Source organism: Aulonocara stuartgranti (assembly GCF_965226115.1).
Source record: "Aulonocara stuartgranti genome assembly, chromosome: 19".
Lineage (NCBI taxonomy): Eukaryota > Metazoa > Chordata > Actinopteri > Cichliformes > Cichlidae > Aulonocara > Aulonocara stuartgranti.
Window position 1 is genome coordinate 19,167,926 of NC_138955.1, and position 70,289 is coordinate 19,238,214.

A 70,289-nucleotide genomic window follows, 5' to 3' on the forward strand; every position below is an offset into this window, starting at 1 on the left:
TGGAGTTCTTAAAGCTGTGGATGAACCAGTAGTGTTCCCTGAAGTACTCCTTTAAAATCATGTGAACACGTTCGTTTTAGTACTTTAGTACTTCATATTCCAGCTCAGTTTCAGAAAGAAATTCTTCACATTTCTTCTAAAAGTCAGATCAACCACTACTTATCTCTAAATCAGAGCTGTTAAACACATTTTACATCATAACTTACACACTGCCCAGTTTGATCTCAAGTGGCTCAGATGGGTAAAATAACCAATAACCTTGTGGTTATAAGCTAATAACCTATAACCACTTCCAACATGTTCCACTTTCTGTCAGGGTAAGGAAGTTTAACTATATGTGTCCATATTTAATGTCTGAGATTCTTAAAAAGAAGAAGTGCAAGTTCAATAATACGCCCATGTTTTTAAATAAAGAAATGCCACTAACATAAATCAAAGAAAATCAAATTTCCACACAAAATAGTGAAAAGCAGGAAGTGTTCGTCATGTTTTGGTTTATCTCTTTCTTACTTTGGTGTAGTGTGCCAGGCCACAAATTGTGTCTTTGTCAGTAAGAAAGGCAAAACAAAAGGACAAAATTTATGTCCTTCTTTGTGATCTTTTCACATTTTTCGAGAAATCTCTTGGGTCGAATTGGACCCTTTGTTGGGCCAGTTCTGGACCCCCCAGGCCACATGTTTAACCAATAGTTAATAGTTAAAGGTATGTTCTGGGAATTTTCAAGGACAGAAAGAGGCGGTTATAAAGAGTATCATAAAGTAGTCTCATAGTGTGTGTTTCACTAAATTAAACTGATAAATCTGAAAACTTTCCACAAAATATAAATCAAGTCAGTTCATTTGTATAGCACCAAATCACAACAACAGTTGCCTCAAGGTGCTTTATATTGTAGAGACCATACATTAATACAGAAAAACACAGAAACCCCAACAATCAGATGACGTGATCAAGTGCTTTGGTAACAGTGGGAAGGAAAACTCCCTTTTAACAGGAAGAAACCTCCACAGAACCAGGCTCAGACAAAATTCAAAAAAATATACTTTTTGGTATAAACCTGTAACTGGCAGTGATGCTCAAGAGTGCATTTAACAAACCTCTATGACCTCTGACCCTTTTATTGTTCTTCTTTGGTTTTCTCCAAAGTTAGCTCCATGGATAAGACTTCTGCGAAGATCCAGCAACAATTCTGGCATTTGAAATTTAAAATTCACCCTTTGTGACCCTTGGTTTTATTACACTGGTCAACATCTTTTCAGAAGCTGCCTGCTTTGTATATAAAATAGGCGATTTCATATGTACTTTTTCCTGCTACCAGGAAGGTCAAATCCAAGGCCAAACAGAAGAAGTCAAAAGTCAAACAGATAATTGCATTTAGAATTCATACAAGACCAATGTCAACACAACAGAGTGGCCATGTGAAGATTAGTACAGGTAATGGCAATTTCGGCCATTGCTGCAAAAACTCAGAGGTGTGTTTTAGTCATTTCTGGTGTCATTTAAGAAATGATCCAGGAGCATGCCATCAAAACTAAACCAAACCACAAACTTTAAGCATTATTTGTCTTTTTCATTGACTCAAAAAAGTACCTTCAGATGCATTATGACTGTAGACTGGTGTAATCTTTCCTTGTGATGAAAAAACCCAATTTGAACACTTTCTGTGAGAAAGTGAAACCAAAAAGTGGAATCTTTTTCTAACCTCAATCATTTTTGAGGCCCAGATAAAATACAGTGCAGAGCATCTCTAGCAAACATGCTGATTGACATTAGGAATGTTGTCTCATATTGGTTCCTGTAGTCGCAGAGCTACATTTCTCTGGTGAGTTTCACTGAGCTTACATCACCGCCCTGTGTGTGAATCACTCGAGGGTTTGGCTCGCAAAAAAATCCAGCAGTACCAGATTTCATGGGAGATGACAGTTTAACTGGCCACAGCGTCCTCAGGTGCAATCTAAAGCTCAGTTTTAAGTTACAACACAGCATAAAAAATAGTTTCTAGAGAGACTGATCACTGCTTTAAGTCCCTCTGTGCTCAGGCAGGTGAATTCCTTTTAAATCACTGTTTCTTTGTTAGCAGATACAACTGTGCCTCCATGCAATGGGACAAAGAGTGACTGTAAACTGAAGCATGCAGCACGAAGCCTGGCTTTTAAGGAAGCAGCAGTACTAGTTGGAGAAGAAAGATCAGAGAGTTTCTGCCAGAGGAGAGAGAAGACGCATGTTTTGGTTCTTCACTCTGAAGGTGAGTATAAGAGCCAAAACACACACAGTTTAATTATACATGAGGACAAACACAAGTAAGCAACCCTCAGAGCAAGCATGGGAGTGTTTCTGCTGCAAGCTCACCAAAGCTTCAGTGATCGTCTGCAAAAATAATCTTTTTCTAATCCTTTAGGGTGAAAGTGTTTTCAATCAAGAAAAAAAATGTCAAACCGAGTAACTCAAGAGAAGCTTTATCTGCATTTTATCTTATTTATGCCTCCTTCCCTTCAAACGGGAGGATTAACTGTAGATTTCAGATGCTTAATGGCACTGTGGGCAATTTCTAATGATCATAATTTGCCAGTTCCACGTTTGACCCTGTTAAACAGGAAGTGGAAGAGCATGGAGCAGATGGGTTTAAAAACAGATTTATTACCAATCTAAGCACAGTTAGTCTCAATGCACGGGTTGATCAAACATATCTCAGGAAGCTTGGCACGTGACACTTCCTGAGAGGGCGTCTGTTTGAAATTAGGGGTGCTTGACATTGACAGCGGGAATCTTAACCCCCACAAACCTCAGGAAGTGTCATTCCTGATCTGAATGAACTTCCAGGGCCAAAGGTCAGGAAAGCAAAGGCATCCCTCACGTGTCCATATTTAGGTAGAGAAACGACTCATCCAGTCCTGCAAGAAATGATCATTTTAATGACCAGCTTTTCCCTCTTTTTGTGGCCAAAGAATGTCCATCTCAAATTATTACCATAAATAAGCATAAATAATAATAACCAACTCTTTTATCAGAATAAAATGTGATTTATGGTCTTAAAAAGAGGGGAATATAATGATTATTTGCAGAGTGAATGAGCAGAACTCGTGTGGAGAGAAGTGATCACTGATCAGACTGACACTGCCTTCTAGTGGTAAAAGGGAGATGGTGCATTTGGGCAAACTCCAAAATAACAAAGGAGCCACAGCAAGTTTTTACACTGATCTCTCAGCCTTCCGTTTTCTGTTTATTAAATCAAACGCTGCCGTGTTGGTTTGAGATCATGTAACTGAAGAATTTGCCGTTCCTTTCCTTTGAGAAACTCGGGTTGCTTTGGCTCATCACCCGTTCACACTGGCAGACATACATGTGCATGAGCAGCTTTTCTCCTTTTTCATATAACTCTGGTACAAGTTCATCTTTGTTTCATCCCTCCAAATGTTCTTGTTCTGAACTGTTTAGGATTTTCTTTTCCTGGCAAAGTTTAATCTGTTCTTCGTGTTTGTCAGTGTAACCAGTGGTTTGCACTTTTGTTTTTTCCCCCCATTCATGAAGGTATCTTTTGACTGTCCACTTTGACAATGATGCAACTACAACATGTTTGTCTTTACCAAGGAAAGAATTCTGTGATCACGCACTTTAGTTTTCTTCTTCTTTCTTTCGTCTTCCCATATGGAAAAGAAAAAGTAAAAACTTACATGATTTACTCATGAAAGTGGCCACTTTCTCATTACTTTCATATATTCTTTTAGTAAGTATCCAAAACATACAAGTTTCATTATATAATTTTTCAAGGTATCTTATATCTGTTTTCACTCTTGTATGCTTTTCATACAAGTTTCGCACAAGACAGATACAAACTTTATAAGATTTATATATATATCTTTTCCATATGGGTTATCTGAGTTGGTCAGTGCATTCAGACTCTTAAATTGGTCCTTTCTGTAGTTCTTCCTCTCATGTTGGCCTCTCTCACTTGCGCTGATCTCTTTGGATGTCATAGTGAGAATTCAAGTGACCTGGAATCGACTCCCGATCATTTTATCTGCTTAATTTGTCATGAAATGACAAAACTGAACTCCCCTCTCTGTCAGACCCCCGTCAGTCTAATGCCTGATCCTCTGAAAAATGGGGGACTGTATATAATGTCTGTGATTCCTGAACAGTTTATGCAAAACTTTAATTAAACCCCTTAAAGCTGAAGTTTGCACTTAAATCACATCTTGATTGTTTGGTTTAAAATCCACTGTGGTGATGTAACAGAGGCAAAACTACAAAAAAAAAAAAAAAAGCTCCAAATATTTTTTGTGCAGATTGCTGTGAGTTCGACTAAGAGGGTGAAAGTGTACACCTTTAAAAAGCTGCATGGACCCTCAGAGAGATTTTATTTATTTTTTTTTTTTAAACAAATACGCAAACTGATGAAACTGAGGCAAAGTGCGCCTGAAGAGCACACAGCAGCTTCGAGGTTTAATATTTTAAACATCGAGAGATCGAGCCGAGGGAAACTGACATCAAAGCTGTCAGGTTGGTTTTACCTCTGCAAACACGTTAAATTAACAACACCAAGAAGAGAGAAGTCAGTTTGCAAGAAAAAAAAAGTTTATTTCTTGTAAACCTCACAGAGCGAGAGCGCAGCCAAGGTCAGACCTGGAGGAGGGGTAGAGAGGGAGGGTGGGGGGCAACCGAACTGTGACTTTGGGCAAAGAAAACAAAAACAAAATCTATTCTTTCCACATTCAGCTGAACAAACAACCAACTAAAATGTAAATTTGTCACAACATTTTCCAAGAAGCCAATGACAGCAATCTGAGCGAGTGAGAAAAGAAAGAAAAAACAAGCGTCTCCATACACAGTAAGGTGAAAACCACACGCACAACAATGACGGTGAAACCACATCAGACTCGAGAACTTCCTTCTCTCCCTGCGGGAAAACTGCGAGAAGAGTAGAAACAGGAGGAAAAGAAAAAGCAGCCACTCGCCAGATGCTGCAAATACGGTGACATTCACGAACTTCTAGTCCCTTACTGTCAACTATACACCTTCCTCTACTACACCACAGGTCACCACTGCCCATAGACTCCTTAACAGAAACCGCTGTTAAAGTGTTAGCCAATGCATTCACAGTACATTCTTCAACACAGGAATTCCAGTCTTGGCACACAAACCAAAGTGGAAGTTAATTAAATTAACTCAACTCCTTTTTTTACATTTTTTTTTTTTTTTTACATTGCACAGTCCATCTTTACAGTTTTCCCTTTCAAACAGCAACGTGTGCTTTCCACAGTGAGAAAAGAAAAGAGGGGGGCAGCAGCTAAACCAAAGCATTTGGGGGTTCGTCTGTCAGAGTGACTCGAATATGTTGCTGTCAAACATATCTGATTGATTTTATTACAAGGCTGCCGTCCAGAGAGCACAACGATCAACAAATCTGTGTTTTTAGTCCCACTAAACTGATCTCTTCCAGCTTAGCCAGATGCTTCAACGCATTCGGAAGGTTCGGGCAGCATCTCATTAAACTCATGTCCTCAAGGCACTGTGATCATGAATCGTGATGCAGGATTATGCAGAGCAGTGGAAAGCAGACTTGTTTCTGCAACTGGGTGTGGGAATGAAGAGGGAAAACCAAACTGCTGTCACTTTTTACCCCCTTTCAAACAAAAAACAAAGAACAAATCCAGTTTAGACAGCTTAAAAACTGTTTACCGCCAGCACATCCCCAACGCAGCTTAGAGCAGGGTCAATTTGGTGTCCAAATTGTTTTTTCTTTTTAAATAAAAGAGGTCGAGTTGGTGTCATGAGTGCATTACATTCCTCTGATGCTATCTCGGGAGAACAGCTGTTAAAATTAATTTGGATTACAAGTCAGGCTGTAGAATCAAGGAGGGCTCCGTTTTCCAGTTTGTGGAGGGAATGATAAACCCAAAAAGAAAAGAAAAATACAGCAACTGCTCCCCGGAGGTGAGGAGTGAGAGCGATCCTCGATTCTGTGAGGTTTCACTAGACACTTAAAAGAAAAACTGGGGCTTCCTAGCTGATGTGGGATTTTCAAGTTTGTTTGTTTTTTAAGTTTTCTTTTGTTTTAACTACAACAAATACAGTCACACAATACAACATCCTTCTGACCTGGCAAGGAGAGAACCAAACCAAAAAAAACCCAAACAAAAACAAACAAAAAAACCCTCAGGTTCTCAGCCACGAGGTTGCGGGCCTGCAGGAGCAGTAAAAAGGACAGGAAGATGGATGGCGAGGTGGAGGGGGGGGGGTTCACTTTTTGAGAGGCTGGTAAACGGAGGCGTTGGGGTCCAGGCTGGAGGGATTGGTGTCCATAAACTTTGAGGAGTAGTGGGGGGCCACGGGGGTCATGCTGCTGGTGTCGGCTGTGTAGGAGATGCTGGGCATGACGGCCATCACTTCTGCTATCTTCTGCTTCAGGTCTTTGATCTCCTGGTCCTTCTGCAGGATCTGACCTGAAAACAGATTTTAACAAGTCAGCCTGAGACATTTAAAACAAAAACAAAAAAGAACAACTCTGAGGACTGTGAACTTTTGTGAACCTTGTGCGATCTCCAGCTGCCTCTTGGCGTCCCCGAGTGCAGAGAAGAGGTCCAGTTTGATCCTGGTCTCTGCACTCAGGCTGTTCTCCAGGTGCTGGGTCTTGTCCTGCATGGCTGACAGCGCTGACATCAGCACCTCTGTGTCTTTTTCGTTTTCTTTATATTTATGAAGCTCCTAAAAGATGGACAGGGAAACAGTGGGGGTCAGGAGGGGAGTGTGTTTGCAGAAAGGGTCAGCAGTTTGGAGGTTTTTCACACCTGATATTCCAGCAGCTTTTTTTGTGGGACAACTGAAAAGATCCAACAAGTCACTTTGTTATGTTAATTCCAACACAGCTCAATGGATGTTTGCGAGGAGGCACACTTAGGCTACGTCCACACTAGCCCGGGTAGATTTGAAAACTGTTTTCGTCTGAAAATGCTCCACGTTTTCACACAGTTGCGCGTCCACATTGAAACGGGTGAAAATGCTTACGTTCCAGTACTGCGCATGCGTGAAACACAAGAAGATTCGACCTGCCTCATTTCTGTCTGCCGTTTATTTACTTTCCGGCTCTTTGAAACGTCGTGGCAAAATGTTGAGGAAAAGCACCGAGTTTTTTTAAATGGACTAATAATGAGGTGGAGTTGTTGCTGCGAGTAACACAAAAGTACAAAGTTGCAAAAGCGAGACAGAGTTGAAGAATTTGAAGAAAAGCTATCTGAAGCATGTACAGACTGATATTAGTCTTTAATAGGGCTGTCAAAATTGAGAGCAAACAAAACAACTGCTGTATAATGCCCTCCGCTATCTTAGTTTCATTGGTCACATGGCTGCATCATATGACTAACATGCGTCATCGTTTTAGAAAGTCTGCGTTTTCACTGTCCACACTGCAATGTGAAAGCACCGTTTTCAAATGCATGCGTTTTCAGGAGCGCTTTGAAAACGCTGCGTTTTCCATCAGCGAAAACACAGTCTCAGTGTGGATGGGAGGCCAAAACGATAACGCATATATGTGGACTTTATTATAACTTTATTATAGATTTAACAGACCAGGCTAGTATTTCTGCTGCAGTCTTTTATCACCCTGACACTCAGAAACATCTAAAACTTTATAATTTCATCCTGCACAAAATCTCTTGATGCATTCTCAATCATCCAGTAAAGTAAATCTCCAAAAGTTGATTCTGTTCATCTGGACGTAGCGTTTTGTGGGAGAAACGTTTAGTCACTCATCTAAGTGACGTCTTCAGTCTAGGCTGACTGCAGTTTTCCCCAACCTTATAAACAGTACATTTGCATAATGACTGAAACCAGCCCACTGAAGGAACAATGAGATGAGTGACGAAACGTTTCTCCCACAAAACGCTACGTCCAGATGAACAGAATCAACTTTTGGAGATTCTGCACAAAGTGCTTCATCATGACAGACGTTACATTTTGCTTCCTCACTTCCACTTTCCTGTCGCACTTTTCAATGATGGCTGCTACCAGACCCAAAGCAGAAGTGGCCGTGCACACAAGACTGTAAAAAGAAGCATGTGAAAAGACCCAAGCCTCTGATGGACTCATACGTCAAACCAAACAGTGAATTTCTCAAACCTGTACCTGCACTTTTAACTCAAGCTCTCGGATCTGGTCCTCCTTTAGCTTGATGTCCATTGTTAATTTCTTGCACTCCGTTTCTAATTCGGTGATCCGCCGCCGTAGCGTGTCTGTGCACTCCCCTCTGAGAGCAATGGGAAACACAAAGAATGGTGAATGACCCTCGAGGCCCACAGCAAACCACAAGTAACAGAGCTGGTGAGCCAGATGTGTACACACCTGGATGCTGCTGCTAGTGCTACTGCTCTGGCTGCTGTGGCCTCCTCTAACTTCTTTCTCTTCTTCTCCTCTGAGAGCTGCTTCTCGGCGGCAGCTCGGGCCTCCTGCTCCACTTTGAGCCTCTTCTCCAGTTGGCCCACTGTCTGTTTGTCCTTCTGCTTTGCCTGCACAGCATTATGGAGCCTACAGGAGCACAAAAGCCACAGAGCAGCTTGTTAGCACAACAGGAAGTGAGACCCTAAGGTAAATGGTAAATGGACTGGTTCTTATATAGTGCTTTTCTACACTTCTGAGCACTCAAAGCGCTTTACACAACTTGTGCATTCACCCATTAATAAAAGCGCATTTTCTTAGTGCTTTCTAACTAACATTCACACACACATTCATACTCCGATGGATGCATCGGAGAGCAATTTGGGGTTCGTATCTTGCCCAAAGATATTTGGCATGCAGACTGGGGGAAGCCAGGAACCACCAGCCTTCCGATCAGTAGATGAGCTGCTCTACTGCCTGAGCTACAGCCACCCAGGACGTCTGGAAGGCAAACCTCAGAGGCAACCCTACCAAACATTTACTGTAGATTTTTAGGGGACTTTTATTTTTATTATTATTTTATTAGACAAAACCTAAAGTTCTCGATGCAAACCCCCACCGCGCTCCTTCACCCAGTTGTTTTCTTTATGTTTGTTTGTTTTTAACTCTCCTCCACGATGGCAGCAGCACCACTCACTTGTTCTGCAGCAGTTCGTTCTCCTGCCGCAGTTGGCCCAGCTCGGTGCGTATCGAGCGCTCGGCGCTGCCCAGTGAGCCGATCTGGCTGCGCAGGTCCTGCTCCACCTGCCGGCTGGCCTGTAGGTCCGCCTTCAGCTTCTTGACATCCTGCTCCAGTCTGTCCCGGGCAGGAGCATGACAAGAGGTGAGAAACACACAGAGGTCACGAGAAGGAAACACAACAAAAATCAAAGTTTGAGAAGCACAGCAACATTTAAATTCAGGTGCAGTTAAAGCCACAGCAATAATAAAATCAAGATGATTGAGGAAAAAAAAACATTTGAGAAACCCTGCCCTCTATCTGTGACTTTTATTTTTCTCATTCCTTTACACAAGGGAACTTCTCTCTAAAACCTCTGACTCTCCTCCTAAGTGAATGAAGAAGGCGGGTTTCTTTTAGTCAGTGGGAAGAATAAAACGAGGGTCAGATGTCTGATGAGGAGAAAAGAACAGGACAGTTCAACAAACGTGCAACGTTTTGAAAAGTGGCCTTAACTCGTAATCATCGTGAATAAAATTTTTGCCATTTTCAAACTATTTTACATGAAACCATGGATCACAGGGAGATGTGTTAATATCAGCAAACCAGTAAAAAATCATTTTAAAAATTATACAAAACAAGCAAAAAATAAATAAATAAATAAAATATAGTCAGGTCCGTGAATAACTGGTAAAATAAAGTTTTCTTCTGTACACCATCTCAGTGAATGCTAAATGAAAAAAGCAGGAAGTTACTGCATATGTACACAAATGTTAATAATCTGTAAACAGTTAATTTGATGCTTTTGTTAAATCCCTTAAATTAAAGTTCGAGCTCGGCACTTCGATCCCAGTTCTGCCTCTGGAGATAAAAATCAGTTAGTTGCTAAACTTTTTACGAGACAACCTTCCCTGATTAATGTTCTGGAGGCTAAAACTGAACTCGGCTGAAATAAACCTCATAAGCCGCTTTCCCTCAGTGTCGGGCGAAATCCTTAAAAGAAGCTTCACTCCTGATATCGCTGATGAGGTCAGAACGGTGCATTTATGAATATAAACCATGTCTGTGTCTTCTTACCGAACCAGTGCTTCCGGCTTGCTGAGCTGGTTGTTGGGGATGCAGTTGTCGGTGGGGTCCCTGTGGGAGCCGCCCGACGTTCCTTTCATCAGTAGCTTGTGCTTCTTCTCGTTCTTCCCCGCAAACGACGACGTGGGCGTGGGGACGCTGCCGTTGGTGGTGCTGTGGCCGCGGGGCGAGGAGTTAAGCGCCGCAGTGTTGCTGCTGGCATTTTTGCAATTTTTGGAGGACGACGATGAGGAAGAAGAAGAGGAGGAGGAATTGTTGTCCTCTTTAAGGAGCAGGTTCTCTGTACTGCCCAGCTCTGTGTTCAGTCTCTTGTTATTCATATGGTTCTCCATATACTCCATCTCCTGGAGTTTAGAGTCCACTGATGATGGCAGGATGCTGTTATGCTGTTTTTTAGCTTCCCCTCGTCCCTCTTTCCCTTTTTCTCTATATTCTAGCTCCGGCAGTTGTGCCAATGTCTTTTTATTGACTGGGGCGCCATTCTGTGACACTGGAGGTGTGTCCACTTCAGATATACCTTTAGCTGCCGTCGCCGCTGTGGGAGCACAGAAACACAGCAATGTTTATGTGAATATTCATGTGTATTAGAGGTGTGATGGTACGTAAATCACAACACGTTAACCCTCAGGGGTCAAGGGTAGAAATACTTTTGATTTTATCTTCATATTTAACCTATAAACCCATTTACCTTGCTGTGTGAGAGACTTTGGACTATTTCGACAGACTGTATTAACACAATGGACCGAAAATGGCACAAAAAACGAAATTTTTTTTTTTTTTTTACTGTGAAAACCACAAACATGTTTAGTGAACTAAACCTGACTTTAAATGCAAATATACAATGTAAACTTCAAATATATGTACAAACCTGGCTAACGGTTAGCTAAAGTTAACTACAACAATTTACATTCAAATTCAGTCAGTTCTTTCAACTACTTACAAAACAATCAGGTAAGGCTGTTCGACATAACGATATATATCGGATGACGATATGAAAACGTCTGTCATTTCCTAGTTTGCCTCGTGGTGTAGCAAAATAAACTGTTTACAGCATCGTTTTGATGGTCACTGTAGAATTTCTTAAACTTCTATCTTTGTCTTATATTTAAAATAACCACACTACGGACGGACAAGCGACTGTTTTTATGCGTTGTCGTTAGCAACAACGACGGTAAAACCATCGCTTGGCTCCGCCATCCGCTTGTTTATTTTCCACATAAATTTTTCAAAATAAAGCTGAAGATTCTGTTGAGATTTTTCAAAATAAACTGAATCACGTGAAATAGTATGCAGAGTATTTACGGGCGAGAAGCTAAAAAGAGCCGTCAGGTGCTAGAAAATAAACCTTAGAGCGGGCTTTTCCCCGCAGCAGCACGCCGTGTAAAAAATGCTCACAAAGAAAGTTGCGGCAGTTTCAAATTATTTAACACTCAATTCCAGGTACACAACGCCCAGCTGAAAACACTTCACGTAAGTCGACTTGCCCGAGATTCACAGAATTTACAGAAAATATTTTATATAAAGTAAAATGTTTGTGATATATATCGTTGTCAGGACGATAAATGTCTTATATCGGGATATGAGATTTTGGTCATATCGCACAGCTCTAAAAATCAGGCGTCGCAATAAGATTCCACACATATTATTTGCACTACTCCCAAAATAATAGTTCCTGTCCACGACAAGATAGAGGGGGACATTGCAAGCCTGACACCTCCAGGGTGTATCTACTCCTGATGTCCACCTGGAGACAGCGTTTACATTTCAATCTGTCTCCAGTGGCTTTCTGGCCAGAGTCTGTGACATTCAGCAGCAGCCGCATTGTTTTGACACACAAAACAAATTTAAAAAAAAAAAAAAAGTCCACATTACACACCGACTACACACTGCAAACAATTAAATGTCACTAAACTCTCAAATCTCAAAACTCGTCTCCCTTTCACCACTATCATTCCCACAATTTTCCCCTCTTCCTCAGCAACCACATGGTGGTGTTGGCATGTAATTTTCTGATTGGTTGATGCATTTTTCACCAATAGTAAAGAGGCTATCCTTAGAAAACTGTTATACAGTTTCTTCCTGCACCAAATGAGACAGTTTTCAGGAAAAAGCTGAGTTTAAATTATTTATCGTAAGTCTGGTTTATTGGCCTATCAACAAAATGTAAAAACTGGTACATAGTTTGAAGTCTGCACTTTCAACACGTGTTTAAACAGAGTCTCAGTGAGGCTGGGTCTTGTTGATACATAATCTTAAATCTGTTACGTGATCTGGACACGCCGGCGCATCCGTCGACTCCAGAGGGTTAAAAGTCCATTTATGTCCAACAGATCGGTTTTGCTCGACCCTCGTATATTTTCACTGAGCTCTAGCTGAGTGACATGCAACGGCTACAAAAATTCAGGCAAAGTTAATAGCAGCAGTTCACCTGCATGCATGCAGATGAACATGTGTGCTCATTAAACTCTCTCAATGCTTTCATTGAAAGCCTTTATTGTTATCACAGAAGCGAGTGTTGCTGTGGTCGACCTCGTTCTTGGCACCGCCTCTTTGCTGCCTGCGTGTTTGAAACTGAACTTCTGGCCTTGACGGTTTGTACTGTAATTTGCATTAACTATGAACATACTGCACTTACTCTTTACCTGTTACATCATCATTATATAAAGTATATATGCAAGCCTCCATATGTTATATCTGAAACAGGACTTTCTGTTACACCTGTGAACACTGACAGCAGGCTCAGGTGTTTTATTTGTGAAAAAAGTGACTGTGGCTACGACCTCACATCGTTTTCACACCAGCTCCTCACACATCTGTCTAATCACACCCAATGTGGTGACTGAGTGGAAGGAGTGTTTATCTAAACTGTGAGGCAGGTGCACATGTGACCACACACTTTGGATAGAAAGGGAAGACGTACGATTTATTTGACTGAAATGATTCATGAGAAACAAATGAGAGCTTGACCAAAGCTGTGATTAGAAAGGATGTTCAAAATTATATGAAGAGGATCAAACCTCTAAAACTAAAATCAGCCTCCATGTTTCACAGCAAAAATAAAAAAAGAACTTTGTAGTCGTAGAGTGGAGCCACATTGAGCCATACAAGCTAAATCACCAGACAGACATTACATTCTTTGCTCAGAACTACCTGATAGTACCAGAGCGCCAAACACATGAACCATTAAAATGATAAAATGGAAAGTGCACTGCAAAATGGAAAAGTTGTTTTTATCTGAATGACTGAAGCACACTGTTTAAATCTAGACAAGACTTTACCTTTTCATCCATCTTTACTAATATTATAGCACTTACTATACATCTTCCAGGTGGCAGAATTCAAATAAGTAAAACTGGAACAACTACTCGGCTGCCCGTGTTCGCAATGAAGCGCAATCAAGGCGTCCACACGGGAAGTGATTAGCAGCCCAAAGACCCAACATGAAGGGACTTCAAACAACAGTGAGTGAAATAACCCCTGGGAATACAAATTTCAAGGTGAGAAACTACCAATGAAAAGGTCACCTCTGTCAGCTATCAAACAATAAACAACAAGGGAATCACGTCCTGTGTAGACCTGGAGACCTAACCACTTAAGCCATGAACAATCGAATCACTGCCTTAGGGCAGCGAGCTAACAACCACAGCATGGACGGAGTGAGAAGATAATCAAGGACATAACGAGATTTCTGCATGTGTGCAGGTTTGAATCTTACCTTCTTCGGCTTCGCGCTCTTGCCTCTGAAGCATCTGTTGCTCTGGAGGCAGAGCCTGCTGTAGAAGCTGCATGTAAAACTCATTCTCCTTCTGCACCTCCTTTTGCTTCCGGAGGCGCATTTTATAGCTTACATAGCTCTTGAAGCCGAAGCCCAACGTGACCACGGGGTAGCCGATGCTACGGAGACGAACACAAAACGCACATTCATGAGGTCACTGGGCACAGATGAAGGGTTACTACAATTTTTTACTCCAATTTTTTTTTCCAAATGAAAACAATTAAAACAGTCAAAATATGCTTATGCAGACACTAATGTACCTCCAAGTAAAATCTATGTGTGGGAAGCACTTTGTGACTTCAAAAATCTCTTTGCCAACTTCATAAAAAGGGGAAAAAAGTTCAAAAATAAATTCACACAGAAATACAAATGCAGGTATTTGGCAGAGGTGGGACCAAGTCATTGTTTTGCAAGTCTCAAGTAAGTCTCAAGTCTTTATCCTCAAGTCTCAAGTCAAGTCTCAAGTAATGTCAGGCAAGTCAGAGTCGAGTCTCAAGTCACTGGTGTAAAAGTCCGAGTCAAGTCACAAGTCTGAAACTTTGAATTTCAAGTCCTTTCGAGTCTTTAAAAAAAAAAAAAAAAAAAACGAAAAAATAATGTTGCAGTTATGCTAAATGTAAATATTAGACCATGTAATTTTAAAATCTGTGTTTTTCTCAACACATGACAAAATAGTGAACTTAGAAAATATACACAAATTGTGAAATTGCACCTCTTTAAAATGCAGCTCAATTAAACCTAGCTCCAAGAATAATTTTCACCGACAGTTCTGAGATAAGCTGCATGTTATTCTTGGATGCGGTTGTAGGACCAGCTTTAAAATCGCATGACAAAAATATCATACATATTAAAAAAAACTGTATCACCAACGTAGCCTGGACAACATTTGCTAGTTAGATGAAGTCAGCTATCTCATCTTAGCATATTTATATGCATATTTATAATTATACGGTTCTTGGAGTGAGTGCATACACTCATGAAGTTTAGTAACTTCAGGTCACTGCAACAAGCCCAGGTACAGTTTACCGACGGATGGGTGCAGGACCTTGAAATGCACCGTGTAGAACGAAAGACCATCGTACGTATCATAAGTTTACCAGTCTCACAAATTGTCGTCATAAATACACATTCCTTAACCATTTATTAATAGGACCTTTGAGCTCAACGGTAATTAATTAGTAGTGGAAATAATTTCTGGTAGCGTTACAGAAATGTAGCAGTGACAACAATATTGTATGCTGTAATCACCGCGCGGATAGAAGGCGGCTGGCTTGACCGCGGCTCACAAATGACGGCTCACTTTACCGCAGTCTGTAATCGCACTGGGCAATTAGTGATACAAAAAACCTGTTTTATCCTGTGAATAAAAGTATATGTTTTTGTCAATGTACCATAATAACAGAAGCGAAACGCAATATTGTGTCAGGACAATTCACTATTTATGCACAATAAATAAAGGAGCATAGCGCGACAATTTCTGTTCAGCGCCAGACTTGCTTGTAACCTATATCACTAATTATGTTATGAAAATGACGTATTAACTACTAAAAAACACTGACCTTCGTGTAAATGCTTGGAGCAGACTAACCTGTGAGCTGGAGTGTTCTGGGACGTTATATTTGGTCTTTGAATGGCTGCAATCCAGGCCATCCGTCGCGTCTTTGTTACTTCGGAAACATGGCTTGAACAATTTCTCTTCAACGACGTAATCCGATAACAACCGATCTCTTTACCCGTCGGCTTCCCGTGGCTGTCATGCGACCGGCTATTGCAGTTAATAATACAACGGCTTCTTGACATTTTTGTGTTTCTTTTTATCGCTGTTTAACTGATTTTAATTGAAAGCCTGCGTGCGCTAGTACCGCTTGCCACGAGTTCCCAGAATCCTTTGCGGTTCTACCCGTGAATGACGTCACATTTTCAATCTCTATATAATATGCATGTTAAATTTTATATTTGGGGTAAAATATCAAGTCTTTTCAAGTAAACCGGTTCAAGTCCAATTCAAGTCCCAAGTCATTGGTGTAAAAGTCCAAGTCAAGTCACAAGTCTTAGAACATTTTTTCAAGTCAAGTCTAAAGTCATAAAATTAATGACTCGAGTCTGACTCGAGTCCAAGTCATGTGACTCGAGTCCACACCTCTGGTATTTGGTATTCATCAGTGACAATAATAAATAAAAACAGGACCAGGATTAATTTATTTGGACCAGTCTCATATCAAAATTAGAGTCGTCAGGCTTTGTCATTTGCAGGCATTCTTTTCCTTTTTCATCTCACATACTCACACACGGAGACACCTTACGTGACCGTAAGTTGAATAAAAGCTTCCCGAGAGTTAAACCTGACTGTCATCCTTCTACTTTCTCACTTAACTCTGACTGAACAGAACAAATTAAAAATAAGAGTCACAGGGAGCCTGCTGTCAAAGATCAGTGCAGTCCTGGAAACACCAGGAAAATGTGCAGACATCTGCATACAAAGACTCTTTAAGTGTAAGCAGATGAATCATGCTTACACGTGTAGACTTGGTCACGTGTCATGTTTAAAAGTACACAATAAGGCACATTTAGATGTATTGTGTACTTTTAAACATGATCTTAGTGGTTTTATGTACTGAATGAAGCAGTGTGAACATTATAGTTCATACGCTTATTTTTTTTCATCTTTACCTAAAAAAATATCTGTTAGCTGCGTTCAAGACAGTGAACTTAAGCTGTAACAGAACAGTGGCTCACCAGTGTGCAGCAAAAGGGCGACATAGGTCCACGTGGAAGTTCTTCAGGTCTTTGAATCTGATGGCTGCCTCGATGTACACAAAGAGTATCCATAGAGACACGGTGGGTAGACAGACCCCCCTCTCTGAAAAAGCAAAGCAGCACAAAGATGTGAGAGCATGACTCATTTACAAAGCAGTAAATATTTTTTTAAAAAAGTGCCTAAGGCGTCAACTTTTTGTATTTATTTGAGTTTAGGAGGTTTAGGAAATGCTGAAGTAGAGGCTCATGGTTCAACACAACCAGTGTTGGACGAGAAGATCAACAACCAAAGACACCATGCTGAACACTAAAGCGTCTTCCCCTCACAGCTTATTAATTTAACACTGATATCAGAACAGGACTCTGTATCTGTGGATACCTGAAGGTATCAGTATCGGATCGACCAACATCTCAGATTCTTCCACCCAAACTCTGAGACAATATCATAATTTAAGGATTCATTTACAATTTTAAACATTTTCAGAAGTGCAAAAAGCACGAACTTTTTCATAGAGAGGTGCACACGGAAAATGCATAACATGTTGGTCGGGCTTGTTGAAGAAGGAATTTCAACAACTAATCAATGTCATCAGCATGAAAATAGATGGGAATGTGTTTGTAGCATCACATTTTTATGGAAATGATGTCAGCCATTAAACCCCCCCACCCCAAGCATACAGTTTATATGTTTATGGACATGTTTGTGAATTGTTAACTGCACATAAAACAGTATAGTACAGTAAGATTTCCAACATGGGGTGGTCAGAATACAGACGGTAACCATTGTTTCAGGGGCTCTAAACACAGATTTCCCACTAGGCTGTGGAGAGCTGGGGGATATTAATACTCCTGTGATGTCCTCTCGGTCTGAATGTCACTGGTGAGTACGGCTGGAGAGCTCAGAAAGCAACTGGGAGCCAGTTTCAGTTCCCCCGCCCCAAATTGGCACTAACATTTCAATCTGACACCCGGCCTTCGGTCAGCTCAGGGGGACCCCGCTAAATCAGACTGACAACTAATCCTCAGAGGCCAGCTTGCTTACACATGGCGTGCAAAATTCTCAGAAACAACTATTTGTAAATACAACGACAGAGAGTAACCGAGAGTCGCACAACGCCTTCACACCTGCTTTTCCCCTGAAGGGACGGTTGTTTTTAAGTGGTGATAAGCGTGACTACAAAGGATGAGTTATTTTAGCAGTTCATGAGTGAATGATTTACAGCACACATTTACATCCCGAGGACAAAAAAAAAAAAAATCCCAAACAAAAGGAAAGATTGTGATAAAAATATGGTCAACCAGCATTTATTTAAAAATGGATTTAATTTTTTAAATATTACATTTAATTTTTAAACATACAAAATATCCCTAAAGGTCAACACTGCATAGCCTTACCTGTGTGCCAAACATACTGCACCCACACGTAGGTACTGGCAGCAAAGAACAGCCATTGCACTGGGATGAAGAGGAGGCAAATGATGTCCGAGGTAAACGCCACACACACAAAGAATACTGAAAAGGCCTGTTGGGCAGAGGAAAGGCGATTATTACCAACATCACAGGCAGAAGAAGAAGTGTACATTATCAGATGTTTCATTAGAGAGGCTGGTTACCAAAGTTTTCATAGTTCATTTTACTTTTTCCCATTTAATTGCTCTTTTTGTGTAATTTTATTTTTACCTTTTTGAGCCCTTTTGTCTCGCACCTTATTTATTAGGAATTCCCCAACTTGTTGGATAAGTAAAGCCTGTTACCTTAATTAAAAATGTGTCATCAGTGGTAAATGAATGACATTTTTGGTTCTTTCTTCTCTGTGAGAAGCAAACACTTCCTATCCGGCAGCACTGATAATGGCCCCGAGGCTAAACTAAAATTATGATTTCACGTTAGAATAAGGAGATTTGGGACAGAGAAGGGCCCGCAGGCCTGATGAGATCTCTGCTGTTTGTATGTGAGAGGAGCGCTCTGATCCTAAGAGGCAGCAAACAAGATTACTGATAAGAACAACATGTTGTCTTTGAGATTGTAGCAGGACTCGACTGCCTCACATCCAGGGAACTGACACTTTTATGCTGATAACCTGAAAGGCTGTTTTATTCCTCACTGCTCTCACCTGTACATCAACCCAGCTAACCACATTTTCCCATCAAGTGTCTGACACTTCTCCTGGAGTGTGGTTATGTCAGTGCTCATTTTACCATCTTTTTTATTTATATATATATATTATATATATATTATATATATATATTATATATATATATATATATATATATTATATATATATATATATATATATATTATATATATATATATATATATATATATATATATATATATATATATATATATATGAGATCTAAGGTTGTGCAATTCACACCAAAATCTACATTCAATAACAAGAATTCTCAACGCAACATTATTGTGCATTCACTTTTTTGCTATAAATCCATATAAACACTTTTCTTTAACAATCAGACTCACTCCTAAAAAAACATTTTGGCAGGTCAGCTTTAACCAAGATTGTCGGAGGAGCAAGTTTTGGTTAACAAGCTAAAGGAATGATCAGTTGTGATCTCAATACTCATCAAAATGAATGTGATTCTGATTTTTGTTTTAGCATCCCAGGTTTAATTTGCTCCAAAACATAGAGCCTGGTCATAGTTTGTGGTCTGCTGAACTTTAAAACCTGTACGAGCTCTCAGAGTTTATCACGAGTTTCTTTGGGGGATCAGAATGAATAAATATTCCTCCATAACTCACACATGGGACAAATATGACGTGCTGACCATCACAATCCGACCACCAACATCCAAATAGGAAAACTAAACACATCCCAAAAACCTGTGACAGACTCGAACTCCACCTCCTTGAACTGCAGTTTGTTGCAGCAGAACTTCAGAGAAGCATGCGAGTGGACTCAAATGTTCACATGTGGCAGGCAACATTATAAGAAGTGTGCAAAAATTCTTAAATTCGCAAAAAAAACTAGGGGTAACTTATTTTGTTTATGCTGAAACTTTTCCCTCACTCCATTCATTAGAGGTCCCCAGACACCATCACCAGGAGTCTTCCTCCAGCCAGTGGCTATGTTCAAAGGCAGTCATGTTTTCAGTGTGAAAAGCTTCTTCTCCATCAAGCACTGATCAGGTTTCTCAGAAAAATGTTTGGCATCACTGTCAGTGTTACAACACAGTAAAAATAAATAGAGTGCCCTTATGTTTTCTAATATCCCTCTACTACACACTGTCCATTATGTTGTAATGAATTCAAACACTCTTCCACAATTAAAACTCATTTAATTCACTAACAGATAAATCATGTGATTAAGAGCTGGTCTCAAGGGGAAATGCAAAAGTAAAAGTGAAGCCATTTCTGATCTGGATAGCTATGCGCTGCCAAATGAATCGGGCAATATGACCAACTGGATAGCACAGTGAGTCTCCTGCTGAGTCCAGCTGGATGAGCGGTTTCTTGTTTTCGTTTATCCTCCCACAATGAACGACTACTGTCCAATACGGTGGAGTTGGAGTCTGTCACAGGGTGAGAGTCCCTGCCGACCACTGCTAGCTTTCCAAAAAAAGAGCGTCGGTTTTGTCAACTAGTGAATCGATACTATGCCATCTAAGATGGTTGAAAATACACAAACAAAAACAGACAATTCACTGAGAGACTGAGACTATATCAGTGAGACCATGTGCAGGAAGCACTCACCTGTGTTTATAAATATGAAATATTACACTGAGCTATCTTTACACAGTGATGCAGGTCCGAGTTAGCGACACAGGCTAAATACTCCAGTGACTTCAGTTCTATCATATCTATAGGTATGGCCCTGTATTCGCACACATCAGTGAACTGAACAAAGGATTCTGGTTCCCCAGAAGTTTGGATTAAAAAATATACGAAGTCAGGCCTTTGCAGTAGCTGTTCATTAACTACAGAGGAAATTGCCCCTACATATGAGGCCCCCTCCATCATAAGACCCTACTAAAACCTGACTGAACACCCATTTTTGAAAAATTCTGATTACTTTTTATCTATGTTACTTTTTTTTTTAATGTGTGGTACTGTTTTATTCTTTTGGCTGCAAATCAGACTATGTAAATTCTGTGCATCTTTTCAGTTGTTCAGTGTGTAGTCCATACTTTAAGTCATCTACTCACCAGCCCCTGGTATCTAAAGGAGTCGTACACGCTCCGGATGAAGAGCCAGAATGGCCAGAGGTACTCAAACCTGAACTCAAGTACAAAATCTGCCAGTAGCACCAGTGCCCAGACCACCAGGAACTTCAGGTACAGGAAGGTACTAGAAATACATTTACAAACAAAAACAAAAAACCCTGAATGACAGAAAACTGTTTTCCAACACAAACACACAAGAAAATTTAAGAGTCTAGACTGGTAATGACATTTGTTGCAGCGTAGATTTTCTCAAGCAAGTATTTCCATAAATGCACAAAAAGCAATTATGAGTTTATAGTTATTAGTTCACATCAGATGCACTCAATAATAGTGAGAATAAAAACTGTGAGGAGGTACAACTGCTCACTTTCTTGTTTGAACAAAAACCACCAGAAGCACAAAAAAAAAAGCCTGACTAAAGCTTCCTATCTCATGGCTTCAGATGGACAACAGTGCCAAGCAATTTAAAAGAGGCACTTGGAAACCAAATCTCTCTTCTGCCTGCTGTGACAGAGCAAAGAACCTGAACCCCAGGCAGCAAGAACATGTGTTTGATTGTGGGAAAATATAGCCAAAAAAAAAAAAAAAAAACCTTGATAGTGCCTACATGTGAAAATATAGTACTGAGCAAAAGTCTAGAGCCATCCCTTCCGGATTTATATTTTGCTAGGAAAATGGGAAAGAAGTGTAGCAATTTATTCTTCAACACAGCCTGGACGCTCTTCAAGAAATCCCTGCAATTTCTTAAAGCAGCCCTCAGAAATAGTTTTCCAGGCTTCCTGGAGGAAAATCAAAGCTCTTCTCTGGATGTTGGCTCCCTTGTGTTCTGTTGTCTCTCATAAGACAATCCCACCATGCTTCAATCATGTGGAGGTCCAGGTTCTGGCGAAGCCAATCCATGACTGCCCTGGTACACTTTTACTGGATGGGCAGTCTGTCAGGGATAACTGTCATCCTGAGAAATGAAGCTGTTGCCACTGATCTTAAGTACAGTTCTAGTGTAATTTGGCATATCTCAGCCTTTTTGCCCCATTTTTCTTCCTTAAGAATGGCTTCTTGGCAGCCACCCTTCCACTGACAGCATTTCTGACAAGGCTTCAGCCAACATTAAACGATCAACTGAAGGACCAGATGCAGCTCTCGGGACTGCATCTGGTCTGCATCTCATGCTTCTTTACAATTTAATTTTTCTTTTTGCCAGTTGTCTGTAGACACAACACTGGTTCAGTTAGGTAGCTATTTTTTTCTTGAAGGATTCATAGGTCAAGATTGGAAGGCATTCCTCTGAACACGGTCAAGTAGAAGGACTGGACTGAAAACGTGGGGAAAAAAAACAAAAAAATATAGCCAAAGTGCAAAATGTTTTTAAACTAAGTTCAGAAAGCCTGGAGAACTATTACAAGTACATCTGGCTCCTTGGACGCAAAAAAAACATGAGGAGTGGCTCAAGACTTTTGTTTTGCCTTGGGCACAAGAAGTTGGAAGACGATTTCTCTGCTGACAAAGACTGTAGGAGAATGAAGTAAGATGTGTACCTGGAGCTGAAGATTTGGATATGACATCGGTGCCACACTGCAGCAGGGATATAAACACTGCTCTAACCTCTTGCTGCTTTTATCCTGCATTTGCTAGAGACCCAGAAAGTGGCCCACTGGGGGTGCTCTGATGTCGGGGGGAGGCACCTGTTCAATAATTCAAACATTGCCCCACATTTCCAGGTCCTCATGCCACGTGTGTAAACTAAATGGCCTTTAACGTTAATATGTATGAAGCCACACACAGCTGGAGACTGGAAGCACAGCCAAGCCACTGAGAGCTGTTAAAAGCGAGTGACAGCAGCCTTATCGACACGTTTGTGGTTAATGTTACACCACTGTCGTTGAGGCTCATGTGATGATGTTGGCAATAATAAGCTGGTGGACCTGCTAACAGCGAAGCAGCTAACTTTGGCACCTTCAGCCAGTGACAGCTGACTCTGGCGCACAGTTAACACCCGGGATTCTTTAGTTATCATGAAAAAGTCAGCTGCAGTGTAATTCAATTAGTAACTGTGCTATGGAGCCGGAGTCAAAGCTCAAAACAGGCTGTTTTGGGGCCTAGCGCTATAGTTAGCTTACATGCTAGTGTAGCATATAACGAAAACATACTAGAGCTAGCTGCCTGGCTAGGTTAACAGGCTGTCAAGAAGTGGCAGCAGCTGTGAGGTTAGGGAGGCGTATTAACGCAAACAACCCATTCATTTCCCTTCGTTGAGCAGGCTCCGTGTAAGTTACCTGCCGTATATCCCCTCGGTGATTCGGTTCCGTTTTAACGGCCGTCGGAGTTTGCTGCAGTCCGCATTGCGCCGCTTCATCCTCCTCCACTTGGCTTTGGCCTTCGAGTACCCGCCGTAATCTTATCCAGTTTTCTTGCGTGTGCGGACAGAGATAATAAATAAAGGTGCTTGTGATATATATCGCTGTTGTTATTATTTTTTTCCCCCACTTGAAACAAAGAAATAAATAAATGACTATTCGGGGAACCTCCTCTTTTCTGTTAGCGCAGGCTCAATAAGCCCAGAGCGCGTTGTGTTTTACCTAGTGTGGCTGTCAGACGGCCGGTGCGACCAATCACCGTTTCCGTCAAGGACTCCTTTTTTGACAGACACACAGAAGAGCCAATCACTGCCCTCAGTGGCTGCTCACTGAGCGCTCATCACCGTTTGTGGAGCGTCTTGGCGTTCAACCAATCAGATTGTTGTGAACAAATTGGGCATCCCCGATCGGCCAATTAACTGACAGCGGGGGCGGGTATTTCCCTTATATGTTTCTGCCTTTGGTTTATTATGAGGACTCAAATATGCTGTATTCGGGACAAAATTCCCTTTGTGCTTGATACAAAAACATCCAGTCCGACATGGGGGGCGGCGGGGTATTTATATCACGGCCTTTGTGTGTGTTTCGCTGACTGACTTGCCCCAAGGAGATGAATGCCATTTATGCTTTGTTACCAGGTTGAAATAGTGTGCATGCGTGTGCGGCAAAAAATGAGGGCCGCAGTTGTCTCTGCTTAAAAAGTGAATTATTTGTGCCTTTTAAAATTATTATTATCTATAGGGATATAATAAAGCTTCATCATGCTCACTTCCTTATGTTTCAAAATATTCCCTCAAATACCCCAAATATTTCACTTATCCCCACAAACAGTTAGAATTTTTTTTATTTGATTCAAATCTATTAGTACAGCTCACGCTGTCTTGCCAAGACGCTTTCATGCGCAGCAGCTGATAAAGAGGAGAAGCTGCGTGCTGTGGGGTTGCGCCCGTTTGTCTGAGCATCAGTGTGAAGAGAAGTTGTGCAACAAACATCTTCAATGCCTCCTCAGTACGCACCAAGCCTGCGCTCTCGTCTGGCACCCTTGCTGCTTTTCCTGCAGACTGGGTTTATCATCATATTTGCTTTTTACACTGAAATCGAAAGAAATGGAAACGCTGATGACTTCAGCAAACGTTACCCAGGTGAGTTTTATTTTTGTGAGCTTGGAAGGGGGGTGTTGAGGTCAGATGAGGTTAAAGATGTTCGTGTTTACTTTGATTAGCTAATTCATGAAGCAACTATCTTTTAACCCTTGTATGGTGTTCGGGTCTGTGAGACCCGTGTTCAGTTTTTTTCAAAAGAAAAATTAAACAATTAATTATTTTTTCACGTGTAAATGTGTTGTGTCTTTCCACTCACTCCACTTGATTATAACTGATTTATTTATAACATTTTATATAAAAGAAAAACGAGAAGCACATTAATTCATAAATGTGATCTAACAAAGGTAAAGGGAAAAAATTAACCATGTTTGCTGTTCATATGTCTTGTAATTGGGATGAAGTAAACATCTGTTGAGTAATTTAACATAAAATTGTTTGATAGTGTTAATTTGGAAAGCCAAAACTCTAGCGGGTCCACCAGACCCATGAACACTGGCTGAGTAACAAAAATACGAACACCACACAAGGGTTAAACTAACTTCATGTGCATGCTTTAGTGTGCGAAATAAACACACTTCAGTCCAAGAGTGTGGGGAGGAGCTGCCGTTTGTTGGTCATTGATAAGCCCGTGAGTAAATGTGTTGTGTCCTCAGCTAAAATTCAGCTGTAACTGTTTATTTTTGTGCCTTCTCTTCTTCTTTTTCAGAGTTCCAGGATGTGAATGTGATAGTGATTCTAGGCTTTGGCTTTTTGGGCACTTTTCTAGTGCGCCATGGTTTCAGTGGCTCCGGGTTCAACCTCCTTGTGGCTGCCATGGCCACCCAGTGGGCCCTCATACTGAACGGTGTGGAGTCCTTGTACTACAGGGGAAGGCTCAGGATAGATCTGAAAAGGTGGGAGGAGACGGTTGGTGCAGATAATTTCCTCTAAAGGAGCTTATATAAATCAATTTAACTGGAACTTGTTTGCTGTAGCTTGATAGTTGCTGAGATGTGCACTGCCTCAGCCCTCATTTCAATTGGAGCTGTGCTGGGGAAGACCAACCCAGTCCACCTCATCCTTATTGGACTGCTCGAGGTGTCAGGGTTCATCCTAAACAAATGGCTTCTGCAGTTTCTCCTGAACGTAAGCCCACGTTTCACCCTCATATCATATCTTTAGATAAAGTGTATTCACATCGATATGCCGCTGCTAATGTTTTTCTGGTCCTTCTAGACCCGTCCTCTGATCAGCATCATGATGCTTCACATCTTTGGGTCCTTGTTTGGACTCATGCTGACAGGGACACTTTACCGTAAAGGCTCAGAGCAGCGATTTGAAAAGGAGAAATTTGACACAAAGATGGGATTGTTTTCCATGTTAGGTAACAGCTTTCCCAGATATCTGCTGCATCATTTGGCTAATTTCCACTCTAGTGAATCTGTGTACAGCTGAATCTGTCTCTCCTCTCCAGGGACTGTTGTCCTCTGGATGTTTTGGCCCAGTTTTAACTCTGTCCTCGTGGATGATCGGACTCCTGGGAGGAAGCTGGAAGCCGTGTGCAGCACCTACCTGGCCCTGGCCGTTAGTGCTGTGACAGCAGCTGCGATGTCTGTGCTCTCCAACCCCAAGGGAAAACTACACCTGGTATGACCTGACACTTGATATGTTTGCACATTATTATGAGACTTTATGTGCAATGTCAACATAAGGTGTCCAGCATAAAACTTCCCCTCTGTGCCAGTAGACAGACTTTTACTGGCCCACAAAAAGTCAGTTTGAATACAGCTAACTGTTTTTGCTCATTTAGCTTTAAAACTAAAGCTAAAATAAATGCAGTGGACCAAATGCTGTGCTGCTCTTTAGACTAACCCCTGCTACCTGCAGGCATCTCTGTTAGAAAGAGAGACATATGGTAGCAGCTGCTGGCTTAAAGCAACATTAAAGTCAAGATCTATCAGTTTATCTGCTTTCATTTTAGCTTTTTTCATTTCTACTCTCTCTGAACAGCTGAAAACACTGCTTTTCTTCCCATTTAAACCATCCCCACAGGAAGGGCTTTTATTAATATTTTAATGGGAAAATGCCCTCATCTGCCACTTTATTAGATACACCTTGCTAGTGTCAGGTTGGACCACATTTTCCTTTATAAGCTGTCTTAATTCTTTGTGGCACAGATTCATCAAGGTGCAGGAAACATTCTTCAGAGATATTTTTTGGAGACCATTTGAGTTCAGTGAACTCATCGCCATGCTCAAGAAACCAGTTTTAGATGTGCAAGTTGTGATCATAAAGGGATGGACATGGTCAGCAACAACACTCAGGCAGGCTGTGGCATTTAAATGATTCTTAGTTGGCACTGAGGGGCTCAGAGTGTGACACCGTTACACTCTGAACAGCTTGTGTGGACTGTAGTCTCAGTCTCCTGGCACCTGGTGTGATCTTCTGCTGCTGGTAAAACCATCTGCTTCAAGGTTCCACGTGTTATGCATTCAGAGACGCTCTTGTGCACACCTGTGTTGTAACGAGTGATATTTGAGTTACTGTACTGCCTTTCAAAGCATTTTCAGCCAGTGGGAATCCCCTTTCTTTTTGACCATGCCTGCATGTTTGAATGCACTAAACTACTGCCATGTGATTAGCTGATTATATATTTGCATTACTGAGCAGATGAACAGGCATACCTAATAAAGTGACTGATGTAGAACATTATTTTTGTCAGTATTTTATTTTAAAAATGAGGACTGCAATTATCAGCACCTAAATACACTTTAAAGCCATAAGTGGTTTTTGATGTTCTGGCTGCGTTAACACAGAAACCTAATATATGACAAAAATGAAGTTTATGTTATTCACAAACTTTTGGTGGACTTATTAAAAAATTGGGGTTAATTTAAACACATTTTGGTGTTTATTAAAATTTGCAGTGCAAGCTCAGCTTCGTCACCATGTGAAGCACCTAAAAGTCTGATTTTCTTTCAGATCCACCTGCAGTCCTGCATCCTCGCTGGTGGCGTCGCTGTCGGCGTCTCCATGTCAGCAGTTCGTCATCCTTGGGAAGCCATGATAATCGGCTTTGCTGCTGCCATAATATCATCCATTGGATTCCAGTATCTTAAGGTTTTCCTCACCCCCTCCTAGACGTGGACATTTGCCTCAAGCTTGCACAGTCTGTATGATAAAACTCAGCTGTTAACTTATTTCACAGATCCACATGCTGCTGGCATTTCAGTGCCATGACACATGCGCTATCTTAAGCAGTCATGCACTTCCTGGTCTACTGGGATGGATAGCGCATCTTGTCCTGCAGATCAAAGACTCAGATGATCACACAGTGTAAGAATGAAACGGTCCCGTGATGTTGGACTGCAACACGTAAAAGAAGGAATACCCTGCTTAATTATTTGTTTTTCTTTCCTTCTTCTTCTGACAGAGCGATCCGGTTTGCTGTATTTCACATCTGTAGTCTCCTCATCACCATCGCTCTGAGTGTGACGCTGGGAATCCTTACAGGTACAGTATGCCTTAACCTCTATTCCAGCAGCAGGTACAGTCAGTGCGCCGTCTTCTTTATAAGTTTCATCTCCTTGTTTGAAGGGCTCCTTATCAGGTTGAAGTTTTGGAGACCACCCCAGTACAAGAATTGCTTTGATGATCAAGCCTTCTGGGAGGTATGCAGTCATCTTCTTTAATGCTTCCCTTTCAATAATTAAAGTCTGAAGATATTTCTGACATATTTTCCACCATGCTGAACTTTAAAACCTTCACAAAACCTTAAACAGACAAAATGTTTTCATGTTTTTGCAGTTTTCTCATCTGGCTGTGCGCAAATAAGAAGACGAAGACCCCTGTATATAATTTCACTCTCTCCTGACTTTTATAAAATAATGTAGTGGGATATATTTTTTTGTGTGAGGGAGGAAAAAAAAAAAGGAGGATAAAAATCGGGAGTGAGGAGTGTCAGACTGATTTACTGCTCAGTATGTTTTTATTGCTGCCATGGCTGTGAAACACTGCCCTGATGCTCTGGGTGTTACACAAGCTGAATGGACAGATGTTGCATTCAAATACAAAGTCGCAGCACTGAGAGGACACCCTACAGATGTGAAACCTCTGTCTGCCAGAGGTCAGCACTGTGGCTAACTGAAACTCAACAATAAATCTGGATTGCTGCAAACTTTCAGAGCTGATATAGTGTTATTCCTGGAAAATTACAAACAACCCCCCATGGTTACATTCAATGAAACATGTATGTGTACACATCTACGAAAAATCCGTCAGTTAATATTTTGTACCATAACCACTTATGGAATGTGCGCTTGGCAGGCAGGCTAAATTAGGGGATGCCATAAAACAAAGGAGATGGAGACAGTTTAGTGTCTTGAAGCTCCCAAAATACACAATTTTGTTTATGCATAAGTAAACCATTTTAACAACATGGCTACAGAGTCCGATTGCAAATAGACATGCCACATTTGAAAATATTCAAACTTTAAAGGAATCTATGAAGATTTGTGCTTAATTATGATTTAGCTTTTATACAGCAAACCAGATAAATTAAACATGTTAATCTGAAGGCTAAAAAAAAAAGGAAATAGTTTATATATAAAGTGAATACCCACTGAAGCATACAGTCTCATACAGTATAGAAAGCAGAGTGTATAACTGTGGACATGAAGAGACACGCAGAGTTCATTACTGCCAGAGATCCTCTGTACGACCAAACTTGAACACCAAACCCCTGAAGAGGAAAACGATAAGATGAGTGAAATGTTTTCATTGTCCTGAAACGGACGAGAGAAAGAGGACTCAACAACTCACCCGAAGAAAATGAACGCATTTTGGAAGAAAACAGCAATTCCAGGGTACACAGTGGGCTTCTCTGCAAAAGACGCAACAGGTTTACGGCGTCAGTTACAGCATCACGCCGTCACAGCTTTGATCCAAGAGTTCCTTACTGCAGCAAACATCCCTCTAAACAGCCTCATTTTCACCCAGCAAACACTGACGCCTGAACGTTATCTGCCTATCCTAACACAGGTTGCACCGCAGACGACGCTGATTCACTCAGACCATCTCTTACCAAGCGACAAGTTATTCAAATTATCACATTAAAGAACGCATGCCTTTCTCTTTTTAAATACACACTTCATAGCTGGGTTATGAAACGGCTGCGTACAGACAACTAAACATCGATGAGTCCAGGTACGCGGACTGTATAACTGTGTAATATGACCACAGTTATGCTGTTTATAAATACAATTAGATCTTTTTAGACGGGGACACTTTTGTTTATAGCTTTGCCTCTGCACGTCACTACGTGGAAATATGGCTCCAACTGGAAATACAAATTATTTCCATTATATTCATTCATATTATAACCGAGGTGCCAAAGTTCCCAGTCCAAAGTTTCTACAGTTGAAAACACAGCTGAACACTTGGGCCAAGTAGAAAAGTGCTAAGCAGATAAAGTGGACTCACGGGGCACTACAAATCCTCCAAAGAGAATCCACATGGAGGCGATGAGGGAGCCAAAAGCCAGCATGAAGCCGATAAAGAGCCACACTCGAGCACCTGCAAGTAAAAGATAAGAAAGGGCGGGACACTGAGTGACGTGGTGTCGAGCTTCGTTTACCACGTTGCGTTTTACTGCATGCGCAGATACACGCCACAAGAACAGTAGAAAGCATATCTGAGACATTAAATAAATAATCGCTAAATGAAAATAGACAACCTGTCGTCATCACAGCAGACACACACCTGTCTGTCCCATGCAGCCTTCGCTGTAGCTGTCTCCTCTCACTTGGCCATTTGAAACAGCATTTATCCTAAAAGGGAAAAAAGCAGAATGCAGAATCTTCAGATGTTACAACCCGAAAAAAGTAACATTAACTAATAACTGTTGGAGCAGAAAAGTTATTTATAAACCCTATCCAGGCCAGTTAACTCTGTAAGTGTTGTATAAATGTGTTTATTACATGCAAACCAAAAATTCCTTCATCCACCAGCGCTAAAATCCTCCATGGTTCTCAGAGTGTCACACATGGGTACTGTCAAGTCCCGTCTTAAAGCCTTAAGATGAGGCTGCTTTCTGACTTGATTAGGGTCAAAGTCTGGCTTTTTACAAAACTGTATGCATCGGACTGAAGGTTACAGCACTGTGTGCACGGAGATTTCACTATGATTAACAAAGTGTTGAAAAAGAATCAACATAAACCCACTAAACGTTTGAAATCTTTCTGAGGACACGTTTCACAAGGAGGACTCACAGGACTCTAAAAACACCCCAAACTGATTAAACCTGTTCAGGTGCTCGTGGGTAAGAGTCCTTTTTAAACTCTTCCTTGACTTAATGCATCAGTAACATGGACATGTATGTTATGGAGTATATAAAGTTATGAAACTGCACAGAGGAGTGGTGGAAATACATCTTGCAGGGAAAAAAGGCGTTAAACCTTATTTTGGGACAAAATTACTCAATACTTGAAGCATTTATATTTGCTTAAACTTGAAACATATGTCCTTTTGTGTGTTTTGTGAAAGCGAGTTAGCAAAAACAGAGAAGCTGAAAAGAGAGTAAGGAATTATTGTGACGACAATCCAAGGTCAGAGAGAAAAAGAGTACAGAGCTGTGTTTCAACATGAAGTTCAGTCTTCTTTTGTAAGGTTTATAACAAAGAGAGACAGGATGCTGGAAAAAGCATGAAATAAATTGGATGATGTAACAAAGAAACTCTTTCACGGAATCGAAGAATAGGGAAGATTAGACCTCCAGGCAAGGGGTGACTCCAGAAGCGTATATACAAGAGAATACAGCACAGCTACCACCATATGCCAGAGAAAAGGATGGAAATGGTTTATAAATACATACAAATGTGGCTGTGCTGAAGAGAATTTAGCCTGAAAGCAGTGTTAAGACTAGCAGTCATAAAGAAATAAGCAAGAGTGATTATTTTGATGAGAGTACAACCTTGAGTTACAGAAAAAGTAATATTTAGGAACAGGATGCAAACACGGCACTACCAGCGGCATGTGTAGTTACACAGGTTACACACAGTAAAGCTCCAGGGGGGCAGGAGAGAAGTTTTGTCATTAATCCATTAGTGATGACCTCGGACATGAGGAGGAGGGAAAACAGCACGTCCGAGGAGCTTATAACAGGTTATGGAAGAAACTCCTGGGACATTAAGGAACCATGGCCGAAAACACAACAAGCACAGTCCGAAAAGGACCGTTCAGAGGGGGCAGCAGGTGCATGCAGTGTGGAACAGATGCTCATAGTGCAAAGTATCACTGAAGTGTCACTTCAGCCTTACAGTGCACATTGTGCCACAAAGATAAACTCCAACACCACAGTGCGTGGGGGATCTTCTTGCATATGGATTGCCAGTTTAGTCCAACAGTCCCAGTAGCCAACTTTTTTTTGAGCTGGGCCAATATAGTGCGGAGATCTGCTGTATCTGGAATCTGCAGGGATATTGATGGAGTTTACTACCCTGATGGGCACCAAATCACCTCTACACATCTGCCTAATGGCGGTTTTATTTTTGCTGGACCAAACCTGCCACCATTCAAACATCCAGCTGGGAGTGCAAGTACGATTACTATGAGGGAAGTTGCTACAAAAACATCCAGGTCGATGAGGACATACAAGATCAGGAAAATTGAGTAGATGGAAGAGCAGAGCACGAGATGAGTGATGGTGACCGGCCACAGTCCTTGAACCAACTCAGGGCCCTGCTGGACCACAGAACTGGGGACCAGCTCATCGGCCTTGCAACATCTGTTCACTGCTGATGAAGTGGACTCCCCCGTCTTAACCACCATGACAGGCAGCCAGCGATCTCAAGGAGGGGGTGTCGAAGAGACTGAGATCCCTGAGATCCCAAAAGTGGAATAAGAGGACTTAACATCCAGCCTTTTTATGGTTGCAGTGATACAGAGAACTAAATCATGCTTAATTCTAATCAGAATATAATCAAGAATAAATGTAATCAATACAGGAGTAAGAAAATGTAGTTTCAGTAATGTAATGACCCTCATGCTTGACTTTTTCACCCAGATTCCAGGAGCATTGTTATGACCACGGTGCACCCTTTGCTCTGTGTGTGTTAGAGTGAGAGCACCAAACAGGCACTGTGTAAAAAAGCAGAAACACTGTGGACTTACGATTTAGAATTAGAATTTGCGTCTGTTTCCCCTTCTTATTTTTTGCTGTGCCGGGGTATAATCACAGAGGAATTGGAGAACTTTTTTCTGCATTCCTACTGGATTATATCGGCACAGACTGGTGTAAGTGGTCAGGATGCGGATGTTTCCCTCTATCTCCCTCATCTCAAAACCAGCAGTAGAAATCAGCATGATCTCAGAGTACAGTTTGTTCATTGAATTATTATTATCTTACTTGGATTTTGCTTTGCTCATGTTAAATTGCTGAAATAAAATATGCTGCATTCAAAAAATGTAAATTCTGGGCATCCCCTTTTTAAATTTTTGTGAAACCATAAAGATAAAAAAGAACCAGTTCCAGACTTCCTGTTTTGGAGAGATCTCTAAATCCACACTATGAAGCTAAAGTTGTCTCTCTTCACATTCATTTAGCTATTGAGACTTTTCACATGAGTGACACGTATGAATTTAACTCACATGTTAACAAATGTCTCTGAATAAAAAGATCAAAACTGGTATCACTGTCACCTTAGACAGGGTCATCAATCACTCTTGAAAACAGAAAGGGGCAACAACCCCCGACTCCCAGTTATTACGTGACTAAATCGCTGTTGTTGGGTTTTTTTTAAGGTCATGTGACATCAGCTCTACTTCCTCTGTGATATTACACATGTGATTTGGAAAACCTGCAAGTTGAGCTTTAAAGCTTCAGAAACACCAAACAGCTGCAGTCTGTCTTACATGAGAAAGGCCACGGTAGCGATGACTCCACAGGTGTGATATGCATGATGAAATTCATCCTGTGCCGGGTATTTCACTGCAGCATCAATGATGATCCACCAGCCGGTGAAAAACTGCAAAAACAACATCCCCGGTTATGTAAATATGTAAAATCTTCTATACAGATTTATATATATGTCTTTATTGTTTTGAAGAAATCAGTGGAAATACCAGGACTCCAGCAGCTATAGAGGCAATTGTGTTTCTTCGCTCTCCCCAGTCCACATTACACTCACAGTCTCCGCACCGGATCCCGTCCAGAAATCCCGACATGACTCTGGAAAAAAGTAAATGTAGGTGTAAATCAGGATTTGAATTAAGAGAAAGGCAGCTCAGTTTAAACAGTCTGAAAAAAACAAATAACATATCTTTTTATTAATGTAAAATGTAAAATATAAATATTACACATAAAAATCTGTTAAAATCAAATCAAGTCAAACCTTAAAAAGCTGAAGATAATACAATGAGAAGGTGAATAAGAAAAAAATCGAAATAAAATAATTCAATTCAATCATAAATACATATTTTCATAGAATATATACACTGACTATAAAAAATTTAAAAGTTCAGAAAAGAAAAACTATAAAACCCAACAGGCTAAAACTGTTTGTTAAATATCAAATAAATGTATTGAATTAAGGAGGTCAAGAGGGGAAAAGGGGCGAAACAGTAATATAATTTTTTTTTTTTAAATGTTCAGTATAATGAAATAAAATACAAATAGCAAAATAATGAAATTGGTAAAAAACAAAAACAAAAAAAATTATACAACTGAAAATAATACACAAATAACACCGGACAGAACAGTAGCTTGTCCAGGAGTAGATTTCAGCTCCCATTGACTTTTGATGGAGGTGTGGAGGACACACGTACTCTGGATTTGTCCTGAACCTCAGGACTCGTGGAAACCTACCTACTCAAATAATGATGCTAAGCCGTCTACTTTAGGTTCAATAACTGAACATCAACGCTCTGGCTGTTGCCACAGCTACTAGATTATTACAGCGTCCCTGGAGGCCACCGTCTGGAGAATGCATAACAACAATGACACAGATGACTCGTTATGTGACTCTTAAAACAGTAAAAATAGGTCACTGAATGCAGTAAGGAAAAGTGTCTCAGCAAAATTTCCACCCCATTGTGTACAGGAGGAACAGCTGATTTATTAAAGTTTAAATAAATGATGACATCACACTTTCCACAGCCAGCCAGGTGTATTCCTGACTCCACTAATGTAAGTGCGGGCAACATGAAAAACAGCTGTTCATTATGCTTATTTCCAATAATCAATAAGCGAAGTCAGAAAAGTGGACTGAAATCTGACACAAAAATCCATCAGTGCGCAGGCGCCGTACAGTAGGCTCGTGCTCGCGCACAAACACCAACAATACTGTAACTCCACATTTATCCCGTTTAATCGCCACATGCAATATCCATTAAGCCCCTAAAGGGATGATAATAGCAGGTATAAGTTTTAGAAACTCAAACAATGCTCGTGTGTTTGATTAAAACCCTGCGCTGTCGCTTTCTTTTGTTCATCGCTTTGGTACTAGCAAACATTTCCTTGAAGGTTTCTTCTCGCTACGAAGTTGCTGAAAAAATACCACGAGCCAAACGACAGCGGTGGGAACGGATAGAAACACACATCCCGACAGTGTTACCCGTTCCTCGTGCCATTTTCAAAGGAATTCCTACCTTTTATTCTCGCTTTTTGGTGTGTAAAACCTTTGGACAAACCCGACTTTGCTTCCGACAGAGGTTCGTCATGCACATGCGCAGTCAACCCACACCCTTTTCGATCAAAGACGCTGTTGATGTTGTTGCCTTCAGGAGCAACGGATAAAGTGTGAATTTGTAAACATCTCTCCTTTCTAATTCCAGTTACTCCTGACCAGTAAAATTATTGCATAGTAGGTTTCTAAATAAGTGCAATTAATATAAAAAGGATTCACAGTTTCCCATTTAATGACTCATTAATGACACTAGTGTTTCTGAAATAAGGTTGGCATCACATCTCTACAGTACCTGCGCATTTTAACACTGTTCATCACTCTTTGCACAGCTATTGAGCGGGCTGAACAGGATCCTCTGGAGGACCAGTTACTGTTACTGGGCCGCACATTTGGCACACTTATATGCTATTTATAATATAAGGGAAGGATATGATATGATAATAATCAATATATATATATATATGTGACATATAAGTAGAATTGTGGCACTTTATTCTAATACAATAAAATACTTTACATTTCTGTCCACATTTCTTTATATGATTTAAACAATTAATTGCAAAAGAATTCAGATTCAGAGTTCATACAAAACAAATAAAGACAACAATATCCCGTTAGGCTTATTTTACCGGATTCCAATAAAACAGTTAATCCTACTTTTTTCCTTGTGTCACACAGCTCTCCCACTCTTTATTCCTCTGACTATACTTTTTAAAATCACAGCGATGCTATATATGATTCCAATAAAACACTGGAATCATATATAGATGTACTTTATTTATTATTGGAATAAAGTACATCTTATTCATATAAACCATTGGAATCATATATAGCATGACCTTATATATTTTACTCATTAATCTCCTTGTTGTATGATATTTTGATTTGGGTTTATTGAACTCTTCACTTCTTTTATCTTTATTTAACTGAGCTCCTTATTTTGTTATTGTTGTGTGTGTGTGGGGGCGGGCGGGGGCATAATCTTTCTGAGCTGGTTAAATTTGTGTTATTGAGAGACAATTATTTCGTGTTTTGGTGACTGTAACACACTAGTTTCTCAGTTTTTGGGATAAATGAAGTACATCTTATTTCTTTCATCCTTTGTCTTCTTTCATTCCCAAATTAACCTCCTGAAACCTCACGTCGTCATATGAGAATATAACATTTTGGTTTCTCTGCTCCTGTCTGTTGAACAAAGTATCTTACATTTTGTTAAACTATGGCAAAGAGATGAGATGTCTTAACTTCCAATAATACATCTCAGTTTTTATACATCAAAGGAACCCCTCTGTACAACTATATGGGCTGTAACATTTTAACATAGACAAAAAAAAAAAAGAAGTTTTATTTAGCTTTTAGTGTGCAAAATGAAAGAAAACACCCCACCAGCTCATCACCTGGACTTATTCCCTGTCAATTAAAAAAAAACATTTTCTGTGGTAATTCTATTGTACAGTAGTTATAAAAAAAGGACTTTATTATCTTGGGCTGACCTTGGTGGACTTGTTTCTCAGGATGTAGATCATCTAGAAGCCACTGACTATGGGCTCGAACAGATGGGGGATTTGCGCCTGATACCTCATGTGTGAGTCACATGACACGCTCTTTAGCCCTGCTGCCTCTGACCCTCTCAGTGACCATAATCTGTACTACCTGAGTGCACGCAGAATCCATTTAAGGCTGCACCATCAGACAGCATTTACTTTATTGATGACTATTGTAGAATTTTGATTACATGGAGTATATAGTCACAGAAATATCAGAATATCAGGTTAGTGGTTCATAAAAAAGGTTTTAAGTCGTATATAGACAGTTTATAGCATAGTTTTGTTAAGATGCAATATTGTTCACTATACACGAGCAGATTCTTCAGTAAGATGGGCAAACACAAGATGACAGTCATCTTAGAGGAAGCCGAGCAGCTGCAGGGCAACAGATATGGAGAGAATGATGACTCCGAAATAGCCAATGTAGCCGTAAGCACCGTTCATCCTCTTGGCAGGATCTGCAATAAAAAGGACAAAGTAAACATTGATCAAATCAGGATTATACGAAGAAAACGAGGCTAAACTTTTCTGTCTTCTCTGAAGTTCTGAACACATGATCATTTAAATGTTTTGCTTCCATTAATAATGCAGATCATTGACTTCTTAGCTTAGTAACTTTTCACCCATATGTTATCAAATGTAAATGATTAAACAACGTAGATACTGAGCAATAAAACTGCTCAGACTATCACAGGGCTGTAACTCTTGCAGCACCTGGACTTCAGCTCTGAACATCTGTCTAACTGCCATATCATGCATATTATGACATGGCATAATTGTAGACACCAACCCAATGTAGACATTACTGATTGTGGTATTGATTAGGGGTTAATACTAACATAACTCTGTATTTATTAATAAAATATTAACGTGAGTGTATAAATTTTACATATCATGACTCCATTCACTTAATTTCAGTCTTACCTCCTGTGTAGTAGCCCCAGGCATAGGAAAACCTGCTGGTCACCCAAATAACCCCCAAGACAGATGCTGACAGCTGGTTAGAAGTGCACACAAATAAGAGTTAGAAAGAATGGAGGAAGTCAGGAGAGTTTCCAGATGAGGGCACAGCTGCCCCTCACCAAAGCCGCTGATATAAAGTACACACAGAATCATTACATTACTCATGAATTCAACTTAAATATAGATTTAAACTACTTTTATTTTATTTAAATATTCCTGTTGTGCTACTTTCAGCACATTATAAAACAATATCCTAAAAATATAATGAATTATTAAAGATATGACCATCCAGCAGAATATAAAGTACAATTACTTCTACCTGGAATATTAAACACAAGTACACATTAACGAATCGATAATTATCCAGTTTTGGGTCCTACACACCACAGATTCACACATTGCATTCATATCATTTTATTTTTATATCCCATCCTTTCTCTTCTGTTTATCCTTATCAGGGTCACAGGGTGAGAGACAGGGTACACCGTGCCAGTCTATCACAGAGGGACAGACAACCATATGCACTCACATTCACATGGGCAATTTAGAATCACCTATTTACCGTACCCCACTAAGTACATGTCTTTGGACTGTGGGAGGAAGTCGGAGGCCCCGGGGAAACACGGGGAGACCACGCAAACTCCACACAAAAAGACCTTCTTGCTATAAGGCAACAGTGCTAACCACCATGCCACTGTGCTGCCCTTTTTTATATTATTAATTAAAAATGCCTTCATTGGGTTTGTTAAGGCATTAAAAACTACCGGGTCAAGGTCAGAAAAAGATTGCAATTTTGGTTAAAATAACAATCGCTACATGTGCTGAAGCCCTTTCATGAGGTATTTCAACATTTCACCGCTTCGTCTGGAAAACCATCATATAAATATATGGTGATTTGTGTCCATGAACATACATAAAGATCACGTCTATTTATTTATTTGAGATCATTTACCTCTATTCAAACACTCCCCCTACTGTCATAAGTGTCTAAATGCCTTCTTGTCTCTCTTTCTTTGTCATGCACTCTCACAGGTATCAGGGGCTCTAACAGGTTCAGTGAGGTCTTTGAGTAACCGCTGGTCTTTGGCCTGGATCATTACTAACAAACAGTTATCAAATAAAGTAACAAACCAAGCATATGCACAGATTTTTTTCTAAAAAGAAAAAAAAAGAGACAGAGAGTGCTCCACCAGAGTCTCCACTCCACAGATGAGTCTGATATGTGCACTGAATTTTTTATATTTAGTAATCTGCTACAATAATCTGTTTTTCAAAAGCACTGAGCCTGCAAATACAATTCTTCTGACAGCTTTAATTGTGCTCACTTCAGCAGCTACAAACATTTCACTTCCTCACTGACATCTCATTATCGACCACTTAAACTTTCTGTAAACTTACTTTCCTCTAAGGATCTTCCCGTTCTCTGCACATACATCAAAACTGCCTAACAGGATATTTGCATGCTATCTATATATCGTAAACCGTTCTTATGTGATCTGTAGTGAGATATCCCAGATTTTTAACCTAATTAACATTATTAGATTTATATTTTATAAACTCTGTTTATTTATGACCATAACTTCTGTTTTACTGTGCACCCCCAATCCACCACAGAGAAAAAAAGTCGTGGACACACCCCTGTGATCGAGGAAAATCTGCTTATTCACTCTGACACTAACGTTTGAACTAGACTGTTATCTGGAAAAATCATGCCAAAGTTCACGCGGGCGTGTTCCTGCTCGGCCCCTGACCCACTGCACTAACACAATAAATGCATAAAACAAAAAACTTAGTAGTGAAGACTGATTTAAGTGTATATGATCAAATTTAGCGGGTAAACAAGAGCTGCGATGGTCTGGAAAACCAGCCACTGAGGGTACACTTCCAGGGTGTTCTGATGCGCCCTCTGGATGCAGTTAAAGACTTGCTCCTTGTCGCTGTACATGGTGGGATACTGCAGAATAAACAGCGTGAAATAAGCCCGAGATGCAAATAAAAATCACTTCAGAGCGTGCAGTGTTCGTTTTTCACTTACTTTCACGTTGTACTTCTTTCTGGCTCCCCCAACCTTAACTGCCAAATACCCCAGCATGATCCAGCTGTACAGGTACGTGAGGATAACATATCCGAAGTTGGATGGCAGCACGGTGAGCGCGTCCATTTTCAGCCTGCGATCAAATCAGGTGAACAGCGAGGTGTGCGCACGCTCCGCTTTTATAACGCAGGAAAGAGGAGGAAGCGACAAAGTAAACAGTACTGCTAAGTAGTGATGGGCAGATGAAGCCCCATGAAGCACTGAAGCTTTTCATCCAATTGGTTCACCCCAACGCGAAGCTTCATGAAGCTTCATTTGCTCTAGCAGGACACCTACTGGACGTAAAAATAATAGCTGGCATGAATTTGAAGAGTGTGGCATTTTGCACACAGCCTGTAAATGTCAACAACAAAAGGAGTGTGTAAAACATGTATATTGTAGTGATGGCAGTATACTGTGTATATTTATAGTGGCAGTATGGGAAATGATTATTTGGAAATGCTTGAAATGGAAATGATCATTTACTGTGAGGTGAGGTGTGGTTGGGGTGTGGACAGTAGTTGTGCTTTTGTAACGTTGAGGTATGGACAGCTACACACTGAGGCTTTGAGCCTCAGTCCTGCCTGTTCACATTTTATTCTGTAAAAACTAAATTTTCACTGCTTTTACGACCTTTTTAGTGGGGAGAACATAGCTAGGATTTAATGATTTAACAAATCTTTTGAATCCTTTGTCCTCCACAATGCTAAATGGCTGGGAGTCCTCAATCACCATGCTGACCAGGTCTTCATCTATTTGAGATTGTTCTCCTGAGGAAAGACAATAAAGACAAAGCACAAATATAAATATCACATACGTAACTTATAACAGTTGTATAATATTGTTATATCATTTAGTAACATTACTGCATCCTATATTATCATTGCATTTGATGGCTCACCTGGTCTTGCTCCACAATCGGTGTTCCCCTTATTCTCATGCAAAGCTCTGTAGTGCCTAAGCATGGATGAGGTGTTGTTGTTATATCCCAGCTCCCTGGCACATAGCAAACACTTCACCTTGTACAAAAGTAAAGACAGCTTAACATAAATTGTATTGCACCATCAGTATCATGAAAATACATCTTCTGTAGAAATTTACATACCTTGTTGGGAGGAATAAGATCAAAATGTTCCCTCACAGGGGAGGACATCCTCCTCTTCTTAGCTGGCTCCATTCTCTCCAGACTTTCTCTCCTCACTCTCATAAACCTCCAAACGGTCTCCAAACTCACACTAACCGCAACTCTCCATCAAACACCCACATTTTTGAATGTAGTCTGAGGGGTTTATATCGCTGTCATAGCTCGCGGCAAAGTTCGAACCACTTCATGAACCAGTCACGTGGTACAGCCGGGCAGCGAGGCTTCGGAGGTCATCATTTTCAGCTCCTCCCATAAATGAAGCAAGCCTCGATACGCGCTTCGCGGAAACGCCCCCTCCATTACTCGACACACGCTCCGAAGCCTCGATACAGAACGTCCCATCACTACTGCTAAGTAGACGTTACATAAAATGTCGCGAGATCGCCCGAGACTTCCTTTATTTGCATTTGAAATGCATTCACGACTTCACTTTCTCCCAATGACGGTACAGTCGTTAGTTTCTCCCTTTTAAGCCCTAATCAAATACAAATTATAAGCCTGCAGGCTTACAAGATAGATAGATAGTTTGTAGGTATAGCGATATAAAATTTCCGATTTTATTAAAGGTTCTCAAAGTTTAGTCTGAAAAAGGTTTTGTTAGTATGTAAAAAATTTGAGACTTATGGGGTCATTTTTTTTACAGGAGAAAAAAGTTTCTATACCACATCTATGCAAATACAACTGCTCCGATTTTGAACCAAAAATAAATTAATAAATAAATTGCAAAGCATAACACTTTCATAGCTATAACAATTAAATAAATGCTGTCTCACCTTTTATAAATTTAATGCGTTTAATGATGCTGTACAAAAGGTGATCTTCATACCACACATATTAATAGTATGTATCAAAGTACATCGGGATGGGACAACAGTTTAAATTACTTTTTAGTATTTGAGTAATTTAATAAGCATGGGAAATATCCAAATTAAGTGTTCAAAGCTGAAAAATAGCCTACATTTAATTTCCTTTTATACCATAGTCAGCTGGCAATTTTGAGAAGACAAGAGCAGGACGCAAAAGAGAGCAGTCAAGAGAGGCACGTATTTCATGCTGATAAGGACAAATCCAAAATTACACAAGTAGCAATGCCAAGGAATACACATATTCAGAAATCACATGGAGCTCAAGCTCAGGAAACCCAAGACACACAATTAAATGGATAACACAACAAAGGGTGCAGAAATGCTCAGGTGATATACACATACAAGAAGTAATGACTGAAATAGAACTAGGAGTGTAATTAAAGATAGCTGAAAACAATGAAGACAACAAGCCGAGGAAGTAAAACCAGACAAGTTACAGGAGACCAACAGCTACTGAAATAAAACAGGAATTAAGACACAACAAAACACAGGGGAAGACAGAATCACACAGAAGCAAAGTGAAAGACAAACAGAGCAGAGACTGATGTAGGGATGGTAACTAAAAGTAATGTGTGTATACCAAAACCGCAACGCTAGAAAATGAACCATAAAGACAGAAAGCATCACAAAATAAACAAGACTTGTAAACAATAACCCCATGAATAGAACTCTAAATACTAATTTGAACGTAGACACACAGAAAATCCAAACAAAAAGATAACATAAAATATAAGACATAAATGACAGAGTGTAGAGATTCCCTCAGGGAGGAATAATTAAACAAAAGTATTGTTAAGGTTCGGTTCACAGTTCTGTAAAAAACACAAACATGAGTCCTCCTCAGAAAGGAACCATAAATAAAACTGTGTCCACCACTCAGGGATCATAACATATTGGAATAAAAAACGCTTTGAGTGCTCAAGTTGAGTAGAAAGGCATAGTATAAGTACCAGTCAATTTACCAAATTCATTTTACTCTGCATCACAGTCCAAGCAATGATTCCAACACTCAGCATCAACATCAGGGAATATATCACAGTTTGAATAGAAAACCTCCACCAGTTAAATGTCTGTGACACAGAGGAACAGGAACAAATCTTGGTACTCTGGGTGTTTGAGCTGTTTTCTGATAATACAATGGAGAGAACTTTAAAAAGTGCATTTTGGGTAAACTTTCATCCTTATGTATTCCAAAAAAGGCAGCATATGAAAGGCATCGTTTTAACCTACAATTGTTACCAGACTCATCTTCTAGTCCTCCATCTCATGATAGAGGAAAATCCTGTATTTATAACATAAATAAACATCACATTTCACTTGGGCTTTTATGAGAGAGCAGGGAGGTTGACTGGGTCGTTAATGAAGCTGTAAGGTTGTGAAATTATTTGCATAGGAAACAGACAGTAGAGGTGTCAAGCATACGGTAAATGATTCCTGCCAGTGATAACAACCTCCTGACCTCTAGAACAGGGGTCACATGCAGCTCCTTGGGAAAATAAATTATCAGAATTTATTTGAAGTGTATTTTATTTGTGTCAGTTCTTTTTTTTAAAACGTTTTTTTAAATTGTAGTTCTAATTTTTTTATTTATTTATTTTTTTGTCTGTGAAGGTTCTCATTCATCCAGGTCATCGTAGTCAAAGGAGCTTGCAAAGAAAAGCGTGTGGACTTCTTTAAGTTGCTTGAAGATGTTTCACCTCTCATCCGAGATGCTTCTTCAGTTCTGAAGCTCCTTTGACTATTTATTTTTTTGTTGCTCAAAATAAGCATATCAAGACTTTCAACCCCAGGGAGGCCAAGTATGGAGAAATGTCAGGAAAGAAAAATATCTGAAGAAAATGAAACATTTAATGATGCTCGGGCAGATTCATTTCAGAATCATCAATCCCTAGGGGAAATTATTTTGGTTACAGTGCTCCAGTATAAACAGTAACAAAGAAAGACAATACACTAAGTAAGAAATAGACACAATATATACAATATATACATGACTTATATAGATATAAGTCACTTATTGATAAATAGCTGAATAAGAAGAAGAGCGTGTGCAAAAAGGGTGTAGCTATTGCAGTATACAGTGTCTTAAGTGGATGAGTTGTACAGGGAGATGGCCACAGGCAGGAATGATTTCCTGTGGCGTTCAGTGGTGCTTTTTGATACTCAAGTCTCTCACTGAACGTGCTCCTGTGACTGACCAGCATGTCATGGAGTGGGTGGGAGGTATTATCCAACATTGTCTTTATTTTTGGACAACATCTGCCTCTCCGACACCACCTTAAGGGAGTCCAGCTCCATCCCCACAACATTACTGGCCTTACAGATCAATTTATTGAGTCTGTCAGCATCAGCGACCCTCAGCCTGCTCCCCCAGCATGCAATAGTGTAGAGGATTGCACTGGCCACAGACTCGTAGAAAATCCTGAGCATTTGCATTTACTTCTGATCAGAGTGGCCCACCAGTATGCCTAATTTGTGTAGAGAGATTGGCTAACAATAAAATGTCAAATGTCGCAAGACATTTCCAAAATAAAAACACAGCCTTTGCAGAACAATACCCGGAGGGAGAGAAATAAAGCTGAAGAACTGAAGCGGAAGGCTGATCTGAGGAAAAATCAGTTGAAGAAGTGGATGAAGTCTGCAAATTCAACTATGCAAGTTTTATGGCCATTTAGCAAATAGTCAAGCATGGGAAGCCGTTCACGGAAGGAGAATATATGAAAGAATCATTCATTAAGATTTCAGAATGGGTCTTCAACACCTTCTAGAGTCTAGAAGGTGTTGAAGACCCATTCTGGTTGAAGACGCAATGATAACTCCCATTCAGCTGACTGATAATATCTTAAATTCAATTACGCTGGATGGCCTTAGAGAATGTAAGCAGATTTTTAATTGTCTTTTGTCACTTTAACAGCCTTCCTGCTGAGAAAGACCTCAGTCATGGCCTGACAAGCAACGGCAAAGTACAAAAAGCCAAAAATAAACCATTAAAATACAATTTAAAAAGCCAACAAAAACAAACAATTATTATTCCACTAAAAACCATAAAACTTATTGGGTTTATACTATTAAATGTGGAAATAGTGAAATTTGTCATTTTTTATTTAAAATAAAATTTCTCTTTTATGTAGGACAAAGTTTGGATAATTAGTTTCAAGGCCTTTTTTGAAATTTTGTTTTATTTGATTTACTCTTAAGTTTGAAGATGTGTGCTGACTGGTTTCTTTGAGTTTCTGCAACATTCCTTTACAATGTAGAAAAACGAATATAATACTGAAATTGCACCTTTTTACCCAGATATTTGAGTTCTTTAGACTGATAGAAAGGGGAAAAGACTTGATGGCCAATGCCCCCCCCCCCAAAAAAAAGCGAAAAAAAAAAGAAACAAACCAAAACAACGAACAATAGGAGGACAAGCCAATGTGGGTGGGGTAGACGTTACAAAGAGGCAAAGCTAAATGAATAACAGAAGAGAGATTAGCAAAATAAAACACGGGCAATAGTGAGGAGGGAAGATAATGACGCTGATAGGGAGACATCAGAAACATGGGAAAGTATCAGTTACTCAACTCAACAAATACTCAACAAGAACAAAGGCACATTTGATTGAGTTATAGCAGCTGAAGCTTGGCCCCCCAACATGTTTAAAGGATTTCCCATCCCTTATCCTAAAAGAAACCTCGACTGAAACAAGCAGCTATCAAAGTAAACCAATACCAAAAGACCTATAGCAATATATAACATTATTTGAAAGGATAGGTTAATGCAAATCATTGCAACTCTTTTTTAGTCCAACAAAATGGATGATGCTAAGTAAGAACTGGGTTAGAACAAGTCGTAAATTTGTAATATCAAAATAATTCCTCTGCACTTCACGGATTCCGTTTTCTTCCCGTATAATAAATGCAGTTAAATTTGAAGTATTATGTAATCCATCTGGCCATTTACTGGCTGTTTATGTTGAGTATCAATGAAATGATATGGAGAATCACACTGATGTCTAGTCTATGTTTACTCACCACTCAGACTTGTAATACAGCAATAACCTGCTGATGCTGTGATGCATCTTTTATCCCTTTATCAATGATAATGCTGCAGATATAATGTAATCTTTCAGGTCTATGTGAATTTTCTAGAAACTCCAAACTGCCCCCCTCCCTTCACCTACCGCATCATGCTCTGCTATTTGCTGCAGCAAGCTTTTGTTTAAATGCAATATAATGAAATCATAATCATTGCCGAATTCATTTGTAAACTCTATCCTGCACATAATACACTGAATACATCCATCCTAATCTTTGCTCGGTATCAGGATTAAACTCCTCTATAAATAATACTTAAATAATAGCTTTTACTGCATCTCAGAACTGCGTGTGCAGCTTTTTCTGCAGCACTGAGGCCTTCAAAACACAAAACCCTCAATGCGCCTTTTTCTCAGTGGGTTTATCGGTCGCCCTGAACGATTTGATTATTTTCACCAACCGTATCAGTTACCCGCTGAATCGGTTTCTTTTACCTTGTTTTTAACCTATACTGATTGTAGAAACACAAATATGGCACGATTCATAAACAACGATTAAAGGAAGAATGAATATTGCGGAGATTTAAAAAAGCAGAAGCCGCTAAAGGGAAGATAACTCGACTTATTTTGTTCCTAAAAAGAGTCGTTAAGCCCGCGAGTCATTCAAAAGAATCCAATCGTCGCGAACATCACGTGAATGGAAATTTCCAGAAGCAGGTTTAAAGCCCGCTGCGGTCTCTCCCCGCCTACATTAGAGTGACGACGGTGGAAGAGTGAACTTCGAGGAAGACGCTACGGTCGCTTTTTTTCTGAGCTAATTGGCTACAAACCAACAAATTCGAGCATTTTGAGTTTCTCTGACAGCTTTTCGTCTTTTGATATACTTCTGGGGGGCAACAATTTGCCACAGCGTTTGCCCTTTGAATCGACTTCAACAGAAAGAAGACCTAGTTACAGTCGAACTGGTAAGACAAACATCGCCGTTGGCTTTATTTTATTTCTAAGTTAGAGTTACACGAAACGGTTTCAGATTAAAAACAAACAAACAAAAAAGGTTGTGACTAATGCAAATTGAGTGATGTGGATAAGTTATTTTTTGCGAATGTTGCTCAACGATGGAGACGCGTTAGCTCAGGGTTACGTCAACCTGGAACTTTCCAGTTCAAGCCGGTTTAGCCGGTGAGGTTACACAACACTGCTTTGCTCACTAGGGGCAGCAGAGTGGTTATGCAACGGTTATGCTGTCTTTTAATAGACTTTAACCGCTGACACACGTTTCTAACACAGAATGTAACTTAAAGTATTCCTTTTATAAGCTGTTTAATGTTCAGGGAGCAGTTTTTAGTTTTAGCTTGCCTTGAAATGTGATTTACCAGTAGTCTGCAGTCGCGTTTTGCTCTAGGGATCTTTCTCTCTAGGTCATTGAGAAAGTGGTGGTAATGCCACATTAAAAAGACTTCGTTCCAGTAAAGTATTTAAAATTACTGAGGCGTGTTGATCACTTAACACTAGATGTACTAAACCTGCACAAATTTGCGTAACTTCCCTCAATCCAACACCTACTAGAATTACTGGCTTTTTTATTTTCTGGTGCAAGTTCTGAGGTGTAAATCACCCCTGCTGAGATTTTCACAGGTCGTCAGCTCGTTTCTCCTCCAGCTTTTGTTGTGCCAACCACCCATTATCCTTGAGGTCTGCAATGTGCCAGGCCTCAAAGATAATGGATAATGCATTTGTTTACTCAGAGTAGCTCAGATCCAAGACAGGCCAAACCTCTGCGTTACAACCGTCACAAATGTCTATAAAATATCCCACACATTGACTGATCTGCAATTATGAAAGGCACACATTCACACCTTCCCTGACTCTCAGCACATATCTTCCATTATTCCATTGTGACTGTGTATGTGTATGACTGGCATTGCATTACTACAGCACAGCGCTGTGCATAAATGCAGACCGACCAGGCGGGAGAATCACACACACATCAGGATGGCCTCCATATCACTGCCAGCAGGAAGAACCTCTCCACGCAACAGGCTTTGCCTTGCTTCAGGAAATGGACGAAGCAGACTGATGGAGGAGAGGTTTCATTTGTCCAGCAGGCCACTGATATCTCCTCAGAAGAATCTGAAAAGGAGACGGAACAAGAAACCAACATACCTCCACGGAAGAGGAATATGTCCACAGTGCATCTCCTTACTTGGGAAAGGACCCCAGTGATCAGAAGGGAGAGAGGCTGGCAGAGAACGTGGTCATGAAACTGTTTTTGTTTGATGGGAGAAATGTCACAATGGACAATTTCTTTACTTCACTGTCACTGTCGCACAGACTGCTGCAACGCAAAACGACATTAAGGGGCACAGTGAATAAAGTCTGGCGTGAACTTCCTCAACTTGCGCGGATGTATTCCGTAAGAGCAGCAACACGCAGGTGGCCAGTAGCGGTTTTCTGCAATATACTGGACCTGGCGGTGGTGAATGCCTACATTTTGTACAAGGCATGTACAGGGTGGTCAGGCAAAAGAAGATTGTTTCTGAGTCTTCTAGCTCAGGAACTTCGTTGCCGATTCATACAGCACAAGGAAATATTAGCACAGAGGCAAGCTGCTGCAGCTGCTGTGCCAGGGACTGTAAAGACAACGCAGTGCCAGGTGCAAGAGAGCCGCAACGGGAATCGCAGCAGGTTTACCTGTGCAACATGTCAGAAATTCACCTGTGCCAAATGCAGGGATGATGGACACTGGGTCTGCAAACGCTGTAAAGTTTGAAACACTGAAATAAAACAGACTTGTGTACCCATATATTGTGAATGTCTGTCTTTTGTATCGATTTGGTAGGAATTTCTGAAGGTTGTAACAGAGGTTTGGCCTTGGATCGGAGTAAACAAATGGCAATGTTGCGCACGCAGCAAATCGACATTAGTCCCACAAGTGGAAAATCTGCATTGTTATTGCAGAAAAGTGGACAGTGCAAGACAAAAGCAGCAAAAATAAAAACTGTACACAGAGCACAGTATAGAAAGTGCACTATACAAACGTCTGGAAACATAAATATGGACGTGTGTGTGTGTGTGTAACTAGACTTTATGCATGTTATGTAAGTTGTGGCTATATAAATATATGTACTCTGTGTGTGTATGTATGTTTATGGAAAGGCATGCATGAGAAATATTGCACATAAAAACTACCATAGTGTATTGTAGGTTGCAGGTAAGGAAGGAAAGTAGCTTTGCAGGTAAGGAAAGACCAGAATCTCTCCTGGTTGGGGGGCAGGGGGTGTTTGCACAAAAAAAGCAGGAGAACAATGGAGCTGAAGGCCTGTGAAAGCAGGGTGTTGGGTTCAGGGGAATTTATGCAAATTTGCACAGGGCTAGTAAATCTAGTAGTAGGGACTTGCACCAGGGGAGGAGAGAGGGGGAGGGGGAAAAAAAAGCTTAGTAATTTTAGTGTTCTTGTCGTTTTATGCAGGTTTTCTTTTCTCTTTCCAGCCTTTGACAGAAGACCAGATAATGGCCAAGGGAACAGGCTCTCATTCCGAAATGGCCCGTGCTCGCCAGAGCGATGGCCTCAATGTGATCTTTGACCAGAAAAGCCCCAGGTCATCCCGATCCTATTCCATATCCCGCTCTGTGTCCAGGAGCAGCTATGACAGCAGCCACTCCTCAGGCTCTTACAGAGGGCGCGACAGACGCAGACGCTATTACAGATCTTCATCGTCCTCATCTTCTTCCAGGAGCAGGTCTTCTCGCTCCAGGTCACGCTCCTACCCCCGCTGCCACAGACGCTCCTCTCGCTGTCGATGTGACGACCACAGCAGACGCAGCAGAGGTCGTTCTAGTCATTCCCCACCCCGCTGTTACAGGGCCCACACTCGCTCATTCAGCCGCTCGCCAGCCAGATGCTCGCATCGCAGACGGTACAGGTCTCCCTCCAGGTCCCGCTCAATTTCCCGATCCAGGTCATCCTTCCGCAGGTCCAGGGGCCGCGTGAGCCAGTATCGATGCAGATTTTCACAATCCTCATCCAGGAGCCGATCCCGATCTGTTGGACGTTCTGTCAGCCTCAGTCTGTGTGGTAAGCTCTGTAGTTGATGTCAGTAGAAATTGGCAGCAAGCAGTAATAATGCTCGTATTAAATGTCTTCATTTGGTTTGCGTCGAGCAGATAAAAGGGAACTCCTCGAAGCTGCAAAGGCAAACGCCATGAAGATTCTGGGAGTGGAGAAACTGGAACTTCCTGAGAGTGTGAAACCAATCCTGTCAGAACCCGAGCGTGAGCCAGAGAAAAGGGTGAGACACGGCTCCGAAAAGACCGCAGCACAGGTGAGTGTGGGAGGAAACGTTACCTGTATGTGGAACCTGCCCTTCACTGAAGGCGGAGCTTTTAATACTCTAAAGACTTTGATGTGCATTTTCTTTCCATATAAAGACGAGGGATATGAAGAAGCTTAGAAATATCTCCTGTGCACAGCAGTGCTCTCTAACTTTTAATCACAAGGTAGAGGTTAATGCATTGTTTTTAAATGATTCAGCACTCAGACTTTATAGCTGTGACTATATTGTGGTCGGTGTTGTTGACTTTCCTGTCTTGTTTAACCTTTTGGACCTTGAGGGGAACACATGCTCTTTATTTATTCCTGTCTTCATAGATGACATGACAGTGGTCTCCTTCACTCATCGGCACCTGGGATTAAAGGGCTGTCATGTGACTTGGGTGATAACAAAATGTACTCCTTGTAATCTTCACAATCTGCATTTTCTCCACTAGAGGCCAAATAAATGCAAATGTAGATGTCACATCTCACATTTTAGATACTTGCTAATTGCACACATAGATGCAGCCAACTCAGATGTGTTATTACTGATTCACCTTGTAGAAAGGAAGTAAAAATTTGATATTACAAATGTATTTATGCTTGCAGTTGAAGTGGGTTGTTTATTTAGCAGAGCCCTCCACTCGCTGATGGAGCGCACGTGTGTGGACTGCATTATAGAGCTAAAAACAGATGAAGAACTCCTCTCCATATACCAAAGATAAGTTGGTACACATGGTGTGTGCTAAGGGGCTGGGAAAGCTGCGTGACCACCATTCTGAAACTGTATATTTTTCTTTTTATTATTATTTTTTTATTTTTTATTTTTTTAATAATTTGTTTTGAGATTCTGTTTCAAGGTCTTACCTTGAAGCTTGGATTAAGTGTTTGGGGGTTGCATGAGAGCTGTAGTTTGTTGAAGTTATACCTACCTACGCAGTAGAAAAGCTTAACTGTGTTAGAAGCAGTTAATCTAATATGACCTTCACAAACTGTCAAAGCTCACTCTGCCTCCAGTTTGGGGCTTGTGAGTAACTACTTGTTGTCCTTGTTTTTCAACAGGGCACACAGGAGGAGCCTGATGACGTCTCCAGCCCAAGGTCGTCCCAGAAAGGAAAAATTGCTTTCAGCATTAACGTAAGTGACCTAAACTAAAGTGAGTCTTCCTTTGTTTCACACTGCTCTGAATCACTCGTGATAATAAAATAAAATAAAAATTGTTTGTTTTCAGAACTCTGTTGCTAAGCCAACAGCTGCAGCTCCTCCTACAGCAAAGGTAACTCCCCGAGTGGACAGCGTAGAGCGTAGGAAGCCCTACGGCCAGTGGATCCCAGTCAGATCAGGCCAATCCTCGAGTGCACGCAAACATACCTAAACCCGCACTTGCGGGGCAGAGCACATGGACACTGTACATGCTGTATATACTGTACATATGAGATGTTCACACATCGGTGTTTTCTTGCAGATGTTAAAGATTTGTGGGAAGAAGTGAAGAATCGTTCAGGTGGGATTATTTTTTTTTTTTTGTTTCCTTGTGTTTTTTGTGATGTTTATAAACTCAATAAAGTTATTTCACATAATACTTGTTTCTGGACGTCCTTTCATACGTGAAGATGCAGCAGTGCCAAAGAGACTTGTGTAATTTCTTTTTTTCCCCACTTAAACCCCCAAGGGTTTAGTAGTTGGAAATCAGCTGGAAAGTGACCTGCAGTATCTGAAATAGCCACATGGTGTCAGCATTTCCACTGCCTGCAAGGTTGGTTATATAAAGGCCTGCTTCCAGAAGGTTCCTGACCTCAATTGTCAGATCTGATTTGTTCAGCTGATTCAAGCAGTGGTAACGCAGATCAAAAAGTGCATCTCCAAAACCTTGAACATTAAAATTAAATCTTTTAGAACAGTTATTGGTAAATCTGTACCTGTTGTAACATAGCATGACATGACACTTCCACTTGTTCTGTTTTAGCCCAGGTTAACACCTCTAGTTATAATGCTGTACATTTACTTGACTGGGCCTGACTTCACTAGATTTGGCTTCCAATGGGTAAGACATTTTTGTAGTGTAGTTTTTCTTTACACTGCAAAGGGTGATGGAGTATTATCACCCTGCAGGGTAGGCACCATGAGCAGCCAACTTTGAATGCAAAAACTTTCTTAAGGGGATGTTCTTGGAGCTACATTTTAAATAGTGGTGTTGGAGAACAGTTCAGGATGTGCCTAATGTATTTCAAAGTATGTTTGCACATGTATTTAATATTTTGCCTGGAAAATATTAAATACAATATAAATAGTGCGATACTGGTAAATCTGAGCTTGATACTAAGATATTCAAAGGTGGATTCACCGCTTTGAGCGCCTTACTGCCAGACTAAACGTCTCTGGCTGTAAGCTGACTTGTAATTGTGATTAATGACTGATGGGAGATACTGCTGATTACTTAGTACTGACACACAAAGCAAGCGTTGAGCTTGTTTTAACAGGAAAAGGTGAGAAGACAGGTTTATCCTGACATTTCTGCGTGACTCAATGATCCCCCACCTTTATGAGCAGACACTGGCATCAGTTGTGCCTTAGTTTTAAATCAGTATTGCTTTATAGGACACACCAACTGTCGGTTGGCTGTGAATGAATCAAAAGTGTCAGACACAACAATTTATGCAACGTTTCTACAGCCAGTGTCCTCAGGCTAATCAGATAAGACTTCTTAAACCTGAACACCAACAGCAAGTCAGATATCAAAAGGAAAATCTGAAGACTTCCCCTGCTTTTCATCAGCAAAACATAAACATGCATTGTGTTTAAGAAGATCTCATAAATTTACTTTAAGGGTCTGACTCATCCAAATAAAATAAATTTCAAGTAAGGACACATTTCATGTCATTTAACCCTTCTGGCTCTGTCCTGTCGCTGCTTATCCAGTAGAGGGCACAGTGACCCTACGTTCAGGCATGGAAAGCTGTTTGCATGTCTGGTCTGAAGTCACAAGGCTTTGTGTTCACATATCTGCTCTGGGGAAGTTAGTGGCAAGATGCAGATGATGAAAGCGATAAATTGAATTACCCAACTGTTGCTCCGTGTCCCGTTCTCTTCGTGCACCTACGCTGAAACCCTGTTGGCTGACATTCTGTGCTAAACATGCCCCCAAAGAGATTCAATGGTGAGCTAACAGTTCATTCTCACGCTCAAAATCGCTCTCGTCATGAGACCACACACAGAAGCAGCCACAGGAAAAAAAAAAAAAAAAGCACAACAAGTGTGCAAGATAATGAGATAATTGGAAGTGGTTTATTAAAAAATAAGAGTTCAGAGACAGACTTTTCATACTGTACAAGTAAAACAAAATTTTTTTACATATGTCAGCTCAAAAACCTGGCAACACTGCATTTTCGCTCATAAACACAGAGACTTTAAGCAAGAAGGAAAAAATAAAAAGCGAAGCTCTAAAGTGACCTGACGCTCTACACCGCTGTGCCCCTCTCCAGGTTTTGCTTGATCTCTGCTGTGTATTTGCCATAGAAACGCTCCGCCTTCTTGTTGAACTTGGCGTTCCTCTCGTTGATGTAGTCGATGTCGGCGTCGTCGTTGTAGGCCCTGCGTCGGCTGTACTTGGACCGCTTCTCAATCCTGACACAAAGCAAAAATAAAAGCAGCTTAGAGACATTTTCATAAACTGGCGTGGCCTCCAACTGTGGCAGATCCAATAACAATAACTGGCTGCAGGCAATAATTTGGAAGCATGCATTTTTAAATTTGGCAAGCCGAGTGGCGATGGAAAACCTAGCGCACATACTCGGAGGAAAATACTGTCAATTTGTGAGCTCCTACTCCTCATCCACCGTGTCTTCAAAGCATTGTTGTGCGTCATACCCTGGCAACCGAATCCTTGTCTAATGCCCTGCAGTTGCATCTCCAACACAGTCCTTCGACTGTCTTAAATATAGAAGAGCTTGGGGGAAGACCGGGGTAAGAAAAAGGTCAAAGATTTCTGGAGGAAAGAGAAAACCTTCAGCTGAGTGACATTAAAAGTGAGTGAGGCAGAAGGTACTGTTAGACCTCTTTGTCTCGCCACCTTAAAGTAGCCTCCAGTGTGGTTATCATAAAGCTTTGAAAAAGCATCACACCATCTGTCTGACATTTAGCCGTGCACACAGGCTGTTCAGGTTTGACAGTTCCCCGACTATGACCCGGTTCCACCATCACGTGACCTAGTCGGTCACTTACAGACTGGCCAACACTCATTTAATCTGTGAGATCTCCGAACTTTATTCAACACAGTTCTGTCTGAAAGTTCTGAACTGAAAACATCTGCAAGGCTCTGCAGGTCTGCTGGAGAATTTCAAGGGAGGAGACATCCAGTCACTGGCTGCAAACAATTTTCAAAACACCCCCAAAAACCAATGTCATATTTGAACATTTGAAATACATAAAAGCATCATAGCTCATGGATGTCACATGTGATGTTATGATTATCATATCAAGAACCAACGGTCACTTATGAGACGAGCAATGGCTCGGTCACATTAACACAGGGTGGCAACTTTGTTGCTATTATGAAACACTGGTGGTTTTGTTGTCACCGCACTGATTTTTTTCACATTCGGAGACTGACTACAAGCAGCTGCAGCAAGAAACAGGTCACCCAGAGGCTGAAGACGTTGCATGCTCGTCAGTGTGAGGCAACCCATCTACAAACAATCGCAGTTGGACTTTGTACAGTCATGGAGTTTGTACAGTCATTTCACCAACGGGTGCATCTTGTTTTTGATGGATCTCAAGTGATTGAAACTACATCACGATTTCTTGAGGCATTTTCGAAGTTCTGTTTCAAATCTCTGAGGTTCTGGAAGTTTGATGTGACTTTCTGTGTCTGAAGACAAGCAACAAATTTCACATTTTTTAAAGTCAATTTCTGTATTATCACAAACAGACTGCATGTAATTGACCCTTTACTCGTGGGCTGTAAACAAACAAACTTTGTCTTATTACCATAAAAGTTGCTTTGAACACGACACCTGGTCCCAGTCTTCTGAAGCAACTATTTTGCAGTATCTTGATTGTGCTCCGGTCTCCAACCACTGTTTTCCTCGGTGTGACTGCAGCACAACGGAGCTTTCATAGGCAGTTAGCAGCCCGCTGCTTGTCACCAACTTATTGCTCAAACTTTCTTGTCAAATTGCACAACCAATCACCTCCTCTTCCTGGCATAACAAGACGTGACCCTGCCAGCTTGGTTACGGTTATGTTCAGTTTAGCAGGTTGAACTTCCCAGTATTTGAAAACTCAGTTTAAACCTTGGTCAGAAGGTGGCAGATAATGAACTGCCTCCTATCCTCATTTGGACCAGAATTTATGGTCCGGGGTTGAATTCTTCCACTCAGAGATTGCCTCCCATTGCCTTTGCTTATCTTCACACTGCGTTTGTGGTGTGCCAGCATTGGGAAGCAGGGATTTAACTGACATGAACCCACGGTCATCCTGAGACAAAACAAACATTTTGTGCAGCTTTGATGGTGCAAACCAATCATAATAACCAAGCTTTAACCAAATCAGTGCTTGGCTTTTCTTCCACACAGCCACAGGTGGATAAAATTCTGTTTTACGTCACATGCTTGATTTTGTGTAACCACAGAGCATCAGTGGGTACAGAGGTTTATCTTAGCGGTCTGCCCCGTGAATCAGGCTGGTGTAGATATAAAATTAAGAGATGGTCAGAAGTGGATAGGGAACTGCTTTCGTGAAAAGTGTGACTTACTGTTTCTCAACATCCTCCACCATGCGGTCAATGCCATCCTTTGTGGGAACATGGGTGCCGTAGATCAGGCTATTGGACGTGGGGTGGAAGTCCTCACCGCTGTGGAGCACCAGCAAAACAATTAGAAATGCATAACCACAGATAATCGGCACTTTAACATTCCTAAATCCACTTTTCTATCCCATCATTGTGATTATGCACATCCCAATGAGGGAAGATGATGTCGCTTTGGGGCCAGTCGTGATGGTGCATCCTTCATGGTTCTGCATGTGGCGGCTTTTACAGTCTGGAAAACACCTCCAGGGCAGTGAATTCCTCTCTGACCTTGGTGCGCATTCTCCACATTAAAAAAAATAAATCTTTAAATTATTTCTGGAGTGTGCAGCTAAGTTAACATATCGCCCAGGGAAAATCGGGGATATGCGAATTAATATACAGAAAATGCTTTGCACACACATGATGGCGGGCGTTATAGATCAATATCACCAAGTTTCATTTTCTCAATTAATTTTACTTGACTGGAAATTTCACAGTTCGGGTCACAGAAAGACCTCCTCATGCATCATTTTTATTACACTGTTAGAGGAAATTCGTCAAACTAACTCCCAAGGACATTTCTTCATAATTTGAGTAGTCTGTGTAACCGGATTAATAAAGACTCCAGAAGTGCTAGTCAGTTAAATGTAATATTTATTTTAATCAACGTACAAAATCTAACTTGCAACATACGTTAGTTAATAATAATTGGATAAACTCATTAAGAAGGCCAGCTCTGTTCTGGGATGCACCTTGGACCCAGTGCAGGTGGTGGGAGACAGAAGGACTCTGGCCAAAATAACACCTCTGATGGACAGAGTCTCCCACCCCATGCATGTAAATGCTGCTGAACTGCAGAGCTCCTTCAGTGACAGACTGCTGCATCCTTGATGCATGAAGGAGCGTTTCTGCAGGTCCTTCCTCCCTGCAGCTGTCAGACTGTACAATCAGAACTGCTCCCAACAAACACAGATGTTTACATCAGCGCTGTAACTTGCACTATTTTATCAACCGATTCACACTATAACCAGATTTTGCCTCTTAACTTCATTTAATTTAATTTAATAATGGTACAGTACTCTGTTTTTGGTAACCATTGTCCTTGATGTAAATATGTAAAAATTGTTTATGTTTCTGTTCTGTGTCTTGTATACTGTTTGTTTGTATATGTGTCTTTCTTGCTGCTGTTATACCCAAATTTCCCCATCTGGGACAATTAAAGGATTCTTTTTCTTCTTCTTCTAGTTTTGGTTCCAAGATGCAGTGATGCCCTTAATGGGGGTTTTACTACAAAGATGCGCCAGTAGTAAATCTGTAAAACAATGGGCCTCGTTTTTGTCGCTCCAATTCCCTGTTTGCTCCCTGTCACATGGTGATGTGCCAAAAAAAAAAAAAATCAATGTCAGCTGCCATTTTGGCGTTGCTTCGGCCAGTTTGCACAATTTTTGGTAGGAGATTGATGTGGTGGTATTGTCCAAGCGACAGCAACTATTGCTATACTGCAGCGACTTCCTGTGTGACGACGATGAATGCCAGTGGAGGGTGTACTGGGAACGCAAACGTCCCCAGTTCTGTGATTTTGAGTCTTTGCAAACAAGTTGGTGCCTTCCAGGCAAACTAAAGAAGCTTTCAAGTAAGGTGCTGTGTGCCTCTATATCTATACGTTCATATTTCCCCTGCCAGCAGCCACTCACCACCTGGCTGGAGAATACAGAGGTTGCTTGGGGTCTGACGGAGGCCCAACTCACCTTTCCTCCTTTTGCTTCTCGTAATTTTCCATGTCTGGCCTGATCTGCTTGGTAAGCCTCTGGTACTGCCGGAACTGGGCTTCTGCATATCCTGTAGTCCATCATGTGTGCGTTTGTGTGTGAGAGGAGGAAAGGAAAAAAGAAAAAGAGTTATAATTAGTGGAACAAACAGCAAGCAGGCACGAGGCTCAGCAATCACAATCTGCGGCTTGTTAAGGAGGGCTGAAGAGGCATCTCTCCACCTCAGCCCCCCCCTCCCTTTTTTTTTTGAAGCCCCTCTGCTGATTATTTTCTCCCCAGAGGTTTTAATTCAGGGGAGGTTTTGATGCCACACATGGCAGCCATATTTAGGAGACACAGCAAATGTTTTTTTCCCAGCAGATTAAAGCAGGAGCAGTCTGACACGGTAAGGCCAGGATCTGTGTTCACAAAGCTTCCTGATGCTAAAGGTTGTTCCTAGTCACAAAGATCCTGGTAAAGATAAAAGCTATCCACAAAGGCATTCACCTTCTATTCCAACTCTTCCAATAGGAGCTACACTAAACCTTGCCATCACTGAAAAAGTACAGATGGTGTGATGAAAAGTAACGGCTACCAAACAGTCAGAAAAATCCAACCAGCACCAAAATGGACAGAAAGAATGGTACAAATAGCAAAAACAAGCATTTCCATAAGAAGCTGGCTCCCTACATTTTGCTGTAATGTCGGCTCAAAGCATCTTTCATTCATCTATGTCACTCGAATTTTTTGTGATAAAGAAATTGGAAACTAAACAGAAGACGAGAATCACGGTGCACCACTTTCTCAAGAGTAAATTAAGTTAAGTAAGTATCTAGTAAATGATTGGACTGAGGCTCTTTGGCGTGACAAGAGGGTTGCCCACGGCTAAAATAAAGCTGTTTGATCTGATCACCTTATAACATCTGCAAAAGGATTCCTCAGCCAATACAATCATTAGACGTGGTCTATTTTTACACCGTATTAAACATTGTTCAGCAATCATGCTGGACGTTAAAGAGGATGAGAATCATGCAATCAGATTAGAATTCTTTTAGGATTCAAGCTAAATAAGGTGGTGCTGTTAGCCTGAGCTTCAAACTTGATTCAAACAGACATTTTTTGGTAGGCTGGTGACAGTCTGGCTCTTCCAAAGAATACAGGTCAGCTGCAGAGTTTCTGTGTATGCTGACAAAAAGTAAATAGAAGGGTGTGCTCCTAGTCTCCTTAGAAAGACCTCAGAGAGGTCTTACATTAGCCTAGAAAGTACCAACAAGAGGAATTTCAGCTTATAAGTGATTTAGGAATTTTTTTTATAGCAACTCTGAGCAAAGAACGGACTAAAAATGTTACATCCATTAGGAGGTGAAGCTAACATTGTTGCTAAATATGACATATTTAACTAAATAAATAGTGGAAAAAAATATCTTAGTCTTGGACATAATGAAGAATCACTCGCTGATATTTGCTTCTATACATTAACTCAAATTTCCAGGAGAAAATCATTCAGCTTTTACCAGCACACTGAAGTTCACTGCCTGTAAAAGCTTTTTTAAGTCTAAGATGTGAAAATTAAATGCATCGTGAGTGCTGTGCAACAGTCTATGATCACTCTGCTGGTTAAATCTGGGCAGACCTGTTACATTTTTCCTGCTGCCAAATATTTTACTGACACCTTAACATTACCGTGTAGGCGAATATGAGCAAATCTTTAATGGGATCGACCACAGATTTTTGTCGCTGTTCACTATTTCCTCTTTGTTTTTTTTAAGTGCCAGCGATGACACTAATACAAACGCAGGGTCATGTTGTGGCTAGTTTCTACAGCTTTGCAACCACTGCTATTATGATGGCATGTTTAACCAATTAGTCTAATAACCACACTATAAAATGTTAGACTGCACAAGTAGATGATAAAGTCATCTGTCACTCTTCCTTCTCCGACTCAACTTTCTAACACATTTTTTGCCATTAATAAATAGAAGAATAGAGTCATTAGAAAATAATCTGCATCTGTCTTTAGTGGAACAACCGACCTGCAAATCCTGTGTCGGGATTCTTTTTCTTCTTTTTCCTCTCCCACCTCTCTGCATCGTCAGCAGTGATGTCCAGCAGTTTCACTCTGTTATAGTCCTCCCCACGAGCAGCACACTCCTGAATCAGTAATCGATACTTAATAATCAGCTCAAACTGGGAAAAATTCAGCTGCACCACCGCAAAACTTTTAGATATTTTGATTCTAGTAAATCCAGCATAAAACTGCCACAGTATTTTTGGGTGATGCGAAAACACGTTATGTTGTGCTACATAGAAGAGAAAAAGAATTTTCTGACAATGCCTGGAGGTGATTCACTTTAGACTTTGGGGCAACTGCACTAGTGATGATATGAGATTGACAAGGATGCAGTTAATACAGCTGTCGTGGATACCTAAAAATCACTTTAAGAGTCCTGGTGGGGATTTTGCATGTTCTTCGGTATGATTGTATTTAATTAGCCTGAAATTAGGACCAGTATATCAGTACATCCAGTGTACCAACCCAGGACTACAGAAAAACTGAAATACCTTTTTCTTGTCATCTTCAGCAAGCTCCCACTCCAGTCGGGCTTTCTTAGCCTCCCAGTTTGAGGGCAGCTTCAACCTCTTGTCTTCCTCCACGACCTCCTGGTGATTGAGCTTACGTGCTTCATTCTGCAGTGACAAATAACACAAATGACAGGTTTGAGGAGAAGCTGCATGAAAGAAAAAAAGGGAAAAAACTAAAATACAATACACCTGTAAACCTCTATACCTCATTTCATGGGTCACACCTGGCCCAATTTGATCAAAATGGGTAAGAAAAGTAAGAGTAACACACAGTACTTATCTTTAGAAGATGTTTACAGAGACATCTTCTGTTATAGTACATTAACATATCTACTGTTGGAAACCTACAATTCAATAACAATGTGTTTTTAACTTGTCGTTCAGTCCTACAATTCCCCAAAACACGCCTTTAGAAGTTAAACTTTCAGCAAATAAGCTTTTAAAAAAACGGGGGGTTTTTGTGGGTTTTTTGTGGCAAAATTTCAAAGCAATATTTAGACTTGGCAGGTGATTCTTTATGCCCTGATTACTCTCCAAATGCACTGGGGGGTGTTATAATGGCTGCATGGTCCTGATGGTCCATTGCTAGTGATACCAGCAGCCCAAGTTTAAAAACATTATTTCCTTACTAGAAGAAAAGTTCTTCTCTTGTAAACAAGAACTGATGAACAGCCTTAGATTTTCTTTTAAAAAACAAATATTCAACAGCAGATCTCACTTTATCCACATTAATCACACCATCACGACACTAGGAGCAGCAGTGCGTTTGATTGAAAAAGTGGGTTAGTTAATGACCTTACTGCAACTGCCATCCATTGGGCCGGTGTCACACCAAAAAGTGATTGCTGAAGTCTCTATCTGTGATATATTTGCTTATATTAACAAATATACTGCAGTGAGCAGGATGTGTTAGTGAGTTTTATATAAAATAAAGAAATTACCTGCTTTGCAAACATCTTTATGACTGCGTTATTGTCACTACCCTGTATGATTAATCAAGTCCTTTTTTGCCCAATCTTTATAGAGCTGTTGTGCTTGTGAGCTTCTGCTTTGTGACAGGAATGTTTTTTCGGGCTCAAGATGATTCGATATCATTCGTGAGAGATATGTTTGAGATATACTGGTCATATTCAAGCTTTGTTTTTCACATGCCACTGGTTTGCACACTACAGTGGATCGATTCCGGCCTTTGGGACCCCAATTTGCTGACCATGCGGTTAAACATGAGGTTTCTGTGATTTTACGATACATTTGACTGAAGCTTTGAAGTTAAACAGCTCACCCGTTTGAAATGCAGCTCTCGAAATTTTCGCAGTCTCGCTTCTCTCTTCTGGGACGTGACGGTTTCAGTCGGCTCCTCTTCGGCAGTTGCAGCAGACTCCTGCTAACAAAGACAGTTATCAATACAAGTAAAACGTTTTAATTCAAACTGTTCAATGAAGAAGAGACGCCTGAGAACAACTGACAGTCAGAAAGCTAACGCTTATTAGCCGCTAAATTCCCGTTAGCCTCGTACACAAAACACGACATTTTAACCAACAAACACGACGAAGAAACACAACTTCTGTCAGCAAAACGACACATCGCAATCTAACGAGTTACATCCATCTACCGTATCCACTATCCATAAAAAAAAACCTCAATAAAATACAAATAACAAGGAAAAAGCGCTAACCTCGCTACAAGACGCCATTATTGTGGTATTGATGCGGAAGAAAACAGGAAGTTCAGCACTAGCGCCGGATATTACGTACAAGAAGAAAGCAACGCAATTACAACAACAAAACGTAAATAAAGCAAAGATAATCGATTAATTGCTGAACAACATCGGTTCATATAACGGCAGAAATCAAATATGATATAATCTCAGCTCCACTTTCAGATCATCAACTTATTTTTATTGAAATAAACAACTTAACAACTAAATTTTAATGGACGAGTCACTAAACTTAATAAAAATAATATAATAATATAATAAAAAGTAATACAAATAAATAAATAAATAAAATACAGAATTTATAGAATACAGTTATTATACAAAATTCACGTAGGAAGAATTGATGAAGATTACGAACTTAGAAAATAGTTTATAAAAGCTCCAACAACATAAAAAAAGAAAATCTATCATTAGAAGAACAGACAAATCTAAAAGATTTACAACTTAGGTATAAAAACATTTATATTTCAAGGGCTGAAGGAGCTTTTATTCATTACTGAAAAAATGGCTAGAAAAGGAAGAAGAATGTATCTTTCTTAAACTTGAAATAAAAAGGAAAAAAATATTTTTAAATTAAACGTCAAGAGTAATATAACTGAAGACCATATTCAAAATTCTTCTTTAAAAACAAAATCAGTGAAAAACTTTAAGTTACTCCTTTTATGGACTCACTTAACAATATTAAATAATCATGCAAAGATTTAAGGGGAAAAATTAAAATTCTCCTGGCACAGATGGATTAACTGTAGAGCTTTGTAAAGATCTTTAAGAAGCTATCTTTATTTCTTTATAAAGTAAGCACAGAAACTGGGAAGCATGGGTCACTTACCTCTATAGTGACTCAGGGACCAGTGTTGGTGTTATGGATGGGCCTCAGGGGTCCAAGCCCATCCAGTAAAGTCAGTGTGTCGTTTCAGCTGAATGGTACTCAAACACTTCAACTATAAGTTATAGTGACTCATACAATTTGGGTGATGAAAAACATGAACACCCATATCACTGATAAGTGCCGTGAAATCTCAGTTTAATTATTTAGCTCACAGTAATTCAATACTTTTGCACCGGTCATGGAAACCAGCATGACTGAGTGGATTGGTCGATGCAGGTCGCACTTTGGGAAGTACGACTTCTGTCTCTTTGAAATCAAAAAGAGGTGATTTTAGGTTGTGCAGCTAGTTTGAAAGCATGACCCTACTGAAAGCTGCAAAGCAAATTGAAATGTGTTGAAGATATTATGAGCTCACAGTCAGCTGTCCTAGTGTGAGTGAGTTCATAGATCCACTTCTGGTCCCATTATCACCAGTAAGCTGGCAGATGATACCACCCTATTTCTAAAGGATGAATATGAGACTAAAGATGCGCTTTATTAGACCTTCTTTTTTATATGATATGTAAATATCTTAGAATGTCTTTAGAAACAAGTTCAACCCTCTGATGAAATCAGTTGAACACAGTTTTAGTTTGTGACTCCACAGACACCCATCTGTTTTAGGGAGAGCTTTAATTGCAAAAGCAGGAGAGTTTTTGCAGACTGTTGCATACAACACCAGTTTTTTATTTATTTGGAAAAACCATAGTATTAGGAAAGCTGTCTTAATGAATAAGCCTGATAAAGGTGGAATCGTTGCCTTTGATTTTGCAAGTCTTTATCACTTCACTTTTAAAATCCAATGGTTTCAAAATCTCATTAAAATCGGACCTTAAAATCTTGAGAGTTTCCCATGAATGGATCCAAAATGTTAATATGATGATCTCTGAGTCATTTAGTCATCCCTTTCACCTTGTGACATGGAGTGGCAACATGCTGGAAAGTGCACAGCCGGTCACCAAATTGCTCCTGAAGAAACTGATGCTTGTGGATGATTTTAGTGGTCAGACCTTAAAAAGCCGAAACCCACAAACTGAACAACGTGGCCCTTCGATAAGAGATGAATGGCTCGATCATGCAGCATGCCACAGAGGTCAACTTGGTAAGTACAGCCTCTTTGCATACACTTGATTTATTTAATGAAACTAATTGTTCTTCACTCTATCACAGAAATATGTAAAAAATAATCTAAACGTAAACTGATATTAACTGTATGAAACAAAATTTCAAGCTCGATCTTTTCTCAAACATTGTCGTGATAGCAAACATCTCACTTCATTTTATGATAAAAGATTTAAAGTAATTTGAAGAATGTTTTGTTCTCTTCCTGTGTTTGCGGATTTTCTTTGTTATCTACACTCAACAAAAATATAAACGCAACACTTTTGTTTTTGCTCCCATTCCCCATGGGATGGACGTAGAGACCTAAAATTCATTCCAGATACACAATATAACCATCCCTCCCAAACAGTGGTCACAAATCAGTCCAAATGTGTGGTAGTGGGCACATCTGCTATATTGAGATAATCCATCCCACCTCACAGGTGTGCCACATCAGGATGCTGATCTGACATCATGAGTAGTGCACAGGTGTACCTCAGACTGCCCACAACAAAAGGCCACCCTGGAATGTGCAGTTTTGTCTCACAGCAAAATGCCACAGATGCCACAAGCAATGACGGAGCGTGCAATTGGCATGCTGACAGCAGGAATGTCAACCAGATCTGTCGCCCGTGCATTGAATGTTCATTTCTCAACCATAAGCCGTCTCCACAGGCGTTTCAGAGAATATGGCAGAACATCCAACCGGCCTCACAACCGCAGACCTCGTGTAACCACACCAGCCCAGGACCTCCACATCCAGCAGGTTCACCTCCAAGATCGTCTGAGACCAGCCACCCAGACAGCTGCTGGAACAATTGGTTTGCACAACCAAACAATTTCTGCACAAACTGTCAGAAACCGTCTCAGGGACGCTTGACTGCATGCCCGTCGTCCTCATCGGGGTCTTGACCTGACTCCAGCTCGTCGCCGTAACAGACTTGTGTGGGCAAATGCTCACATTCGATGGCGTCTGGCACGTTGGAGAGGTGTGCGCTTCACGGATGAATCATGGTTCACATTGTTCAGGGCAGATGGCAGCTGAGAATGTCCCAGTTCTTGCATGGCCAGCATACTCACCGGACATGTCACCCATTGAGCATGTTCGGGATGTGCTTGACCGGCGTATACGACAGCGTGTACCAGTTCCCACGAATATCCAACAACCTCGCACAGCCATTGAAGTGGAGTGGACCAACATTCCACAGGCCACAATTGACAATCTGATAGACTCCATGCGACGATGTGTTGCATGAGGCAAATGGTGGTCACACCAGATACTGACCGGTTCTGGGTCCCCAGACCCCCAATAGCACAAAAAACTGCACATTCCAGGGTGGCCTTTTGTTGTGGGCAGTCTGAGGTACACCTGTGCACTACTCATGATGTCAGATCAGCATCCTGATGTGGCACACCTGTGAGGTGGGATGGATTATCTCAATATGGCAGATGTGCCCACTACCACACATTTGGACTGATTTGTGACCACTGTTTGGGAGGGATGGTTATATTGTGTATCTGGAATGAATTTTAGGTCTCTACGTCCATCCCATGGGGAATGGGAGCAGTAACAAAGGTGTTGCGTGTATATTTTTTGTTGAGTGTACGTATCATCTGACAAATGACAAGATGGCGCCGAGTATGGCAGCCTCGTCGCGAGCTCCCCCAAGCAACGGCTTTCTTCTGTGTTTAATTTTACTTTTCCTTTATTTTTTCACGAGCAGCACTTGTCTCCTTGTGTACGACCGACAAACCTTACTGGACATAAAAGACGGTCTTTCTTATAACTTTCCGGAGTTCAAGTTTTGCAACACGGACGCTCCGTTTGCAGACCCCCCATTCATCTCACCTGAGACGCCTTTGTTCTCTGGCCCTGGAAGCCGCAAACGCCGACGCAGAGGGAGAAGATCTGGCGTTCTGGTTCGACTGAGACGGCGCACTTACAGACCACTGTTACCCAGTTTATTACTGGCTAATGTGCAGTCTCTGGAGAACAAGCTGTGCGAGCTTCGGGCACGGATCTCATTCCAGCGAGAGATGCGGGACTGCTGCGTGATCTGCCTCACAGAAACCTGGCTATCGGACAAAGTACCAGACTCCGCAATACAACTACCGGGGTTCTCTGTGCACCGCGCGGACAGGTCACAGGATCTTACTGGGAAAAGCAGAGGCGGTGGTGTATGTTTCATGATCAACAACAGCTGGTGTGATTATGCGAACGTGCACCCGGTCAAATCCTTCTGCTCACCGGACCTGGAGTACCTGATGATTAAGTGCCGGCCATTCTGGCTACCGAGGGAATTTACAGCAGTGATTATTACGGCTGTTTACATTCCCCCACAAGCCGACACTGACCGTGCACTCAGGGAACTGTACAGCGCGATCAGCAGCGAGGAAACCGCACACCCAGAGGCAGCGTTTATCACAGCCGGAGACTTTAATAAGGGAAACCTGAAGAAAGTCTCACCAAAACTCCATCAACACATCCTTTTTAACACACGTGGAAACCGGCTACTCGACCACTGTTACTCCTCTTTCCGGGATGCGTACAAAGCCCTCCCCCGCGCCCCATTCGGCCAATCAGATCACCGCTCTATCCTGCTCCTGCCCGCCTACAGGCAGAAGCTGAAACAGGAAGCTCCAACCCGGAGGGCGGTGCACTGTTGGACGGATCAATCGGAGTCTGCGCTGCGGGACTGTTTTGATCACGCGGACTGGGAAATGTTTCACGTGGCCGCCAGAGACATTGATGAGTACACAGACTCAGTCTGTGGATTTATCAGGAAATGCATGGAAGATGTCGTCCCATCCAGAACAGTTAAATCCTTCCCAAATCAAAAACCCTGGATTAACGGAGATGTTCGCGCGGCACGGAACACCGCCTTTGCCTCCGCGAACACATCGGACTACAAACACGCACATTACCAACTCCGGAAGACGATCAAAGCAGCCAAACGTGAGTACAGGGACAGGGTGGAGCAACAGTTTGACAACCCTCGGAGTATGTGGCAGGGACTAAACACGATCACAGACTTTAGAGGGAAAACCAGCACACCGCAGACCACGGCCTCTCTGTGTGAGGATCTAAACGTATTCTACGCTAGATTCGACGCAGCGAACACCATGAGACCGGACAGTGTGCGCACCGCGGATGACGTCAGTGCGCACACTGTGTCTGAGGAGGATGTGCGGAAGTGCTTCAGGAAGGTGAACGCACGCAAAGCTACTGGTCCGGACGGGATTCCCGGCCGCGTCCTCAGGTCATGCGCGGCTCAGCTGGCTGGAGTGTTCACGCACATCTTCAACCTTTCCCTCTCTCTGTCTGTAGTCCCAGCCTGCTTCAAAATGGCCACCATCGTCCCTGTACCCAAATCCTCCACCATCTCCTCATTAAACGACTGGCGACCTGTAGCCCTGACCCCCATCGTAAGCAAATGCTTCGAGAAGCTGGTCAGGGACTTCATCTGCTCTGCACTACCCGACTCACTGGACCCTCTACAGTTTGCATACCGCCACAACAGGTCCACTGATGATGCCATAGCCCTGACACTACACACTGCCCTGTCACACCTGGAGAAGAGAGACACGTATGTGAGAATGCTGTTTGTAGATTACAGCTCAGCATTCAATACCATCGTTCCCTCGAAACTGGACAGGAAACTGCAGGATCTAGGACTGAGCAGCTCCCTCTGCAGCTGGATCCTTAGCTTCCTGTCTGACAGACGCCAAGTGGTCAGACTGGGCAGCATCACCTCATCCCCCATCACACTGAACACTGGTGCTCCACAGGGGTGTGTACTGAGCCCTCTCCTGTACTCACTCTACACCTACGACTGCACAGCCACTAACAGCTCCAACATCATTGTGAAGTTTGCGGACGACACTACAGTGGTGGGTCTTATCACCAACGGTGATGAGACGGCTTACAGGGAGGAGGTCAGCGCCCTGACCCACTGGTGTCAAGACAACCATCTCACCCTCAACGTCGCAAAGACAAAGGAGTTGATAGTGGACTTCCGGAGGTGCAGAGAAGTACACACCCCCATCACCATCAACGGCGCTGCTGTGGAGAGAGTGAGCAGCTTCCGGTTCCTTGGAGTACATCTGGCTGAGGATCTTACGTGGTCAGTACACACAAACAAAACAGTGAAGAAGGCGCAGCAGCGCCTCTTCTTTCTCAGGAGACTGAAAGATTCGGCATGAGCCCCCGCATCCTCAGGACCTTCTATCACTGTGCCATTGAGAGCATCCTCACCGGATGCATCACCACCTGGTATGGCAACAGCACCGCCTACAACTGCAAAGCTCTCCAGCGAGTAGTGCGGTGCTCTGAACGGATAATTGGAGGTGAGCTTCCCTCCCTCCAAGACATCTACAGGAAGCGCTGCCTGAGGAAAGCGGGGAGGATCATCAAGGACTCCAGTCACCCCAGCCATAAACTGTTCAGACTACTTCCATCAGGAAGGAGGTTCTGCAGCATCCGGTCCCGTACCAGCAGACTGAGAGACAGCTTTTTCCATCAGGCCATCAGACTGCTGAACACGTCATAGACACCTCAGCTTCACTACTAGAACTTCAACATTATGCACTCCATACTGTATATAAATGCCACTTGTTTTGCACATATTCAACTCTGTATATTTTATATATTTTATTATTATTATTATTATTTTTTTTTTTTTTTTACTTTTTTACTATTTAATTTGTAAAACTGTGTACACACACACACACACACACACACACACACACACACACACACATACACATGTAGGAAAATATTTAGTATACACATCCAGAAATGCATACACTATTATATATTGTACATATATTTATTAGTTTCAGGTTGGCCATTCTTGTATTTTGCTCGTTTGTGTTGTTGTGTTTGCACATCTCTGTTGCTTGTGGGGCTCGCACACAAGAATTTCACTCGCATGTGCTGTGCCAGTGTGCCTGCACATGTGATGTGACAATAAAAGTGATTTGATTTGATTTGATCTGAATGCTATTCAGCTATCCTGTCTACAAATGTAAGATTGTTTCATGAGGTTATTAGACATGAATCATTAACAAACATGTTCTGTAACTACGAGAACTCATGATTATTTATTGTGACACTGCATCAGTTGTGTGCATGCTTGGTCTTTTTATTGTGGTACCATGGCAAAAGTAATTGGTAGACACAATTTATTATACAATAAAGTCTTTGTGTATAATTTTAAACCAGGGCATTTTACTTACTTTTGAAGTTTAAATTCATTGAAAAATACTGCTATACAAATGGAAACTGGCATGACACACACAGAGAGCAATTATGAATATGGCTGGAGGTTATAAAATGAGAGGCTTGAAAGGTCAAGCATAAAGTCATCAGTGTAACACACAGAGTCTGTTTAGACTCTCCTAAACTCAATTGTTATGGTTGTTTTTGCCACATAGAAATATATTACCAATGCATCTTATTTTTACCCACAAAAACACAAGTATCAATCAAGGCCTTGGAACATGGGACGCCTAAATATGATTCTATGATCTGATCAGGAGATGAAAGTAAACACTTTCAAGACTCATTTGATCATGTTTGACTTGCCAAAATGGATGTGCTCCCTGTTTGATTGCATTATACTAATAGAGCTCTTTTGGAGGATGTAATTAAGTGGAGTTTATACTCTTAGATTAAAGCATCCTCTAGATCACAGGCAATGTTAATGGAGTGATGCATTTTCACTGGAAACCAGATGGGAGCACATCACAACAGAGCAAAACATCATTGGCTGCAGTAATGGGCAGGGCTCTACTACTGCCATGCAAAGGAGAAAATATCTTCCTAATGAATGACTCTCAAATGAGTAAGAGAGCAACGGGTAAAAAACAAGAATGGGACAAAACAGCATTTCCTCTGTATCTGATTCAGACTTAAAATGGCAGCGTGCAGAACAGTTGCAAAACAACAGGAAAGGGGAATTTAAGGCTGGTGTGTATGACTGTTAAGTATCCAGACAAGCGTGAGAGTTTACAATATATCAGTTGTGGGTGTGCTATTTTTCTCCAATAGCTGTTAATCTCTTTGTCATCCACGCATGATTCAGTGTTCTCAAGTACTCTCATATGTTAGCTAAACTTCCCTTTGCTCACTTCCCTGGAAGCTCCGTCGTGTTGTGCTATCTGTCCACGGGGAAGTGAAAGAAATGGGCAGACAGCTTGTTAGCAAGCAGCAACTTCAACCTCAATGTTTAATGTTCATGTCATGCACAAAGCCAAAGCTCAGTAACATGCACTCCATTATAATGTAATTATATAAATGATTAAAGAGAATCAGAGACCTGTAATAATTAGAAGATTTGCACAACAGAAACATGAGTACTTACAATAAGAGTGAGCACTACTCTAAGTTTAAACCAGATACATGGTAACAGTAATCCAAAAACAGTGTGCAGCATAAAGCAAACAGCGATTGCACATCATTTAAATTATTGGACTGAAGTTCATTTGCGGTGCATGGGTCACAAGAATCAACAAAAACTCACATATTATATAAATACTGTGTACTAGCAGACTTTC

At 41.1% G+C, this 70,289-nt stretch overlaps 6 protein-coding genes across 11 annotated transcripts; 2 read left to right on the plus strand and 4 right to left on the minus strand.

Moving 5' to 3' along the window:
- Window positions 1-4,550: 4,550 nt before the first annotated feature.
- Window positions 4,551-23,485, minus strand: maco1b (macoilin 1b). The gene is made up of 11 exons (XM_082517171.1): window positions 23,158-23,485; window positions 20,867-21,008; window positions 18,099-18,225; window positions 16,683-16,806; window positions 13,887-14,065; window positions 10,163-10,706; window positions 9,065-9,223; window positions 8,335-8,517; window positions 8,119-8,239; window positions 6,528-6,702; window positions 4,551-6,440 (listed from the first exon to the last, which is right to left on the minus strand). Exons 1-11 carry the CDS (start codon window positions 23,235-23,237, stop codon window positions 6,238-6,240), a joined length of 2,037 nt encoding a protein of 678 aa, XP_082373297.1. The 5' UTR covers window positions 23,238-23,485; the 3' UTR covers window positions 4,551-6,237.
- A 241-nt stretch (window positions 23,486-23,726) lies between these two features.
- On the plus strand, window positions 23,727-28,503 carry rhd (Rh blood group, D antigen). The gene is made up of 10 exons (XM_082517172.1): window positions 23,727-24,380; window positions 25,048-25,234; window positions 25,316-25,466; window positions 25,557-25,704; window positions 25,795-25,967; window positions 27,303-27,440; window positions 27,529-27,656; window positions 27,754-27,833; window positions 27,918-27,991; window positions 28,128-28,503. Exons 1-10 carry the CDS (start codon window positions 24,236-24,238, stop codon window positions 28,152-28,154), a joined length of 1,251 nt encoding a protein of 416 aa, XP_082373298.1. The 5' UTR covers window positions 23,727-24,235; the 3' UTR covers window positions 28,155-28,503.
- tmem50a (transmembrane protein 50A) lies at window positions 28,290-35,074 on the minus strand. Of its 2 annotated transcripts, none has more exons than XM_082517175.1 (7): window positions 34,965-35,074; window positions 33,441-33,546; window positions 33,231-33,343; window positions 30,081-30,148; window positions 29,802-29,894; window positions 29,142-29,202; window positions 28,290-29,061 (listed from the first exon to the last, which is right to left on the minus strand). In XM_082517175.1, exons 2-7 carry the CDS (start codon window positions 33,540-33,542, stop codon window positions 29,016-29,018), a joined length of 483 nt encoding a protein of 160 aa, XP_082373301.1. In that variant the 5' UTR covers window positions 33,543-33,546; window positions 34,965-35,074; the 3' UTR covers window positions 28,290-29,015. The 2 variants fall into 2 exon arrangements, with proteins under 2 accessions (XP_082373301.1, XP_082373302.1); XM_082517176.1 differs by lacking the exon at window positions 34,965-35,074 and adding an exon at window positions 34,183-34,305.
- A 1,597-nt stretch (window positions 35,075-36,671) lies between these two features.
- Window positions 36,672-39,874, minus strand: mgst3b (microsomal glutathione S-transferase 3b). The gene is made up of 4 exons (XM_082517177.1): window positions 39,548-39,874; window positions 39,342-39,466; window positions 37,474-37,544; window positions 36,672-37,007 (listed from the first exon to the last, which is right to left on the minus strand). Exons 1-4 carry the CDS (start codon window positions 39,671-39,673, stop codon window positions 36,907-36,909), a joined length of 423 nt encoding a protein of 140 aa, XP_082373303.1. The 5' UTR covers window positions 39,674-39,874; the 3' UTR covers window positions 36,672-36,906.
- A 6,459-nt stretch (window positions 39,875-46,333) lies between these two features.
- Window positions 46,334-51,506, plus strand: rsrp1 (arginine/serine-rich protein 1). 5 transcript variants are annotated; one of them, XM_082515941.1, is made up of 6 exons: window positions 46,337-46,579; window positions 49,104-49,689; window positions 49,779-49,936; window positions 50,989-51,063; window positions 51,158-51,202; window positions 51,392-51,506. In XM_082515941.1, the coding sequence occupies exons 2-6, from the start codon at window positions 49,125-49,127 to the stop codon at window positions 51,416-51,418; spliced, it is 870 nt and encodes a 289-aa protein (XP_082372067.1). In that variant the 5' UTR covers window positions 46,337-46,579; window positions 49,104-49,124; the 3' UTR covers window positions 51,419-51,506. The 5 variants fall into 5 exon arrangements, 3 of the variants coding, with proteins under 3 accessions (XP_082372066.1, XP_082372067.1, XP_082372065.1); XM_082515940.1 differs by having other exon boundaries at window positions 46,334-46,579; window positions 49,084-49,689; window positions 51,158-51,506; XR_014273126.1 differs by lacking the exon at window positions 51,392-51,506 and having other exon boundaries at window positions 46,338-46,579; window positions 49,779-50,340; window positions 50,558-51,063; window positions 51,158-51,292.
- A 1,686-nt stretch (window positions 51,507-53,192) lies between these two features.
- On the minus strand, window positions 53,193-61,821 carry syf2 (SYF2 pre-mRNA-splicing factor). The gene is made up of 7 exons (XM_082516247.1): window positions 61,721-61,821; window positions 61,328-61,426; window positions 60,025-60,150; window positions 59,496-59,613; window positions 57,463-57,553; window positions 55,679-55,777; window positions 53,193-53,550 (listed from the first exon to the last, which is right to left on the minus strand). Exons 1-7 carry the CDS (start codon window positions 61,736-61,738, stop codon window positions 53,385-53,387), a joined length of 717 nt encoding a protein of 238 aa, XP_082372373.1. The 5' UTR covers window positions 61,739-61,821; the 3' UTR covers window positions 53,193-53,384.
- Between the last annotated feature and the right edge of the window lie 8,468 nt (window positions 61,822-70,289).

Bases quoted from the DNA above. Each gene is read 5' to 3' on its own strand.
- rsrp1 (XM_082515940.1), top strand. From the start codon at position 49,125: ATGGCCAAGGGAACAGGCTCTCATTCCGAAATGGCCCGTGCTCGCCAG. The intron at 49,690-49,778 runs GTAAGCTCTGTA...TGCGTCGAGCAG, and splicing joins TGTCAGCCTCAGTCTGTGTG to ATAAAAGGGAACTCCTCGAA. The intron at 49,937-50,988 runs GTGAGTGTGGGA...GTTTTTCAACAG, and splicing joins CCGAAAAGACCGCAGCACAG to GGCACACAGGAGGAGCCTGA.
- syf2 (XM_082516247.1), bottom strand. The intron at 59,614-60,024 runs GTATTTCAGTTT...TTACTGATTCAG, and splicing joins CTGAAGATGACAAGAAAAAG to GAGTGTGCTGCTCGTGGGGA. The intron at 57,554-59,495 runs GTCGGTTGTTCC...GATGGACTACAG, and splicing joins TCCCGACACAGGATTTGCAG to GATATGCAGAAGCCCAGTTC.
- tmem50a (XM_082517175.1), bottom strand. From the start codon at position 33,542: ATGTCGGGATTTCTGGACGGGATCCGGTGCGGAGACTGTGAGTGTAAT. The intron at 30,149-33,230 runs GTAAGACAGACT...TTTCCCTTTTAG, and splicing joins GCTACCGTGGCCTTTCTCAT to GATAAATGCTGTTTCAAATG. The intron at 29,895-30,080 runs GTGTGTGTCTGC...TTTTACTTGCAG, and splicing joins AGGCTGCATGGGACAGACAG to GTGCTCGAGTGTGGCTCTTT.
- maco1b (XM_082517171.1), bottom strand. From the start codon at position 23,237: ATGAAGCGGCGCAATGCGGACTGCAGCAAACTCCGACGGCCGTTAAAA. The intron at 18,226-20,866 runs GTGAGTAGATGA...TCTGCCCAACAG, and splicing joins CCTTTAGATACCAGGGGCTG to GCCTTTTCAGTATTCTTTGT. The intron at 10,707-13,886 runs GTAAGATTCAAA...GTGCTCCCACAG, and splicing joins AGAGCGCGAAGCCGAAGAAG to CGGCGACGGCAGCTAAAGGT.
- mgst3b (XM_082517177.1), bottom strand. From the start codon at position 39,673: ATGGACGCGCTCACCGTGCTGCCATCCAACTTCGGATATGTTATCCTC. The intron at 39,467-39,547 runs GTAAGTGAAAAA...TTTATTCTGCAG, and splicing joins GAAAGAAGTACAACGTGAAA to TATCCCACCATGTACAGCGA. The intron at 37,008-37,473 runs GTAAGACTGAAA...TTTTTATTGCAG, and splicing joins CTGGGGCTACTACACAGGAG to ATCCTGCCAAGAGGATGAAC.
- rhd (XM_082517172.1), top strand. From the start codon at position 24,236: ATGCCTCCTCAGTACGCACCAAGCCTGCGCTCTCGTCTGGCACCCTTG. The intron at 27,441-27,528 runs GTTTTCCTCACC...CTTATTTCACAG, and splicing joins TTGGATTCCAGTATCTTAAG to ATCCACATGCTGCTGGCATT. The intron at 27,834-27,917 runs GTACAGTATGCC...CCTTGTTTGAAG, and splicing joins GACGCTGGGAATCCTTACAG to GGCTCCTTATCAGGTTGAAG.